This window comes from Lepisma saccharinum, chromosome 12 (genome assembly GCF_977018435.1).
Source record: "Lepisma saccharinum chromosome 12, izLepSacc3.1, whole genome shotgun sequence".
In the NCBI taxonomy this organism is placed as follows: domain Eukaryota; kingdom Metazoa; phylum Arthropoda; class Insecta; order Zygentoma; family Lepismatidae; genus Lepisma; species Lepisma saccharinum.
This window is the reverse complement of record NC_139240.1, coordinates 43601933-43674021: the sequence shown is the minus strand read 5'-3', so window position 1 is coordinate 43674021 and position 72089 is coordinate 43601933. Positions and strand designations below refer to the sequence as shown.

The window sequence follows — 72089 nt, the reverse complement described above, 5'->3', positions numbered from 1 at the left end:
CAGTGGAGAATCCGTATGGTGAGTAGGTTAGGCATTTAGGTTTAATGGCACCTTCTAAAAACTATCATTAGGGCTGAGCCGATCGGTATTGAAAAGTATCAGTCGGAATTTATTTACCAATACCGGCTGATACTTTTCCAGCATTTTGACAGACTCCGCAAAAATTAGGCGCTACACTATCCTGGAAATTAGGCCAAATTCTGTTTTCATATATTTTGCACCCATTTTGTGTGAAAAAATTAAATTTTGTAATAACATAACATGTAAATTAATACTCTGATGGTTCTTGAATATTTTAAAGCAAAAGTAAATTGATGCAAATAATTAGTGGAGCACTTACACACGAATATTAACTAATATTTTGACCAAATTTTAATTATTTCAATTTTCAATTATCAGTATCAATGGGAATCAGAGCGAGCATCCGCATCAGCTTAGCCCTAATTATCAACTTTACCATTCTGTGTAAGTGATTAAAGTCGTAACATGTGATGTTATAATTGTTTAACCTTAGTGGACAAGGACCTCTTTCCAATGTCCACTGTAACCTCTCAGGACAGGACCTTTTCAGGTGCATGCTATCGAACTTTCCGTGATGTACCAATTGCAGAATGACACAACTCTTATTTTCCTATGGCCACCACAATAGATCAAATTGAACGAGAAGATGTTCTACGTAGCATGGAAATCATGTCATAGGTACACACTTCTTGGGAGGCAAAAATAATGTGTAAGAAAAGCAGTTGGCATGTTTTGGAACAATTTTTTGGAAAATCGGTTCTAGCATCGACCTTACGGACACTGGATGCACCAAATTTGTAAGGAAGCACAACAAAACACCACTCTTTGATGACATGTAATCCCTGTTCCCCAATAAAAAAAATAAAATAAAATATGCAACTATTATTTTTCATTTTGTCATTATTACATGTAAACATAAGAGAAAGAAATGGTGGTTGGAAAGTAATACCCCATTCATTTGTTGTTTTAACCAACATTGCATAATTTTTTGGAAGAAAAAATTTAAATTTTTAGAATGTGTTTGTTAAAAATAGCCTCAATATATTTTATCATTCCAGTATGTCATACATTCATATGTATGTATATTAAAAAAAAAACAACCGACATATAATCTAGTTTTCAATAAATGGCATGTTAATTGTTGCTACATGATGCTGGTTTTGGTCCAAAAGACATAATTTGAGTGACTTCATTTGAAACCAGTGATCCACTAAAGGTTATATTTGTAGAGATCTGAGGCTGGTTGGTTTATTATTCGTGTTCCCTGCCCCCCCTTATCTCTTCGAGACCAAAGGTGGTACATGTAAAAGAACGTGCGTGGTACAGGTAAAAGCACGTGTGTGGTACAAGTAAATGCACGCGCGTGGTAAGGGTTTCAGGTAAAGACACGTGTGTAAGTGTGCAAATTGCAACGATCCTGCGAGATCGCCACAAGTTACGCATTTGTTATTTTTATTGTCATTGTTGACTAGCATTGTGCAATCTTATCTATCTTGTTATCGCTTCTGCATAGGGTTTCACTGCTATGCTTGGTAGAGAACGTAGTTCTACCATATCTCGCTAGGGAGCGTTATTGTTATAATAGTTCATTATTAATCTGTATAGATGGCACCTCATGTTAAGCAGCGCTCTCGTAGTTCACGAGAATCCACTAGAGGCGCTGGCGCTGCGCTCGGAATTGTATATAAGCAGCGACGCTGCCCCGACCAGCAGTTCTGTGTTGACTCTTCAACGACTCATGGTCGAGCTCTGCTCCCGCAAATAGCCCAGCATTGCAAGCACACGGGTGCTTAGGGATACAAGAGGGCTTCTTACAGTGTGGCCTACTCTGGTAGATTATACGAGAGGTAGCAATATTTCTCGGCCTACCGGGTAGAATATACACATTGTTTCAAGCTCAACCTCCTACAGTGTGGCCTGCCTGTAGAACAGAAACGTACTCCTTGTGCGGCCTACAGGTAGATTATACGCATTGTATTAGGTTACGGTTTAGCTCGTGGACATAATTACTGTTGGGAGACGGCCTACTAGTAGATTATACGAAGGGTATCCGTATTCTTTGGCCTACTAGTAGATTATACATTTCACAACAGTCGATGCAGAAATGACGTCATCTTTTGGCCTACTGTGGTAGATTATACGAGCGATAGCAATATTTCTTGGCCTACCAGGTAGAAAATACGAAGGGTGATGTTCATCGTTAGTTAATTTTTCATTAAGGGAAAAACTAGCAGTGTTTTGTTACTGCCTTCAGTTTAGCATTATTCAAGTAATTAATTAAAGTAAATAAAGTTTAACTAAGCATTATCCTTTGTAAGCTTACAGTAAATTTCCGTTGCTTTGTTGATATTACTCTTTACTAGGAAAGCAGATTTAAATGTTCCTTGAGTCGTTTAATTAATGCCCTATTGTCCCCAAGTCAGCACAAAGGCGACCCAATGCCATAAAAGAAAAATAAAGTCCTTTATTCCCCACTGGAGAAAAATTGAATGGTCCCTGTCCTTCCTCTCCAAGACTTCTGCAGAGGAGATTCGAACCTGGACTTCAAGAACGGCAAAAGTGCAGTGAAATCTTATCAGGAGATATTGTGACTTTGTTTTGTGCGGATATCTAATTTCACCCCAGTTCAATAAACTGTTTACAACGACGCTAACTTTCATTATATATATATACCCGAACCCTGAGTGTATAAGAACATCATATCTCCGGCTAGAAAAGAGCTAACATCATGGGTAAAACTGAATAATGTTCCCCGTCACAACGTCGAACCCGGTACGTTGCAGTCAAGCCCGTCTCTAATTTTTACCGCAACTGCTACGTTGTGCCGTGAGTGTTGTGTGTGCAGGTAGTATCACCGGGAGTGTTACAGTTATTTGGCGCCCAACGTGGGGCTCGAAGATTGTTGGCGCTCGTTGTGTACGAATGACTTAGAACATGTGGAACGTGATGGCCCGAGAAGCTTGTTGGAACAGACTGTGCCTGTGTCCGATGAACACCGAACAGTGAAACTTAGTGTCATGGCCCGAAGAGTGAGTCTGTGCCCGTTCAGTTATTGGTGAAACTTACTGTTTATGGCCCGACAGAACTGTGCAATTAAGTGAAGTCAACCGAACCGTGCATTAAAAGGACTGTCCAGTGAAAGTGAAAGTGTGGACTGTATTAAACATGGATCAAGAATTTACTAGTATGAACCTGAGAAGTAGAGGGAGGAAGACCATGGATTCAGAGTCTGGATTTGGTTGCTGTGAAGAACTGGGAGAAGAGGCAGCACATTTCCAGTGTTGCCAGTGCCAGCGCCAAATTCACTGGAGCTGTGATGGAAAGGATGTGGCTACCTTCCCCGCTGTAGGAGTTAAATGCCAGACGTGTGAATCTGCTCCGCTGACCCAGGTAGCGGTGACCGCAATACAAGAACCAAGTCCGCTGACCAATCCTCCATCAGACCATGGGTTATTGGAATGGTTGATGAAAGATAGGGAAGATAGAAAGAAATTGAGGCTTGAAGATGAAGAGCGCAGGAAGAAGAGAAAGGGCGCAAAAGAGAGGCAGTTCAGGCTGAAAAGCTGAGAAAAAAGGAACTGATGGAACTTAGATCCCTAATAGAGTTTCATGAAGAGAAAAGGGAGCTAGAGAAACGAGAGATTGAAGAGAAAAGAAAGGTAGAGAAACGAGAGATTGAAGAGAAAAGAGAGCTAGAGAAAGAGGAAGATGAAAAGAAAGCGGAAGAAGAAAGAAGAAAGGAAAGAAAATTGAAGGATGAAATATCCTGGTTGAAATCAAGAATTCGCTTCGGAGAAGACCGTAGTAAGTACAATTTAGAATCTGTTAAAAGACGAATGAAGAGTAGAGAAGATATAATAAAAATTAAACAAGAAGCCGTCCTCCGTGCAGAAACAGATTTTAGAGAAGCAATTGAAAAAGAGTACAGCGATAAAGTTATCCTTCGGAGAAGGGAAAGTGTAGAAAGTAAAACAAGGGAATATGAAGAAAGTCTACAGAAGCTGGAGAGCTACAACAAAGAATACAATGATCTATTGCTGCAATATGAAGAAGAGAGAAAACAGGAGAAGGAAGAATTGGCAAAGTTGACTAATGCTTTAATGGGGGAATCCAGAGTTGAAGAAGTAGAAGAGTTAAATGATAAGGAATGTTCTCTTCAGTCTCCTCCAGAACAGGAAACATTAATTTCCAGTTCCAGCATAGTTGTTGCTTCAGAACCACTCCATGATACTCTCGAGCCGTTGCCTCTCGATGAAGAAATGAAGATGCAACCAAAAATGCAGCATGTAACGAAGATGCAACCAGAAATGCAGCCTGTGACACAAATGCAGCCAGAAATGCAGCCTGTAACGAAGATGCAACCAGAAATTCAGCCTGTAATAGAGATGCAGTTAGAAATGCACCCTGTAATGCCCTTGCAGCCAAGTGTGACTTTCTGCCTACCCGAGATGTTTCCTTGTAAAGAAGAATATTGGAAGCGAAAGAAGAAAAGGAGGATAAAGAGGCTCTTCTACTCTAGCCATCTCTTGAAGAAGGAGAAAAAGAAGAAGAAGAAGAAGGCGCTACAGAGGAAAAGGATGAAGCATCTATTCCACCGAAGCAGATGGAAGATACAAGACTGGCATTCTTCGGTTATTAGGATATGTAGAGATGCTATGCTTTCTTGTGAAGTCTACAAGGGCCGAAAAAAAAAGAGAAGTAATTAAAAGACAAACAAACAAAGTAAATTTTCTCATTCCAGTCTAGTGATGGTAGTCCTGATTGTGTCTGGAGGACTCATACAATTGTGGAGCTAAATAATTAAATAAATGAAGCACTTCATACATACTAAAAAGTGGGAAGAACACCAGCTGTTCAGCATAATAAAAGGAGGTATGACTCCAGTAAAATGAAGAAATGTAGACATATACAGTTGAAGAAGAAGAAGATAAATGATATATGAAAGGTTGAATTGAAGCATGTATTAAGGGTGCCTACTTGAAGTTATTAATTAATGGAAGGAATGGAGCTAGAAAGAGGCCCAGATTAAAGGTAGTATCCAGAGTCATAGCTAAATAGTGGTCGAGAGGAAAGACTCCCACGGAAGAGAGAAGACTCGCAGGGAACTTTATTGTGCTTATTTTTAGTTATTGCGCCCATGCCCTCAACCCAAGTCCAACTGTAATGAGAAACATGTCTCAAGAGCTGGAATAATATTGTCTCAACAATAGCTGAACGCATTTATAGGAGTGCCTATTTTTAACTAAGCAGTGCATATATCTAGCCATTTTTTTTGCTGCTTCTTGAAAAGGCTTCTAGAGCTTTTCAGAAATAAGAATGGAAACTAATGCTACACTGGGATTCTCGGATGTTTGTTTAAAAGAAAGAATGAAACAGAATATTCGCAACTTTCCTAATAGTACTGATGTAACAATGGGGAAAAGAGATAAGCTATGAAGTAAATTATCAGAGTTGCTGATAACCGATATTCTTATTGTTGGGATTTAAGACTTTAGTATCATTCATCAGCATGGCAGCTAAGCACGCGGATGTCGAGTTGCTACGTTGCCAATTTAAGAACAAGGAAATGCGAGCAAGGGCGTATCCAGTGCCGCTGGGACCGGCCCCTGCAAGGAAAAAGCTCCAGCTGATTCCCCCACCTGCCTGCAATCCGGAAATAAAGCGTTCCAGTGCAGCCCGTACTCGAGAACAGCGTGTGCGTTCCAAACATTTTTGTTTTGTTTCACCAGTTGTAAGGGAAAGCAGTGCTAACATTCAAGACAACCCCCATGTTTCTGAAGAAGTCCGTTTCTGGCGTGAGAGAGTGCGGCTATTAGAAAGTGAGAAGAGAAAATTGACGGCAGAAGTCAAGGCCCTCGACGAATCGCTGATGGCCTGGGGACCAATAGCCGAGACTAATCAACTGTCCGCGTCCGCTACCCCCAACGTAAACGTTACAGCACAGCGCAGTTTTCCCCCTCCTTCAGGGAAATCGGCGGCCAGCTCCTCCTCAGAGACCAGACAAGAATCTTTTGAGAAGACCGTCCTGAACCTGGTTGGCAGGAAGCAAGTGACTCTCCTTGAACTTAGGAAACTTCTGAAGAAGGAAGGAGTGGGAATTCCCTCGAAGTTTCCCTTGATATCCAGGATGAGGAAACTAGGAGTGCTGAAGAGGAAGTGAAGAAGGAAGAGTGAGTGTTTGAAAGGACTGATACGAAGTATATAAGGACTGGTACACTCTTATCAACTAGTGGATTTGTATTATTTAGTGGACTTTCCTTATTTACAGTACTGTGAACTTATATAAAATATTGTTTTAAAGGAATATTGCTAACATATTCTAATATCTATACCTAAAGGACTCTTAAGTGTAGTGGTGAATATATAAAAGTGAAGTAAGTGTATTATTTAGTGGACTATGGTGAAATATTGTTTTGAAAAATTTTTCAAGATTCTTTTGTAAATTTAAAATTTAGTCGAACTCTCAAAATTTTTCCCCAAGAGAGGGGCAATTGCAACGATCCTGCGAGATCGCCACAAGTTACGCATTTGTTATTTTTATTGTCATTGTTGACTAGCATTGTGCAATCTTATCTATCTTGTTATCACTTCTGCATAGGGTTTCACTGCTATGCTTGGTAGAGAACGTAGTTCTACCATATCTCGCTAGGGAGCGTTATTGTTATAATAGTTCATTATTAATCTGTATAGATGGCACCTCATGTTAAGCAGCGCTCTCGTAGTTCACGAGAATCCACTAGAGGCGCTGGCGCTGCGCTCGGAATTGTATATAAGCAGCGACGCTGCCCCGACCAGCAGTTCTGTGTTGACTCTTCAACGACTCATGGTCGAGCTCTGCTCCCGCAAATAGCCCAGCATTGCAAGCACACGGGTGCTTAGGGATACAAGAGGGCTTCTTACAGTGTGGCCTACTCTGGTAGATTATACGAGAGGTAGCAATATTTCTCGGCCTACCGGGTAGAATATACACATTGTTTCAAGCTCAACCTCCTACAGTGTGGCCTGCCTGTAGAACAGAAACGTACTCCTTGTGCGGCCTACAGGTAGATTATACGCATTGTATTAGGTTACGGTTTAGCTCGTGGACATAATTACTGTTGGGAGACGGCCTACTAGTAGATTATACGAAGGGTATCCGTATTCTTTGGCCTACTAGTAGATTATACATTTCACAACAGTCGATGCAGAAATGACGTCATCTTTTGGCCTACTGTGGTAGATTATACGAGCGATAGCAATATTTCTTGGCCTACCAGGTAGAAAATACGAAGGGTGATGTTCATCGTTAGTTAATTTTTCATTAAGGGAAAAACTAGCAGTGTTTTGTTACTGCCTTCAGTTTAGCATTATTCAAGTAATTAATTAAAGTAAATAAAGTTTAACTAAGCATTATCCTTTGTAAGCTTACAGTAAATTTCCGTTGCTTTGTTGATATTACTCTTTACTAGGAAAGCAGATTTAAATGTTCCTTGAGTCGTTTAATTAATGCCCTATTGTCCCCAAGTCAGCACAAAGGCGACCCAATGCCATAAAAGAAAAATAAAGTCCTTTATTCCCCACTGGAGAAAAATTGAATGGTCCCTGTCCTTCCTCTCCAAGACTTCTGCAGAGGAGATTCGAACCTGGACTTCAAGAACGGCAAAAGTGCAGTGAAATCTTATCAGGAGATATTGTGACTTTGTTTTGTGCGGATATCTAATTTCACCCCAGTTCAATAAACTGTTTACAACGACGCTAACTTTCATTATATATATATACCCGAACCCTGAGTGTATAAGAACATCATATCTCCGGCTAGAAAAGAGCTAACATCATGGGTAAAACTGAATAATGTTCCCCGTCACAACGTCGAACCCGGTACGTTGCAGTCAAGCCCGTCTCTAATTTTTACCGCAACTGCTACGTTGTGCCGTGAGTGTTGTGTGTGCAGGTAGTATCACCGGGAGTGTTACAAGTTGCAAAGGGTACACTGTGCATTGCGGCAGAATGAGCCGGCATTGGTGAATCACAAGGGTGTGCTGTTCCTGCACGGCAATGCCAAGCCACATGTGGCAAAGAGGACCCGGGAGACCCTTCAGCAACTTGGCTGGGAGACACTGTGCCATCCACCATATTCACCGGACCTTGCACCAACAGATTACCACCTGTTTCATTCCCTCGACAACCACCTCCGTGGGAGATCCTTCGCAAATGAAGGAACCTGTGAACCTGCGGAACACACTCACGGACTTTGCATCCAAGCCCGCCGAGTTTTATCACCAGGGTATTGTGCAGCTGCAGGAACGTTGGCAAAAGGTGTTGGATGCTGATGGAGATTACTTTGAAACCTAAAGGTACATACCGTTCACTGTATTGCTCTTTGTTTATCACTGCTCTAGAACGGCAAGAACTTTTTTGGTTACCTTGTATAATAAATACACAAAAGCAAATTAGTACTTTTCCCATGAAAGATCCACTAATTTCTACAGCACTGCCACTATCCACATGCGAATTTGTAATTTGCTTCTGTGAATTTATTATACTATCATATATTTCATTCCCAAAAACATGAATAGGTTGAAAACGTTACAGTATACACAAGTTTACCTTACATTTTACCCACTTACAAACCTAGTGTTTTTTAAATGTTTATTTTACTAGGTCATTCAAATATGACCGGGACTGATTTTTCTTTACCAAATCCTTTGTCAAATACTTATTTGCACATGTCACCCTTCAAAGTACTTTCCTCAAGAGTCCACTCAGAGTGGGGATTGTGGCTCTTTTCTCCCAAGGACCCACAACTGCTTCGCATGACACGTTGTTTGAAAAAAAATATCAGTCCCGGTCATATCTGAATGACCTAGTAGGCTACATGAAGGTTACGTACCTTGCAACACACATTTTTCCACTACCTTTACCGGGACTCTCTAAAAAATTATCAGTGGAGAATCCGTATGGTGAGTAGGTTAGGCATTTAGGTTTAATGGCACCTTCTAAAAACTATCATTAGGGCTGAGCCGATCGGTATTGAAAAGTATCAGTCGGAATTTATTTACCAATACCGGCTGATACTTTTCCAGCATTTTGACAGACTCCGCAAAAATTAGGCGCTACACTATCCTGGAAATTAGGCCAAATTCTGTTTTCATATATTTTGCACCCATTTTGTGTGAAAAAATTAAATTTTGTAATAACATAACATGTAAATTAATACTCTGATGGTTCTTGAATATTTTAAAGCAAAAGTAAATTGATGCAAATAATTAGTGGAGCACTTACACACGAATATTAACTAATATTTTGACCAAATTTTAATTATTTCAATTTTCAATTATCAGTATCAATGGGAATCAGAGCGAGCATCCGCATCAGCTTAGCCCTAATTATCAACTTTACCATTCTGTGTAAGTGATTAAAGTCGTAACATGTGATGTTATAATTGTTTAACCTTAGTGGACAAGGACCTCTTTCCAATGTCCACTGTAACCTCTCAGGACAGGACCTTTTCAGGTGCATGCTATCGAACTTTCCGTGATGTACCAATTGCAGAATGACACAACTCTTATTTTCCTATGGCCACCACAATAGATCAAATTGAACGAGAAGATGTTCTACGTAGCATGGAAATCATGTCATAGGTACACACTTCTTGGGAGGCAAAAATAATGTGTAAGAAAAGCAGTTGGCATGTTTTGGAACAATTTTTTGGAAAATCGGTTCTAGCATCGACCTTACGGACACTGGATGCACCAAATTTGTAAGGAAGCACAACAAAACACCACTCTTTGATGACATGTAATCCCTGTTCCCCAATAAAAAAAATAAAATAAAATATGCAACTATTATTTTTCATTTTGTCATTATTACATGTAAACATAAGAGAAAGAAATGGTGGTTGGAAAGTAATACCCCATTCATTTGTTGTTTTAACCAACATTGCATAATTTTTTGGAAGAAAAAATTTAAATTTTTAGAATGTGTTTGTTAAAAATAGCCTCAATATATTTTATCATTCCAGTATGTCATACATTCATATGTATGTATATTAAAAAAAAAACAACCGACATATAATCTAGTTTTCAATAAATGGCATGTTAATTGTTGCTACATGATGCTGGTTTTGGTCCAAAAGACATAATTTGAGTGACTTCATTTGAAACCAGTGATCCACTAAAGGTTATATTTGTAGAGATCTGAGGCTGGTTGGTTTATTATTCGTGTTTAACCTACTCTACACATATCACTGCTTTTATGTTTGTGGAACAGGAGAGCTACATAAAAACAATGTCATGCAACATATGACAAGCTCAATGAATTTATCTCCAAAAAAATGTAATACAAAATACATCATTTTTATAGCAGCATTGTTTGGTGTGGTGTTTCATCGAGTTTCTTCATTAACAGGCTAACATTCTAAAAACAGAAAAAAAAAATCACAAAAGCATATTACGTTACTCGAAAGAAAATGCATATGGAAAGCTGAATGGTACTTAAAAAATGCAAATATTCTCTGAACTTTGCTTTCATTTATTTTACTTCACTTTTTGTTAATCGCAATGAAGAGGTCCACTGGTATGAAATTGATGGGACACTCAAAAAGAACAACCTTGCCCAGGCTGGGATTTGAACCCAGGACTTCTGGTGTTGTAGCATACAGTGCTAACCAACCACTCCACCATGATGGTAGTCTCTGTGCATTGCCAGGTAAACCTGCCGCAAAATTAGTTTGGTATTGACAATTGGGAAGCACGTGGAGCAAGCAGGTCTACGTTACTGCGGGAGGGTGGGTTGCTGGCATGCGAGCGAATCAAAATCGTCGCAGTGCTTCACTCAAGCCCTGGTTACCTAGCAACAGAAAACATTTATCTCGGTGTTGCCGCTTATCGGGCGATTCTTCCTGCGATCAGTTTTCATGTTGTTGGGAGAAGACGTGTTGTTTCTTTGTTGCGTTGCGTTGCTGTGATATTTTAACCGGTCCGTTTGTTTGGTGTTTATTGAATTTAGAGTATTCTTTGTTGTATATAGCATGTTATTTTTTTGTACATAATTTTCTGTGTTCTGCTTGAGTATGTCGTGTGCGTGTGTGAAGAATGTCAAGCACAGGAGGCAATACTCGAGGAATTCCTCTCAAAGGCCAAACGCGGGAGATCGTTTGTTCTGTGTGCAAATATTTTGAGCAAGAGAGAAACAATGGGGGTCCAATCATTTCTGTAAATAAGGTTCTGGACAGGACTGCTGCTGCTGTCGGCGTGTCTAAGAACACTATTGTTACCATAGGGAAAGAAGAATATTATAGATATATTGTGGTAGAAATAAATCAATGTGAGGCTTCAAAACTGGAAACCCCAGGAAAGAAGAGGAATATCCTTAAACGCGTGACAAATTTAGATACCTTTTAGCAAGATGCTATTCGTCGCCATATTTACTCTTATTATAGGAGGAAAGTTCATCCCACTGTAGAAACTGGCAAAACACTAGGTGGCGGTGTCCTCATCGCCATAAAGAGAAAATTTAATCCTGTAATGGTCGATGCTCTTTTACACGAACAAAGCATTGGCAGTTTAATTACAAAGTTTAAAACAGAATCTGGTCGCGATTGTTACATGTGTGTAGTGTATATTCAACCTGCATCTCCCGTGGACGTATACGAGACCTTCTTTAGTCATATAACTGCACATTATCCTCTGGGGAGCCCGTTGGTCATTGCAGGTGATTTCAACATCCCTGAAATTAAAAATTCCAACACTGAGTTGCTCACGTTAGGCGCACAATGTCGGGAACTGAAATATTTCCTCGATTTCAACGACCTCAAAAGCAAAAATTCCATCCAGAACGCCAATAGTAGAACTCTCGACCTAGTCTTAACAAATATTGAAAATACTAAAATATTTCGCCAAGAGCCTCTGGTAAGCGAAGATAAACACCATCCGGCTCTAGGAATAACTTTAACACAAACCATGCCTAAACAAAGAGCTTTAAATCCAAACATCCAACGATATAATTTCAAGAAAGCAGATTTCATTAATTTGTATCGGAAACTCGAATTAGCTGACTGGGACCAAATAAAAGAATGCGAAGACGTAGATATTGCCGTTGATAAATTTTATGAAATAATCGAAAGCATTTTTAATGAATGTGTTCCACGCTCTCGCTCCTCTGTAAAAAAATCTTACCCATGTTGGTTCACGCGGGAAATTATTAAAAATCTGAAAGCAAAATCACGTCACCACAAAAAATGGAAACAAAGAATGGGAAATGTAACACATCACGAAATTAAGTATAAAACCTTAAGAACGAAATTAAAATGGGAGATCAGTAAAGCTTACCAAAACTATGTTGAAACTTCAGAAATCAATCTTGCTCACGACACTAACCAGTTTTGGTCCTTCATTAAAAATCAAAGAAAAAATCCACCCGTGCAGCCAACTAAGTATAATGATAAAACCATTGACGATAATGAAAGTATCCAAGATCTCTTTGCAAAGTATTTTGAATCCGTATATTCCAAAGAACCATCTATCTACAAAGATCCGCATCCTAATGTAAACATGAACTCACTTCCTAGTATCTTAAATATCTCTGAAATATCGCTAAATGAAATTGAGGAAGCCATTAAAAAACTGAAACCTAAAAAATCCGCCGGCCCTGATTCAATCCCCCCTTATGTAATTAAAGGATGTTCGGAAATTCTTAAGTACCCTCTTCACACCCTTTTCAACTTGGCTGTCAGAACTTCGAGATTTCCAGCAATGTGGAAAACAACAGAAATCTGTCCGATTCCCAAAGCCGCTGATAAGGCTGACATATGTAACTATAGGCCTATTGCAAAATTGTCAGTACCAGCAAAACTCTTCGAGCAGATAATATACAAACATATATATTTTCATATTAAACCCATTCTTTCCCCCAAACAGCACGGATTTGTCCAAAAACGCTCAACCGTAACCAATCTTGTCGAACTGACAAACTACATTGCACCCAGTATAGCTAATAAAGGGCAAGTTGACGTTTTATATACAGACTTTTCAAAGGCATTTGATACAGTTCACCACGATATATTAATACAGAAATTTGCCAACAATAGCCTTTCTCCTCCACTTATTACCCTTCTTTCTTCCTATCTGCAGAACCGCCGACAATATGTCGTGTATCAAGGCTGCAGATCAACCGAATTCGTGGCCAGTTCGGGAGTCCCACAGGGGTCGAACCTTGGTCCCTTGTTATATTTAATTTTTATAAACGATTTGCCAGAACTACTCACAAAATGTGAGACATTAATCTTCGCTGATGATGTTAAAATATACAAAAATATCGAAAACGCTGATGACTGTACAATATTACATGAAGAGCTGAATAACTTGCTTCAGTGGTGTGAAATTAATAAAGTCAGCCTAAACCTAAAGAAATGTAAACTTGTATCATTCACCCACAACAGACACCCTATTCAACATTCGTACACTATTTCTAATGTGTTAGTACAAAGTGAGAATATCGTTACCGACCTAGGGGTCACTTTTGACCAAAAGTTAACATTCCAATCACATATTGCCCGCATTTTAAGCGAAGCTCACAGAAATTTGGGATTTATAATGAGAATGGGTCATCAATTTAGAAAAAAGGAAACATTTCTCTTGCTATATTATACGCTCGTCAGATCTAAACTCGAATATGCTTCTCTTGTTTGGAACCCGCAATTCAAGAAAGATATCGAAAAATTATAAAAGCTTCAAAATAAATTTCTCAGATATCTACTATTTAAACTTGATGGTACATATCCAAAACTCACTCCTAGCAACATATTACGCGAAATCTTTAATATTCCGTCACTCGACGAAAGGAGGCAAACAAGTCAAATAACTTTTCTCTCCAAGCTTATCAATGGTAAAATAGATTATTTTAATCTGTTGTCGAATTTAAATTTTTATGTGCCAAACTGTATGTTAAGGCCCAGAACTGATCTCTTTCAAATCCCCCTTGGAAGAACCAAAATGACCGAAGCTGAACCCATGAGGAGAATGTGCAAGTCATTTAATTTAGTTTCTAAGAATAATCCAAGCGTAGACCTATTTAAATGTAATTGTAACATAAGATCTAATCGCTGAATTTCTGTATGTTTTGTTTTGTTTTGTTCATTGAATTTTGGTTTTCATTCAGCTTGTAAGGTTATATCCAATAGTTTAGCGTCATTTATTGTTGTTTTGTCTCTGTATTCCCTTTGCTTCTATAATCTAATAGTTAATTTCTCACAATTATTCTTAAAAGTAAAATGTATATTGCATCATTCATATTTCTTGTTAATTTTCTTAGTTATGTTCTTGTTTATGTAATGGTGTCATCCGATATTGAACACTGTAATTGGGCATGCGCCTGTTGTGTTTCAATTAAATAAATAAATAAATAAATAAATAAACTGCACGTTTCGTTGAAAGATTCGGGACTTTTTCAGGGTGGGAAAACATCTTTAAGGACAGTCATAAAATCTCTGGGATACTCATACAAAAAAAATAATGGACGCAAAATAAAGTAAAGTATGGAGGCATATGGGGATGTGGAGGTAGGGCTCCACACATTCTTGACCTCGACCTAGGCCACATTATGGAGGTGATGTGGTTCACAAACTGCCTTCACCCCAGGTTTGCCCCAAATACTAATTTGGGCTGAGTCGACTCCAGAGCCGCTAGGGATATTTGATTGATTGATTTGTTGTTTTAAGTCCACTTTATGCACGGGACCTACAGTTTAAAGTGGGATCCGAACCACTGTGCCATGTGCCTCCACCGGGTATCGAACCAAGGACCCCTTGATTACAAGGCGACGACGTTACCACTACACCATCGGGGAGGCCTAAGGATAATTTGAAAGAGTTCCCCAAACCACAGCGGGTCTCCCACGTAAAAGTCAGACGCCTCACCAACTGGACTTTGTGCAATTCAGTTGCGGTATAATTGGAAGATGGGCAGACTTTAACGGCGACTTCGGAAAGAAATGATTATTGAAAATGTATATATTCAATATTTTCAGAATGGATTGAAAAGGTAACCTGTAAACAATGCTCGTTTCATTAATTCGTTTATGTTGTAAGGGAGATGGAAATGAAGAGAGAACACAATAACACATTCATCATTGTTGTCGTCATTGTTATTCCATTTTCCTCGAAAAACAATAACACATTTCATCATTGCTGTTCCTTTTTATAACACGTTTTCCTCAACACAGCGTCAGACGGCTTCACTGCGTACCGTACCACATGATATGGCAACACCGTGACGCGTGTTCCTTCAGCTCTCAATACCAAACTAATTTTGCGGCAGGTTTAGGCAATGCAGCTTTACTGCACTAAGTGGAAAGCTGGGATTCTGTGTAGGCTTATAGCTCTGAAACATGGCCAACATACCCAGCCACAATCAACTTTCAACCATCCCACCACATCCAACCCTATATCAAAATCCCTTCTCCCCTATGACATGCAAGAAGCGCACAAACTCAATGCCAAAATAGCTGATAAACTAAACAAACCGGGGTTGGCATTTTGTCCAGGTTTTTTCGAAAATACCCAACCTGGGTGGGTTTTTTTCTTCAGATAAATCCCAGGCAAAACTGGGTTGTATTGGGATTTTTCAGGTTATGTTTAAAAATATATATTTTAAAAATGAAGGACATTTTACCCCTAGTAGTAATGTATCGTAACATTCAATTTGTATTGCTTTATACCCTGTCCCAACTATCTCTGGAGCAGGTGAACGAAAACAAGTCTCTGCACAAGTAGTACCGGGAGATGGCTCCACGAATGAACACTGGAGAGAGAAATGGATTGTCTGGTGGGGATAAGTGACTGCAGTTATCAGCAGCGTGTACTGCTTCGCTCTGCCCACTCGATTTCCTCCCCTTCTCTGATGCTATGCGGACCCTGGCTCCAGAGATAACTGTGACAGGGAATAGTTGACTGAATCAAAAGCTATTTAACATTTCTGTTCTAAAATATTTGTTCAACAGTTGGATTCTACTATTCCAGGAGGGTGTAATAGTTAATGCTGTTGCTTTATGATCAGTTTTGCATTCCCCGAGGAGACACATACTTTGGTGTATCTAAGAATCAGAGTACCAGGCGGGGGGGTTACCAGACCAGACGTCCAGTTTTTCCCGGACATGTCCTACATTTTAGCCTTATGTCCGGGAGGAATTTGAAAAATATCATAAATGTCCTACATTTTGAGCGTCACATAATATTAATAAGGAAAATACGTGTTTCAGTTGAACAAAGAAGTTATGGAAGTTACAAGTCTATGGACTGAGCTCCCAAACTCAATAGTGAAATTTATTTTGATTCAGTCATTGCCAAAAAAAAAAAAAAAGAAAAGTTGTCCCGCTAGAGAACAAACGGGAAATTGGAAGCAATTAATAAACAAAGTTTTCGTGCCACTTTCTGATGAAGTCACTGTTGAATACCTGAGCGGAATGTCTTGCCTTCAGGTTTATACTTATGGGACAAGGTGTTTCCCATTTTCATTCAATATTTTGATTGTAAAGCAGGGGATATATAGAGAACAAAATTATTGAGGGTGTCTGCTAGTCAAGAGAAAGTACAGAAATCAGCAAGTAGGGCTTGAAGTCAATAAAAATTCAAGAAATTATTCTTGTGGTCAAAAATTTATGCTAATACATTTCCTATTTGATTTGGTTTATTTTACTTCACTTTTCTCACACTTTGGCTAATCGCGAAGATTAGGATGAATTATGGCAAGATAAGATGGATGAAGGGACAATCACAAACATATAGGGTCCACCCCCCACCCCCCAATCAAGCCTCACGTAAGAGTCTAAACCCCAGAGCCTCGCTAGTATGTCAAATACAGTTTACTTAATTACTAATTTCCAACTTTACCTAAGTAGGGGTTGAATAAATAAAAGTTAAGAAAAACGAAAAAAAAAGGTTAAGAAAAGTCCTGAAAAAGTCAAGAATGTTGAATGTGTTATCTTGGGTAGAAACCCTGTTGTTGAACTAAAAACTGCCCAAGATGAAACTTTTGGAACCATTGCAAATTACAGTAATTGCTGAATATTTGTTTGCCATTGCAGGTCATAATGCAAATGTTGAGAGAATACTTTCATTTCATCAGCACAACGGACTCATGAAAAAATATATTTTATTCACAAATTTCCGTGTTTGGGACTTGTCCCTATAATTTCAAAGACTTTGACCGTCCATTCTAACATAATTATATTTTGACTAAACCTGAAATTTTGAGAAAAATTGGCTTCTCAGAGAAGTACCAGTTAGAACATGTAGCGAGATGCATTGTTTAGTATGATTACAAGTTTTGAAATTTTGCATTTAAAATTTCATTAAGAATTAATTTTTTAAAACTGAAAAGGAAGTGTCATTTTTAAATCACTTTCTAACGAGTTCTACAGAAATAAGTATTATTTATTGCGAATGTTTTGTGTCCTACATTTCCCTTGTAGCGATCTGGTAACCCTAGGGAGGGGGGGGGGGAGTGAACAAAGTTAACGGTACTCGCACCTTATTATAGGTGAGGACTAAAAACATTTTATTCTAACAAGAGAAATGCCCGAAGTCCTGGGTTCGAATCCAAGCCTGGGTATGGGTATTCTTTGTGTCCCTTCATCAACTTCATCATATCATCACTCGTTCTCATCTTTGCAATTAGCCAAATATGGCAGAAAAGAGGAGTAAAATAAAGCAAATCAATCATCAACCAGTGAAACAAACAAGAGAAATGCATATGTGTGTGCTTGGATGCATCATTGTTTATGAACATAACACCATTTTGAGTAGTTGTTATGATGAACACATTAACAAACAACACGGTAACATAACATATCAACTTGAATAGTGCGGGAACCTTTCTTTCCAAAAAAAAAAAAGCAATAACTGTAACTTTGTACAGACTTAATTTTATCAATCAGGTTTGCTACTTTAAAGTATAGTTTTTTTCAAGCACATTTTTAGTTAATACTATTAGTGAATATTCCATTCTGGTCTTCGTCTGGTGGAGTGGTTAGCATATCGCACTACGATGCCAGGGGTCCTGGGTTCGAATCCCAGCCTGGGCATGGATGTTTGTGAGTGTCCATTCATCAATTTCATCATATCATCAATCAAACCCATCTTCGCAAATTAGTCAAAAGTGGCACAAAAAGCGAAGTAAATTAAAGCAAATCAATCAAAACCATTCTGAACTTCAGTTTATGAAACAAATTATTTTGCGAATGCAGTGTTGTGCATATGTTGGAATCAATTATGCTACAACTACAAACACATTTTTATCTAATTTATTTAATATGCCATAGATCATTAAATAATCCAAAAATACTATGTTTGTTCAGTTTATTACAGTTGTGTTTTCCCATTATTTTTCTGGATGTTTTAAGCAAAAATACCTCCTCCATGCATTAACCATGCCAAATTAAAAGTTTGCCATATTTAATTGTCTGGCTGATTTCATCCAAACGGAACATCTTCCAAAATATCTGGCTGCTATGAGAATTGCAATTCCCATGGTCAAAACATTAGTGACCTCCAATTTGGTCCACAACGATCCCCAAACACTATATTTCAAAACATTTATTGTCAAATTATAGTTTAGGCAGAGATTTGAGTGTCTTCAGAATTTGGAATCTATTTTTTATCTACAATCTTGAAATACTTTGAACAAATATACATATGCAAAAACAAATCGTTCCCGAGGTGTATCTAGTTGTGTCTAATTTAAGCTAAAAACCTCTAAATTTGCTGCAGTTATTGTGGTCTCAAAATTGGTGACTTAGCCCCAACCTTCCTACAACACACACTACATTACAGTTTTTTTTTATTAAAAACTTAAAACTCAAGTGATGACCCAACATTGCTGAGACATGTTTTTCTTAATCTATGAAAATGTAACCTAGTCAAATATGAGCATTATTTAAAGTTCTCCCAAGCCACGTTAAACCAGTTTGTTGTCTACTATCTTTAAACATAGTGACAATTTTTTTTAAAAAACAATGCGAGACCAATCGTTCAAGTTATCTTGAAACTCAAAAGCTTTGTATTTATGGTGGTTATCAAAAATAGAATGTGTGTGATTTCACCTTTTACCAACACTCCTCTCCTAAGCTATGAAATATTATTTTAATAGTTTTTCTGCAAAATTGCAGACCAATGAAAATTTCTCAGTTTAATTCCTTATACTATGAAACTGTATTCTAGACAATTTTGAAAAAAAAACAACATTGTAGAGCATAGCATAGAGCCTGCAACATGCGGAAAATAAGTTTTTCATTCACCATCTTCAAAAAATTGTACAATTTTGTTCACAACTTTAGCTGCACAAATAATTTTACCTAAATGATTCTAAATTTACAGCAGTTATCATGTTCATTAAATAGATGACTTATCCCTCTCTGCCCATCCACCCTAACTCATGCTCTTCCTAAATCATGCACCACCATATTTTGATAATTTTATTGTCAAATTATAGTGCAAGTACATAATGCTCCTGTAAGTTTCATGCACAATGCTGAAATTGTAGTAATTATAAAGATGCACGACTTACATGTGTATAGAGCTAGTATAGATAATATCTAGCAGGCATAATTGTCATACTGATAGCCGGTAACACACTTGAAAAAGTCACGCCATGCCACTGATGTCAAGCACACAGCCCACCCACTCGTATACACCAAAATCAAGGACACACACTCCATAATGCACTTCCGACATGAGCTAAACATCAATAGCAAATAGCGACAATACACTTGGATTCCCCTACTACAACAGTTAACACCAGGCAATAGCAGACGGATGGTTGACAACAAGGAACCTAGAGACAGCCAGAGAACTAAAACCAATAGAAGCAAGCCAAGAAACAGTGCAACAAGTTCCAACAAGGATGATGGCAGTGGCCACTGAAATTAATAGAACTACAAATAAAACAGTTTCGCGAAAAAGTGTATTTATAAGTATTTATGATGAAACGGATTTTATCTTAATATGTGGACATTTTGTCCTCCAGTTCTTCGTTCAGGAAAATATGAAAAATGTAGTTTATGTTTTAAAATTCTGGTCACCTTCTTTTAGGTAACTTACTTACACTTTTGATTTTCTAATGCTTTCATCTAAGTCATAATCAACGAAAATATTATCGATATAATTTTATCTTGGGCACGTGTAATGATTCTAAACAGTGATGAACCAACATGCATATCTAGTCTATCAGGCGTTTCAGAAATAATTGAGGGGTTTCAAAAATTTATTGCAAGTAAACTATTGATCTTATGTTAATGAAATCAGTCCAGAACGAACGAGGAAAGCAAACAGTTTGTGCATGTATGTTTTGTTAAGGGAAGGAGATACAATTATGCACCAATTGTGCACTTATTTCAATATTGCCCGAATGGGCTGCTACTAAAAAAGAACCTGTGTGTATCCAAGAGGATGAATTTCTCTCCATGTTGCAAGTGGAAGGGTTTTTTTTTTTTAAAAATATGATGAACAAAAATTTTCAGAATCCCATGGGGATTCCCTTATGGAGAATCAACTGCAACATCAAATTACGGCTAATCAAATGGAAGTTTCGACTTTTCCGCTGGTGAAATCCATCTTCCAACTGGCCTCTTCCCGTTGATATATTTTTCTATTCCATCGGAAGTTTCATATTCCCAGGAGAACAAATCAAATGATACTCCCATAAGATCAATGCTTTTCTCCTTGCCTCCTTTCAGTGTTGCCAAACCTGATGCACATAAAAGAACTACATTTAAATGGAGTTAAGACTGACTTCAAGGAGCTAGATTTACGAAGACTGGATAAAGTGCCTCCTAGGGTAATGTTAGTTGTCAAAGGGGTGAGGGCACTGCTATTATCGTTAACTCTAAATTGATGACAATTTATTCTTTGTTTTCAACATCTAGATCTGGCAGCATCGCACATCTCAATAATCCACCAATGGTCGTATGTATGAAATCGAAAATAAAAAATTCCCTGATAACAATATTATGTCAAATTTCACGTCAAACATTGTGCTATAAAGAAGTAGCTGGGGAGATAAGAGGGAATGGGGCGACCCAGCCAATATTACAATATCACGTCATGTGCAAAATGTATAATTATGACAAAAGTTGGTATATGTAGGCCGAAACCAGTAATGGCATCATAGTGGGGCACGGGGTTGGGCATCCCAGTTCACAGCCGAACGAGTGTACGAAAGAGCCAGATCTGGCTCCAAGAGAGCTAAGTTGGCACACTACCACGGACGGAAGAGCTTGGGAGTAGACCCGTGGAAACTGTATTGCATGCCCTTAAGCAAAAAGTTTAAAGCAGCGATAGACACTATCGACAGGCCCACGTTGATGCGAGTGTGGCAAGAACAAGACTATTGTGTCGAGTGTGCAGTGTCACCTGTGGTGAACACATTGAACATTCGTAGGTGTCAAAAAACACTGTTTGCATTCTTCGATCGTTCTGGACGGGTTGCATTAACCTTAAGTTCCATACTTGCAATAAATTATTGTAACCTCTCAATTATTTCTGAAACCCCCGTATAATGCTTGGTATTAAAAGAATAAACACAAAATAATATGTCTGTTTTCTAGTTGGAGAATCAGCACCAAGTAAATCGTAAACTTAACTGTAGCCCAACTGCAAACAAATAATAGTAACGTACCTTCCAGATCAAAGTGACACACTGTTTTACTTCTTTATTCCTACACATGTTACTTCTTGAACCTTTCAACATCTTGCCATCCTAGAGTCGCTTTTATTGGAATTTTCATTCTCCTGATGAAGAGTAATGTTTATTATGCTTCAATTCTACACTAACAGCACCACAATAAGGTATGTTGCAAATCTGTATCATAACTTAATATGGAATGTAGAAAGACTGACAATTGAGAGGAATTTTAACGAATAATGTGACATCCCAACAATAGCAAAGGGTAACAGGGAAATGAACACTTTCTTCAACTAATGGAGCTTTCAGACTGAAGCATGCAAAATGGGTCCCTTCAGTCTATATACTACATAAAAAAAAAGACCTCACAGCACACGTGCAACCAACAGACCGAGGGAAATAATGGTCAGTCCAAGCAACATGTTGACAGCTTGTCATGTCACTTTGGTAAAAAGGATTGCAATGAGGGCTCAGATCCTTAGTTTTCTTTTCTCCCCATTGTGAACCAAGCTGTCAATAGTCTTTAACAGCAAATACATATTATAGCATTCATATAAGCTCCCCTTCTACGTGGAGAACCATTGTTGCTGTTGGGAAGCTTAGAGTATGATTGCTGCCTTTTTGTCCTACAGTTCTAGTTTTTATATTTTTGTGTGTTAATTATTATTATTATTCATTATATGTGTATTATACAGCACATCATTCTACTAGTCGTTAATTTCTTAAAAGTAAAGCTTTCAGTTTCGTGAAATTTCAATTTCAAGCCCTGGTTGCAATTTTCTTTGTAAAAGTTGGTTCCCGAGTGACATGAGTCACTTCTGCCTGAGTTTTTGTTGAAGTCTACTTTGTGCACAGATAGGATAATCAGGACCAGACCTACAATTTAAAGTGGAATCTGAACCACTAGCCCCATCTAGTTCACTGGACTTTGACTCTTTCTGCACTTGTGCATCTAGTGTATTTGGTGTCAAGTAGTGCATTTCGTGTCTGCAGAGCTTGCACTACGTTCTGGAGTGGTGTAATGTGTGGTGTACAGTCACGTGGTGCGTGCTAACTAATCAAATGAACGTTTAAAGCAGCAGACAGACATTTGTTGATTCTTCTGAATTTGACTGCTATTCGTCTACTCGGTTGCATCAGCCTAACACTGGAATACACCCGCACTACACTTCAGTCAACAAGTGAAGCAAACTAGACAGGGTTACTATGTGCTTCCACGGGTTACAGGGCAATGATATTAGCGCTACACCCTCGGGGAAGACTGGTTGATTTGATCTGAAAGCTTCCTTAGTGGCACACTTCTGCTAAAGGAGTATAACAGACACACCCATTACTTTAAATATCCATTTATTTACGTTGAATTATGTACAGCTCTTTACTGTTCTTTCATTTCTCTCAATCGTCTGATGGCCGACCTAACCGAAGCTGCTGCAGTAGTGCTGTAGACATAAGCTCCGCCAGCAACAGTCCTCTTGCATCTTTTACAGGACCAGATCCCTACACAGGATCTTTTCATAGCATCCTGCAATGAAAAAATCAATCTTCTACACCCCTGCAATAATATATATACATATATATTTATGTACACTTATGACATGACCACAGTAGAAGCTACAATGGGGATGAGAGAGATGTATTGCACTACCAAGAGAAATTCCCCACATTTTCCGGTAGTTTTGAAATAAATTTTCAGACAAATTTATAGCTCTTTAACATGCTAATAATTACATTTAAGTGTGAACTGCTTCTGTTATTAAAGAAAATAAAGTCTATTCAACACTGTTCAAAATAAACAAAAATTAACTATTGAAAACTCCTTTTCTAAACAGAATAACACTCATCAACATGTCGGTTCAAAAATGATGGAATTTTTTACATTCCTAAATACTTGCAAATACAAAAAGCACGATTCACCCAGACTTATCCAGGTTTTTCAATATAGCTTCAAAATTCAGAGACTTTTTCGCAGGTTAACTTCCTTGACTTTTCTACTTGGAATCCCGACTACATATATTTGGATCCAATGTATTTTCTGGTATTTATGAAATTTTCGAAACAAACTGTAGACTTTTTCCAGATATTTTAAAATAATCTCCAGATCTTAAACTTACTATAAACCACTTTAAAGTAGATTCTTAAAAATTGAAACTACTGATTCTACACAAGATTCCAATAATAAGAATTATTTCGTACATACATGGAACAGTTGCTGTACGAATTAGCACATACAAGTTACACCTGTTGATTTTTACAACTTGTACCCCGGGGGAAATGAAGGCATTGGGAGTTAATATCACACACTGTTGCACTGTGAAAGTGACTACTCATGTTTGTGAAGGTAAACTGCTCAGCGTTCAAATAAAACCTATATCTTTTCTGCAATTATGAAAATGGAATATAAAGGACTGAAACTTGCACATTTCTCTGGCTGGCGAAAAACCATTATGCCATAGGTGAGTGAAATAAACAATGAAGGCTAGGTAGTGATCTGTTCCTATCAAGTAAGAACAGTTATTGTCAATGTACAGGGTGACACGTATAACACTGACATTATTTCCTTTATTTCAACAGGAATGCTCCATAGATTAATACATTCACATGAGAGTGAGTATCTGTGCAGGATACCATTACCATTGCTTAAACTTTGTAAGGCAGAGCCTCGTGCCCGGGTATTCTTGTTGAAGTCTGAGCCTTTTCAAACTTTGTGCGAAGTACAAAAAATTGTAGCTCTAGAACTAATTGTCATAGAGAGAAAAAATTGGTTTTGTCTTCTTTCTTAAAGACAGGGCTTTTAGCAGAGTAAAATTTATACACTGTGCCTCCCAATAATTAGTGTAGCGGTGTAACATTCCTACAACCATGCAAAGTTTTGTTGAAATTGGACTGATACTTCTTGGCTAAAAAAATCAACATTGTATAAAGTGAATGTGTTGCCAACTAATGAAATAATTTCCGGAATTTTGCATTTTGCTTCTAGTGTCAGCCCTTTGGAGATGCAAGGACCAAATTAGGATGGAAGCACGATAAAAGACCACTGTATGAGCACATGTAATGTCCATGATGCAACTTTAATAAAAAAAAAAAAAAAAAAAAAAAACTGAAATTATGATGTTCGGAAATTTTGTATAATTAAGAGAAAATTTTTAACTTTGTGCCTTTGGCCCACTTAACCGTGGACCTTTAATTCTTGGACTTTACTTAAAATGCTGCTTTTTACTCAATCTTACATGTAGAATTTATGCACGTTCTTCAAAAACATGCAGTAATTGAAGTTATAGCCCTTTATATTAAATTTATCCCACAGTAACAGGAGGTAAACAAAGGTAAAGGTAAAAGTAAAGTGTTCCCCTGTGCTTAGCACCACGCCATGAAGGCGTATAGGGGGTGTTGGGGTAACGCCCCACACTTTCTTGATCCGGTCGTGAGTGGGGGTGATGTGATCAGCATCACGCCCCTGACCGCCTTTACCCCCCAGGGTTTCCCCCAGGTACCCATGTTATTCGACGCTAGGTAGGCGCCGGGGCCGCTTCCACCGTTAGAAAAGTTCCCGGATTTGAACCGGCCGGGGATCGAACCCGGGACCTTGAGCATGGTAGTCAGACGCGTTACCGACTGAGCAAAGGACTTTTTCAAATGACGCTCATTAATAATAGTAACAATGGATACATCATTTTGTTATTCAAGTATGTAATGCCTTTAGAGGTATACTATTGAACAAAAAAAGACAAAACTGATGGACAGTGTATTTTTTTCAAGAATGGCATGTGGTCAATTTCGAACACCGGGCTTTGGGCCCTGGACCCTTAATTGCCGAACATTGCTTAATATGTTGCATTTTACTCATTCTTACATGTAGAATTTAAATTTTTCAAAAACAAGTAGTAGTTTGGAAGTTAGAGCCATTTCAGGGTTGCTACAGTTTTTTTATTATGAGATTCCCAGACATTTCCAGGTTCTCCAGTCAAAAAACGAGATTTTTTCCAGACATGTTTATCATCATGATTTTTGCTTTTGAACCTTCTGTTTTTTTAATTAAATATATAATCAGTTAATTATTATGGATATTCACTTTCAAAACTTTTTTTTAATCAAATTTCATTCTAAATACAAGAACATGTGAAGAGTAAAATGTAAAATTAGAATCGGCATCAAATGTATTGGGTGCTACAATCACACGGATCTAGCCATCAGTGGTAACACATGTGTGGTCAAAATTTCTACCATCTGGCCTATAAAGATTAATAGTATATAAATTCTATTTTGACTCAAGTGCTCCTTGAACAGTTTATGATCTAGAGGATGGCTACCGTGACTGCATGACTCATGGTTTCTTACTCGCTAGGTGAGAGGAGGCAATCTTGGCTCAGTAACCACACAAGCATAGTAAGTAAAACTGGCTAATGTGCAGGGTTCTCTGTCTATGGCAGTCAAACTAGAGACAATAATTGATATCTTTAACCTTCGATCAATGAACATTTACTGGTACTTGTAGTGTGTAAACACTGTCTTTTGTTTCAGGTAGTGCATTTCTAGAAATAAAATTCATGCTTGTTTCAATGTTAAGAGTAAATGTAATGAAATTTCATTGGAAATAGAAGTTTTAGAGTGATATATGTAGGACAGCGGTTGTATATATACAGAAAAGATTAAACTAACTTACTAGCAATGCTTGGAAACCTATATGAAAATATATATGGTATGGAAAATATGAACACGAATAGAAGATACATATGCATAATGAACATAATACAGGGTAGGAAATTGGCAGATGTTTTTCCATGCTGGAAATGGAAAACAATTAGGCAAAGGGGGAAATTCACATATTGAATTAGCATTGGGAAATGTTCGCATAATGAACATAATACAGGGTAGGAAATTGGCAGATGTTTTTCCATGCTGGAAATGGAAAACAATTAGGCAAAGGGGGAAATTCACATATTGAATTAGCATTGGGAAATGTTCAACACATCCCACCCTGATAAAAAAACAAAAGAACGGTGTATGCAAAGTGCATTATTAACTCTGAATTTATCATGGTGCAAGGCACTTTTTAAATGGTTTGATTTGTAACTGTAAGCACATACTTCAGTGTCTTAGTGATTACTTACTGTGCATTTTCTGGAGAATGATTCTTCCCTTCCACATACTCTTATAGGATTCTTTGTTTGCGAGCAGCTATTCGTTTACTGTCATCTTAGACACAGACTGCTGCTACTAAACGAGCATGGGGTGAGAGTAGGTATTTTGCTGCTAAATGCATTTGTAGTTAGGTTAGGTAAATGAGATTTAGGGCTCTTAGCATTAAAATAATATATCTAAATGCTTTAAAGACTTGATAACACAATATCTGAAACCTCTTACGAGCGCTGTCAGAGTTGACAGGAAATCCAAAAATGGATCCTTCTGAAAGCTACATTTAAAATCATAATTTCTCCAATAACTAATATTTAGTTAAGCTTTTAACAGGGACTTCCTAATACTTCCCTAAAACTTGCGAAAAACCATTACCCAACTAAAAAAACAGTCAACCATACCTTTCCACAGAATGTGCATGTGTACTTTGAGTGCTGTGTGATTTCCATCTTCTTCACAGACTTTCTCAAGGAGGCACCATATCGGGTCCCATACTTTCCGACAATTCCAACCTTCTTGGTGTGCTTTGCCTGAAATGAAGATGACATACATGAACAAACCAATTATTCTAATTTAAGCTAGATGCTAAAAGAAAGCCTCTTTGACAGGTCTCACTGCTCTTTTTAGGCTACCATGCAATAATACACGAGAATGAGTATTTTTCTCTCCTGCAACAATCCTTCACAATGAAACACATTTTGCATATATATGTATTCTTATTTTGGTGATGGTGACCCTTTGTACTCCCTTGAAAAACATGAAAATTTTTAGTGGGTTAGAAACATTATCATTCATATGAACGTTTGTTGTTGTTTTTAGCTTGAGGAGATGCATTACAAGTGAGTAATTGGCAATTTTATGTGAATGATTTATGATGCCACGCACAGCATGACTGACAGCAGAGACCGGTTCATACTAATCACAAAGGAGACAGACACCTCCGTGTTCAGATGGGGGTCTCCCTTATCGCACAACACTACTGCAACCTCTTGTTCAGACGTCAAGAGAGGATTGCCTATGGTTCTAGGTTTAGCTACTTAGGTTTGGTTCCATTAGCACAAATACCTTGAAAATTTATTTTTTGTGGTAATAGAACTAAACCTAGCTGACGTCAAAACACGAAGGTGTTTAACTTTTGTGCAATGAGTATCCCACTCACCCCCAGCCCACGTTATCTACAGGTCACGTGCTCTGTACATGGTGAGTAGTATGCGATTTGTCTGCCACTTGACACATTTCATCCCTGCAACCACCGAGTGGGAACAGTATGCTTTCAATGTACTTATATAATTTATTTTGAACAATTAGGTTATGATAATAGTAATTATGCGTTATCGCTTGTACATGTTTCAATGATTTATTGCGTGTATGACGAAAATTTCTTCCAATAAGTTGCAAAAGTGATGTGGGTTGCGTTGCAAAAGTGATGTGGGTTGCGAAGAATTCAATATGCCATTGTCACATTTCGAGGGTAAATATATTTGTGGTTTCCGCATGTTAAAATAACTTTCCTTAAAACATCAAAATCTGTATGTTGAAAAAAAGAAAGTTCTAATTTTTGAGGGGGTACGGTCGGTCACCAGCCCCGTTATTTTCTTAACAAAATCTGAAAAGAACAAAGAAAATTCTGCTTTACAAATTCTATTGAATGCTGATGTTCTTTTTCTTGTTACTTTTTACTATGGTGTTTGTAGTTAAATGGTGAATATAGTTAGTTATAGTTATATATATATATATATATATATATATATATATATATATATATATATATAGCTAGCATAAGCTAAGTCACATTTCTCAATATCTTTACTTAATATTGCATTAAATCGCATACACTACGGACAGTTGCACTTCCTCAGAGACAAATAAAGTTATAATACTGAATATAAATTTTCAAAAAACATAATTAAGCTCCACATTTGGAAAATGCACAAGACTGACTTTCCTGAAATAATTTCACAAAAGCCTGGCATGAAAATCTAGAATTCTTAAAAACCACCTTCCACTCATATAAGCTGATTTAAAAATTTAAGTACAGATTATATGTATGCTGATTTCAGTCCTCAATATTTACGAACATACACTGTGTCTATTATTATTTTACAAAACATTATATTACATCTTTCAACCACCTTCCAGGCTGGTGGTTGAAATAAAATGGACTTTCTTATTTGGATTTATCTTAAAATTGTTGGGTCACTCTCAAATAGATAGATATTTTTAAGAAGATCTAACAAAGCACTGACAGGCATACAAAATTAGAAAAAGACAGATGTAGAAATTTGATTGTGACAGATGATAAGCAATGCTACAGCTAATAGATGCGGAGCGAATTTACAATACCGGAAGAATCTTCAATTGCTTTCAAATTCGGCATACTCACTAATTTTGGCCTCATAATCACGAATCTGCAGTTAAAATTTGGAGGTCACGTCTAGAAATTGCAAAATAAGTTGAAAAAAGTGGGTCCGTGAGCGGAGTAAACACCCTTGATTTATGAAGAAAACAACTATTTTTTGGAATGATTAGCGTTTGAAAACTATGTTTATGATGACCATTAATTTTAACTGCTTGCCTAACCTCACCTTACCGTGAATGGTTCTTGGGGCAAATGTGTTTTCCACCTTTACGGAAAATGCCATTTTCTCACATGCAAATCAACGGTCCATGCAACAGGTCTCAATTATTGCACAACACTTGAGCAACGTTGTGTTATGACTACGTCGGAACACAAGGTAGCAAGACCGTTGTGCGGAAAGGAAAACTTCTTCATATCAGAAAACATGGGGAACGACTTGAGATGGCCGGACCCCTCTCAGATTTTCTTCATATTTGGCATACTCACTAATTGAGGCCTCCTAATCACGAATCTGAAGTTAAAATTTGTCGGAAACTTCTAGAAATTGCAAAATAAGCGAAAATAAGGAGTTAGTTTTCGGAATGGAAACCGTCGATTTTCGCGAAATATTTTGTTTCACAAGCAAATACAGTAGAGCGTCGATTATCCGAACGTCGCTCAACCGAACGACCGCTTAAGAGTGGCCTGGAGGTTGGCATGAAAGTAGTTTCCTGGCCCGATGCGATACAGAGACACCTAACGACATATCAGAGGACTAGGAAGAGAACCTTCCACCCTTCACCACCCCCTCCACTCTGCGTGACTGCCGCAGTGAGGTTTCCAGGAAAAGGACACCCACCTGTTTCTTTTCATTCTGGTTTCGGAGGCTAAAATTTCTCCACTGGCAAAGCAATTCGCATTTCACTGCTTGCTGGCTGGCTCCAGAGAGAGAATCTTCATCACCGAAGTTTTGATTGAATAAATTTGGTTGATTACAGTGGCTACTATAATTATGTTGATTTTTCTTGTTGAGGTTAGAATTATCAATTGAGAGTAAAGAACTTGTTGAATTGCTCTTAATTTGTCCAAGTCCTTATTAGCTGCAATAACTCGCTAACTGTTATTTTTAAATTTCTTGGAAGCATCGGAAAATAATCCTGGGAACAGGAAATTGTATGCACAGAGTTCAGTCAATTCCCAATTTTAAAGAAATTGCCTAAAATAGGCAACATCTGGCATTTATGAAATAATATAGGCAATATCGTACGAAATAGGCAAAATAGGCAAAATTAAATTGCCTTTAAATGAAGCTAGTCCCTCTCCCCTGGCCTTCGCAACATTCGTTTTCATCATATCGTTAACAGGAAAGAATAGGCATTTTGCCTAACATCCGGTCTCTAGTAATAACATATGGAAAAACTGAAAATGAGAAAGACGGACAAAACAATGTAACAAAATATACAGTAGTAACAAAGATGTCAGGAAACAATAGTATAATATTGAACTTAAACTTTGATGAAGTAGTTTTCTTTGTTATGATCTGAATTAAGTCCCTTTGCACAATTCTCATCGTTGGAGTTCACAGCAGCTTTAATCGGCCAAGATTGATTGATTTTGTTTATTTTACTTCGCCTTTCTGCCACTCTTGGCTAATGATGATATGATGTAATCGATGAAGAGACGGTCACGAAGGACACGTATGCCCAGACCGGATTCGAACCCGGGACCACTGGCATCGTAGCGAAATGAGATAAATACTCCGCCACGGGCCGGCTAATCGGCCAAGGGTGGGGACAAACTCTCAGTGGTGATGGGAATCCCCTGTGGAAACATATGACCAGTTCCTGCATCACATTAGTTGCTCTCTCCTATTGTGATATTTCCCAATGTTAATTGATTGCTTCCCAAGTGAAATTTCAGTCCAACTAATTATAGTATGATCTTCAAGATCAGCACTATACGTGTTACAAAGTACTTTTAAAAAAATCCCAGTGAATTGGCCAAAATAAAGTGACAGAATTTCGAGGAGAGGCCGAGCCTGTGTGGACCCACACATGGCTACGCCAATATACGTAAGTAAACCCATGGTGCTACAGCCCCTGAGGGCCAGAGCCCACCTACCGACTGCCGGCCTCACTTCCAGTTCAACCAGTTACGTGCGGTCAGCACGACGAACCCCTAATCTTTGTTGTAGGTTTCCGTGACTCATTCATAGCTTCCCAATCTCCTCACGATGGTGGGTGGCAACCGGTCCTATACACAGGCCGAAATCTCAGGAGAAAAGTTGATACGTTTCCCCTAAGAGACTCGAACCTGCGCGCCGTCCCGTAGACGGAGCTCAAAGCATGATGCATCGGACCATACAGTCACGATGCAGAACAGCAGGCCAGTAGCCAGAATTTTATTTCATAGGGAAGGCTCATCCCTTATCAGCAGCTGCCATCTGAGGGCGAAAAAGTGGGGAATAGAACCCCTGAAGATGAATTTCTCAGTATATTACAAGTTATTGTACAAGATGTTTAATGTAAGTAAAATTAATCACCGCTATACCCTATTTTAATTACATATTTGTAGGATTTCGGAACGGTCTTCAGCCTCACCCCCCGCCCCCGGTCACGTGCCTGCGGTAGAAAATATACGTAAGTGCTGATCCCTTATTCTGATTGGCGTTTTAAGAATAGAATATCCTTCAGAGCATCTCTAAGACATGGTATTTTAAAAATGAGTTCTAGAGAAGAAACCTTGTCCAATTCACGTTTCCAACTTGTTTCCTTGTGTAGTTTTTAAAGCGGAGAAAAGTTATCACAATTGGTAATCTGGTGAACAAGATCGACGTCGAATATGTAATTGAAACAAAAATTTTAATGTTCGTACCACGATGGTTTTACTGACTGAAAAGTTTATGTTTCACAATTTTGATTGAGCAGAGGGGGCTCTCTCACAGCACTAACAGCCGCCAACCCAATGATAATTGTTTGAGTATCTTGAGTTTCTGTTTTAAGTCTACTTTATATACAGATAGACTAATCGGGACTGGATCTATATTTATAGTGGGATTGAACTAACTATTAGGCATCCACCGGATACCAAACTCTGGACATTTTAAATTACAAGGATCACCTTTACCATTATGCTATAGGATAGCCAACCTATACGAGTTGCACTGCAATTAAATAAGTTCCATTCGAAGTCAGAACTTGCACACGCATCATCAAAAGAAAAGGGAGCAGAGCAGAACAAGATTATTACCCTTCGCACCCTCTGAAGTCTTGAAACCTGTTTTCAACTTCATCACGTAGTATTTTTACTGTGGACAAATATTCCAGTCATTCCTGGTATTCCTGAGAAGTTGGGAAGGACAAATTATAACTTTATTAAAAAGTTTTAATATAACAGAAGACTGTAACTTTGTAAAATGGCCTCCACTTCCTTCAATATATCAACTCTCGTGTCACGGGGAGGAATCATTCAAGTAGTTTTACTGTCATATCGAGATAAGAATCGCATCCACGAATGAAGGGAGCTAACCGAGCTAACTCACAGACGTCCGTAATTTCGCATATTGTGAGCGAAAAGGCAACAACACGAACAATTTTCGCTTTCAATTGTTCGTTGACTAAGTCATAAATCCTCTCCTCAACTGTATTTCTGATTTTTTTATTAGCATTGCTTTTCTGCCACGTTTGCCTAATGGCGACGATGAGGATGAGTAATGATATGATGAAATTGATGAAGGGACACATGCAAAGAAAACTCATGCTCATGCCAGGATTCGAACCCGCAACCTCTGGTGTCGCAACGGGTTGTGCTAACCACTCCGCCACAGATTATGGCAAATTTATTTCGTGATAAAGAAATACTTCTGAATGAATTTACTTTATCAGGGTACACAATTTCTACGCTTTTCAGTATTCACTTCACAACAAAAGTAAGCATTTCACTTGAAAAATCTACATTCCTCTTCTATAGTCCTTTTCTTACTCCAACGAAGTTTGGGCAGCGATATGGTTCTCTGAAACATTTACAGAAACTGGCTTTTCTTCCTGGTAAATCCTTGAAAATCAAGAAACAGACTCATAGGCGACAGAAAGTATGCACGCTGCCCTTCCCCAGCTGGAAAGATATTTTCGTACTTCAGAAGTAACCTGTCAATCAGCTTGCTTAGTTGACACAACACCTAATCTATAATGGAATGTAAACCTGTGTACCGAAAATTGGTCAATGTGTTGAAGTTTGGATGAGTCTGTCTTGTATCACCAGAAAAGAGAAAACGGGATAACTACAAATGTATAGATAATTTCAAGCATGAAGTGTTAAGTGGGGCCAAGACATTAACGGATGCTGGGGCCCACATGCGGCCCGCGAGTTTGACTGACCGAAATATCAGGAGAAAAGTTGTTACGCTTCATCCGTAGCTGGAGCCCAAAGCATGAAGCCTTAGACCGTACGGTCCCGATGCAGAACAGCATCTAATGGCGAAAAAGTGGGGAACACCTGAAGATGAGTTCCTAATTTTGATTTGGCAAAGGGGGCTCTCTCACAGCACCAAGCGCCGTCAACCCTATGCCGGTCGTTTGAGTATCTTGAGTTTGAGTTTCTGTAAGTCTACTTTATGTATAGATACGCTAATCGGGACTGGACCTATATTTATAGTGGGATTGAACTATTGGGCGTCCACCAGGTACCAAACTCGGGACCTTTTGACATTACGAGGGTCATCTTTACCATTACGCTATAGAGGCAAAATATATCCGAAACTAAGAAGACATTTTGAATGGACATGTAGAATGTAGGAGGCAGGGTTCGCGCTGAAGAGGAAGAAGACAGGGAATTCTCCCTCCCCTTTCCTAACCTGTACATCTCTAATGTAATTCTCAACCAAGCCAAGAATCTTGTCCTTCTACATTTTATGTCGCTTTTGTTATTGTTAATGAAGAATTCAAATTAATAATTTCTTTAAATCTCAAGTTAGCAAGTCAGCCAAAATTATGTTTTTATACTAAATTTTACATTAATTGAAGATTTGCAAAGAAACAGTACACCTTTTCATGATCTTTCCACTCCAAAAACAAATGTTTTGTAAGAGTCACATCAAGTTTATGATTGGAAGTAGTGAAGTTCTAGGAACCACACACACACACACACATATGTAAGCAACAACAATAGTAGGCTATTGTAATTTGGAGAAGATGTGATTTGTGAGCGGAACAAGCATGGGAATTTAACGAAGTTCCTTTGCGAATCATCAATTATGTGTGTGTGTGTACATGTATTTCCTATCTGCACCGTTGACTCACAAAGTACTACATGTGAGGTAAAACTATCGAAATGGAAAAAGAGGAAGTGCTACCACCCTCCCCTCATTTTCTACATTTTATTCAAATCGAACACGAGGCATGTATCTAGATATATATTTCGGAGGGGCGTCCTAACGTAAAGTCTCAAAATAATAATATTAATACTAATGTTAAATTAAAATAAGTATAATTATATTAAATTAATTAATGTATTTTTATTACATGAATAGGTAAGAAGGCGGTATAACAACAGTGATACAGTATAACATCACGCATTCATTATCTAGCTTACGTGTAGTTAAGGTCGGCAAAATTTGTAAAAAATAGAAACTGCCCTGGCAAGGAAATTAATGTCAAATAGATAAAGAATATAATATTTATTGAGTATGAAAAAATGATGTTAGATCCAGTTGACGAAAGTAAAATTCCTGGTAATATTTTGCATGTTATTATAAGTAGTAATAATTCTTGCATAAATCTTCTTTGGTACTGTCATTCAAAGTCGTATTGCTTTCCAATATTTTTGCGGAAATAAACAATTTGCGATTAAACAACAACCTTATTTTCATTACTTAATTGAAGTTATTTTATGATCTCATTATTTTCATTATTTAATTTTTGTACTTGGTCAGTCTTTCGGGGGGAGGTTGGGACACCTGGACCCCCTAAATACGTCCTTCGCGGTAGGGGTCGAGATAAAGTTACTGTGTCACTGGTTCCAATTCACGGTAAATATGCTCTGCTTCTGTACACTCAAACATACACAAACTCATGGCCTTCCTGCTATCTTGCCTGGGAAAAAGGCAATAAATCAAGCTGTGACAGCTTGACCTTCTGACGAGGGGACGGAACCCAGCTGTGCAGAGTATTCAAACACCCGCGCGAACTAGCCCTCACCGTCAGCCTGAGACAATTCGAACAGAGACATCTAATGGCCAAGTGGCGAACTATGATGAATGAAATTCGGCTGAAGCGGCCGTATCTTTCGCCGTCGATAATACATGACATTTTTAAACAATCATTTTGGGCTGTGCAAGTGACTTTTGAAAGAAAAGCCCTCCCTAGCTTAGTCATAAATGGATTGAGCATTACGTTAGTATGCATCATAATGGCCATTTTCGTTGGTGCTACCCACAAATCGTATAACCATTCTGTGCTTATTTACGTATTTCCTTATGGGAAATTGAAAAAAAATAATGGAATTTGTGTACATTTATCGAAGTGAAATTGCATAAATGTGTCATGTACTGAAAGTTTCATAAATTAAGTTCACGTCTACTGCGTGTTTTCCGGCAAATTTTTGTCCTAAAACGTTATATTCAACAAAATGCAAAAAAAAAGTCCATGTTAAATTTAAGCACTTTTCACGGCGACCTTCGCCAAACTCCACCTCCCTCTTAACCGAACTGTGTACTCGCTCGCACCTGTTACTCTCCCACCCTACCGTTCATCATCCCCCTCACTCCCAAACCAAGTTTCCCACAGTAGTCGCCGCACTGAGCCACCGCTGGCGGAACATTGCTTCTAATGGGGCCTTCATAAGGCGCTGCTGACCGGCCAAGCCGGCAGTCGCTGTGTTTCAACAATCAGCACACTTCTGTCGGTGTATGTATTGTTCATGCAAAATGCGTATGTAATATGTACATATTTTTGTTTAATAAACTGTACCACATACGTACTATATATTCCTACTAAAGTTGCCTTTGTACGTTACTTTGTAATACTTAAAGAGATGCCTGTTTTTATGAATAAATTTACTGTACAGTACTTCTTTTTGGCAAATAAACATGTACAGTTCGATTATCTGAACAAACCAGTTTTCCGAACACCCATGTCCCCCAATTACTTCGGATAATCGACGCTCTACTGTGTATATATATTCCTGATACTACCACGACACCAAATTTTAACTATGTTTGCCTAACCTAATCGAAACTAACCTAACCACGTGCCAATGGTTCGCAATTTCTAGATCCTGATACTACCACAACACAAAATTTTAACTATGTTTGCCTAACCTGGTAACAATTTACTATCTTTCGGACACCCCTATTTTTTTCGTTTCGTCAATTTTTGACATTCGTACTTACGTATCTGCTTCGCGGAACATTCCTGAAGGTGTATTAACGTTGTTTTGATTAAATTAATTGCAATTTTTCACATTACCAGTACGTCTTTCTGGTAGGTCTTTTTGCTTGCCTCAGACACAATATCGCGAGTACACCTTCCTACATAAACGTGCATCGGTGCTTGTCTTTTGTGAAATTTTTGACATTCGTACTTATGTATGTGCCTCGCGGAACATTCCTCAAGGTGTATTGACGCTGTTTTGATCAAATTAAGAGCAATTTTTCACATTACGAGTACTTCTTTCTCCTAGCCTTTCCGCTTGCCTCGCACACAATATGGCGCAGACACCTTCGTAAATAATGACGCGTCGAGATGACGCATCAGCCTTGTCTTTTATCGATTTTCAATTGATATGCAGTGTTTCAACCTTCGGAACCCAAGAAATGCCCGACACCAAATTTTAACTATCGATCTCAACCTAACTGGGAGCGATTTTACAATACAGGGAATTTCTCCATTTTGTTTGAAATTCGGCATACTCACTAATTTTGGCCCCCTAATCACGAATCTGCAGTCAAAATTTGGCGCTCACACGTGGAAATAGCAAAATAATCGAAATTAAGTTCTTATTTCCACACCCTCGATTTCCGAATTTCCCGCCGGTTCCGGGCTCCGCCCCTGGGGTAATCGACTTACCGCCCCCAACCGCTATCGCGGCCCCGGCTCCGCTCCGCTCCGGCTACCCGCCTATATCTATAGACTCCCTGTTAAGGGCATGTTAGAAATTGGCCGGATTCACCTGCCCCCAAATAAGCGCGAAATTTATACGTGGTCGCCAAATTTTGACTGCAGATTCGTGATAGGGGGCCAAAATTAGTGAGTATGCCGAATTTCAAACAAAATGGAGAAATTCCCTGTATTGTTAAATGATACCTCAAAGGAGAACTGCACAGTCTTGATTACCACACCAAAATTACTAAGTACACCGAATTTCGAACAAATTGCATACATTTCAGTTATTCTAACTAACGTAACCTATCCTTACAGTCAATAAATCCTGGAAGAAACATGTAATCCACACTTTTCAAGATGCCATTTTCTCACATCCAAATGAACGCTCCATGCAATTCACAGATTACATGCAATTGGTATAACTATTCGTACAACACTAGGAAGAGCACCGTTGCCAAACTTACCTCTATTCGAAGCCGCAATCCACAACATCTTCTCCCTCCACACTGCCATCGTCACTATCGCCATTCTCCTCCGAGCTTATTGGATTATACAAAATCCCAGCAAGTTTAAAAAATTCCAAAGTCCGATCCGTCCGTAATTCAAGGCACCTTTTCATAAACATGTATTTGGCAAGATATCCAGCGAAAAAAATTTTCTTCGTTCCAAATGCATTCAAGGTGACTTTGGCTTTCCTCCACGTGGACTCTATAGTATTAGTGTGCGCTCCAGTGGCTTCATCAACGAAGTTGATGCTGTGGTTGACCTGTAGGTGTTCGTAACCCTCATTCTTTAGCTGGTCATACGCTTTCCAACAGTCCGAAATGATGGTAGTTCCGGGCAAAATCCACTCCTTAATAACTGATATTAAGGTCTCAGCGTCTCTCTTCTCCACAGGCACCAAAAAACATCGCCCACTTCCTCTTTCCACGCCTCCAAATACCCATTGTCCTTCCACTCGATGTCCACGATGGTATTTTCTTTTTCCGAACTTAGATTCATCTATCTCTACAATCTTCCCCACACCTCCAATCTTTTCACGTTCCTTATCAAAGTAATGTTCTACAACTTCCCTGCAGAACGATGCCCAATCAACACCTGTTTTCTCGGATATTTCTGCCTCCTCGCATATGATATTTAAGGCACAATTAGCAACCCATAGCCTTACAAAAATGCATATTTGCAACAAGGTCAACTTCGACCTTGCGAAAAATGTTCCTTTTCGTATTGAAACAGAGTAATTGCACGGCGTGGATTTCTTCTTCCTGCACTTAACCTTCGTGCTGCACTTCCATTTGTACTTGTCAATTGTCGTACTGTCTTTATATAATTGCAGAATGTGTCCCCTTGGACACTTGTAACTCCCTTCTTTCGGAAGAACACCAAAACCCATTAATTTCTTTATCAACCCACATCCATCATCTTCCGTACTCCATTTCAATAATTGAACCACATTCACGATCTTTTCGCTGCTTTCCGCCTCCATTCTGCTACGATCAATGATACCCAAATGAGAAAGTAATAATACGGCAACGCTGTAGACACAGCAACAAGTATGCAACGAATACCGAACCTCACTTGTCAACATCAAACATGGCTACAACAGTAGTGTATTGACAACCATACCGGTGTTAATTCCACATAATTCAGGAATTTCTATACGTGAGCGCCAAATTTTAAGTGCAGATTCGTGATTAGGAGACCCAAATTAGTAAGTAACCGAAAATTCAAACGAATTGGAGAAATTCCCTGTATTGTTAAATTATACCCCTAACTGAACTAACCTATCCACGCGCCAATGGTTCGCAATTATTTCCATTTTCTAGATCGTGATACCAACACGACACCAAATTTTAACTATCGATCTCAACCTAACTGAACTAACCTATCCACACGCCAATGGTTCGTGGGGCTAGCACCAATGGTTCGCAATTATTTCAAATTTCTAGATCCTGATACTAACACGACACCAAATTTTAACTATGTTTCCTACCCTAACCACGCTCCAATGGTTCGTGTGGCTTGCGACACGCCATCCTTCTAACTCTTGTTGCAAACGCAGACAGTTCGAAACACTGGATACCCAATGAACATGAACAAAATACAATCACGACGAGTGATGCATGAAGAAGAAGAAGACGCGCGATGGTGTACGAAGGTGTACGCGCCAAACGCTATTCTCCGTCGGAGAATTAATTTTCAACGAACAACATGAATTTCAGCTATGAAACATTCCCACATCACACAAAACACCTTCCCGATGTTCGACAATGCTACAGGAACTTATTACAGTACGTAGTTTCTTCTGTAAAAATAAATAAATGTGTCCGAAGGATAGTAAACTAGTACCAATCAAAATAAAATGCTTAAGGAGCAGAATACTGTATCCTTAAAAAATAAAACGTAGTGTACAGGAGCGAATGACAATTTTCCTAAATATTACTTTCCTTACGTTGGTATGACATTTTGGTAGTTGGTAAAGTGAAATACTTTGTGCGACTGTCATATTTGTACATTAAGACTACAGACAATAATTGACAGTAAAGTGCGAGTTACAATGTAATACTGAAATAATGTACTAATATAATAATATACAACATATGTACTAAAATTTGCAACTCGTCAAAGCGAGCTAAGTACACATGTTCATATTTATCATTTCTTTTCTCTTTCCGATGACTCGCTATGAAAACTTGTCAGTACCATTTATAAATATAAACGTTATGTACAATTACAACGGAAAAGGGAAATATTCTTAGAGGATTACAAGAGATACATATAATTTTCTTATAAAATCAATCCTTACCATTTTTCTTGCTTCCTATGCTTCCGTGTAACAAAACACAACTGAGACCAAGCTGACAAATCCTCGCTCAATATTTCCTCCAAATTCTTCACTGATAATCCTGACGTCTGCAAATAATATGGTGTATAAGTGATGTATTGAAGAAATCACATGTCAAATATCTCTTGTAAATGGTATTACATAATGTCAATTACTGAAAAATACATTGATTTTATTTTGGAACTGTTATTTATAAAAATCAAAACAGAGGAAAAGCCACACTGCAGTTACTACCTAAGTATTTTAGGATTATTACTTGGCAGCATTAGATTTCGAGATGTAAACCAAATGACAAGCGAAACTATTGCAGCGCGTTGTTATTTTTTTTCCCCATTTTATTTTCGTGTACGCGGATAGTGCAAAATAGCAAAGAAGATTCGTGGCTTTATTTCTATTTTTTTCTGCAAAAGGAAGTTTTTGATGATGTTCACTGAGGTTGATTTCTGATTTCTTAGGTAAGGTTATGTTGCTTCATGCAGTGAATTCCTCAATCAGAACTGGAATCTTTCCTAGAATAGAATATTGAAAACTGACAAAGTTGTACCTATTCATAAAAAGGGAAATAAAAATAATATTGAGAACTACAGACCTATTTCACTTACTTCTACATTCTCAAAGATTCTTGGGAGCGATTTTACAATACAGGGAATTTCTCCATTTTGTTTGAAATTCGGCATACTCACTAATTTTGGCCCCCTAATCACGAATCTGCAGTCAAAATTTGGCGCTCACACGTGGAAATAGCAAAATAATCGAAATTAAGGGGGTTCTAAAGCCATGCTAAAGCATAGACCGAAATTTCTAAGGGTAACCGTACAACTAATATAGATTCGGCAAGGAAGAAATTTTCCGATATAAAAGATTGTTTCATTCACTAGAACATGTGAACCTTATAATTTTGTTACGATTGAAGGGATTTAAGTAAATAACAGAAAATATAAGGTCTCCGTCATGTTCAAACTGCTGCGGACAGATGGCGCTGAAGTGGTACTTTTGTTAATACCGGTGCATTTTCTTTCTTTTATGATTAGAATGGAAGATTTCGTGGTAAAGCAAAGATCACATGTTCTTCCCGCAAGCATCTGAAATACTATGTGAAAAAATGAAAACATTTCGTTCCTTCAGAGAATAGTGCTTATCATTAAAACTTTTGAAGTGGCGTTCCGTCGCAATATACTCCGTGGTGCTATTTTAGCATACACTGTTGCCAAGATTTCACTCCGTGCTTTCTAACGATATGATCAATGCAAGTTCTTGAAAGAGTGAAAATCAAACCAAGCTACCAGAGGATATCGAATCCCGTACATATACGAGAACAAGGGAACAAATATTCCACGGAGGATGTTAAAAATCTGAACAAGGTCGAAGGCAAGTCTTAATATTTAATTGCGTGTTGCTTAATATTATCCATCAAAGCAAAATGTTTGAAATATAGGCAAAATGTATAATTTATTTACATGTTGAAGAAATATCTTCTGATGTAATATCGGTGAGAATATCGCTTGACACTGCATGACTTTTTTAACTTCCAAACGAAGTTGATAATTCTTTGTAAAAGTAAAATCAGAATAGAATGTTATATTTTACGTTAGGCATAATCCTAATAACTACCATTTTGAGATCATTACTATAGCATAAAATATACGTAGCTTAATATAGATTATATCTGATATCATTAAATCAATATTGCATAAAATGCTCTATTTTCATTCCTGTAAGTTAATTTCCAAACCTACGAAACTCGTGCTATTCACATGTACAACATCGGAATGTTTATTACAAATCAGTAGTTTGTTTAAATGTTTTTTACTTTGCTCTTGTACATGGTTGAAACGAGTACTTGCTGACTTATTTTCTACAAGAGTTTGTCTCTTTTTATTTTTGAAGCAGCTCGCAAATATTCATATGTATTAAGTAGGTCAGGCTAAGTTAGGTTTGATTCGAATAGATGTAATGTGAGATCCCTGAATGTTGCAAGTTTCGGACACAGTTCTGTTATCTTCCTTTACAGAAACACGTCAGAAAACACGTTTTGTAAACTGTATGAAGCTCTTCTGTTTTCTTGTCCTTTTATAATTTAGAACGGCTCATAATGAGAGTGCATTTCATCCAATAACTTGATGCTGTATATATTTAAAGTGTAAAAGTACACCCTAACAGTTATGAGACTAAAATCTTACCGTCTATCGAACACAAGTCTGTATATTTACTGAGAATTTCAAAATGAGTACCGGTATAGATAAATGTTCCCATACTTGCAAGTACAAGGGCAATAATTTAATTGTGGATGACATAGAGCTTCATAGAAATCATAATTTGTCCTGATTATGCTACGTATATTTGGTTCATTATCAGATTGGATTTCAGTAGCCGTTTGTACTAAATAGTTTACTTCAAATACCAGTGAGTTTGAATCTTAACTAGTTTTTCTCTCAGACTAATTGATTTTGCATGGATGCCTATTATTAACATTCCATGCAGATAAAAGTTTTTTTAAGCTTTTTTGCTTCTTGGCTGGTCTACTATAATAATTCAAATAAAAATATAGTAGGAACTGAATTTCCATTTCATAATGTATTTCTGTTATTTTACCTCCAACTTCTGCTCCTTGGAACAATGATGATGAATAATGATTTGATAAAATGGATGATTAGAACAAAGACAATGATTAAATACATACATGAAACCAGGATTCGAACCTGGAGGAACCTCACTCCATACAGCGTTGCAATCATCACTCTACTATGAAAATATTTCTAACAATTATTTTGCCAATTTCTGTTTTAGGATCATCATATTTAACATTCATTACAAAGTTAGATCATTGAAGTGAGTTCATATCGTGAACCAAGCTGCCCTTTAATAACAGGACGATATCATTAAGCATTATAGTGCCAATTGGATCCATTATTTTCAAATCCATTTACTCAACATCTGTAAGTTCCATTATTAACTCAACTTGTCTAAGGTTGTAACAATGTAATATCAATATTTTTGAAACATGTTTTGTAAGTTCATAGTCTCATATACGATGATAAAACTATTTTTATTTGTTTCTTTTGCAGATGAGCATTTGAGAAACTAATCGAAGTGTCTTCTACCAATAGTAAATATCACTATTGAAATTTGTATAAAAGGACAATAGGTTTGACCGACAATGGCAGTTGGTGTATAAGCTTCTACGGAAAAACTATTATTCTACGGAATATACTGTAAATCAACAAACTGGACTGTTTGAACTTTACATGGAAGAGTACATAAATTTTTGCTTGCTAGCGTAGACACTTGATTGAATGGTGATGATTTACTAGAAATCAAGAGTCCAAAATATGCTCACGAAATTATGTTTCAAGCCTTCATAATATCTGATAGCAAGTGGTCATCAATTGTAAATTGTATATTAGGGGAAACAGGAGAAAAAATCAGTGCCAGGGGTGTGACTTACTTGTCTTTTCTAAGCATTGGTACGCATTCATTGATATTCTTGCAAGTTTAAATTTTTAGAGGTATTTTCAAAAATCCTAAGAAAATAAATGATTTGCAAAAAGCATATCTCTCAGACAGTGGCGGCAATTAGGGGGAGGGGCAGATGGCCCCCACTTTTACCCCAATAATATAAAAAACCTCATCTACCAATGGAAATTAAAGTGTCCCTGCCCTCTCCCATTTTTGGAACCCAATCGCCAACACTGCTCTCAGAGAACGCAATAATGTTTTGCAGGGTACTATAAAGAAAAATAATAAATATGCATTGAAACAACAACGTAAATATGATTTTATATATCCCGAAAATCTAGTTTTAGTAGTCCCTGTGAACAATTATTTTGTAAGCTATTGAACTTCTATTCTAATGGTATTTATTACTGTATTGTATTTCACTCGAAATACGTTTTTTAAATCTTCTTTATACACAGAAAGGCTAATTGGGACTGGACCTACAGTTTAAAGTGGGATCCAAACCACTATATCCAGTCACCGGCAATAAAAATAGGACACCTATATTCTGAAATACCTGCATCCCTGCAATGCGTTATGTGTGTTGCCTAACTCAACGGCAGTGACAGAACTTGCCATTACAATTCACTCATCGCCGTAGATTTAGACAACACACAAGACGCATTGCAGAGAAGGGAGACTTTCAGGATCTAGTTGTCCCATTTTTATTTGACGATCACTGTACACTCACCGTCTATCGAACCTGGGACTCCTGTATTACAAGGCGATTACGTTACCACTTTGCCAAGGGGGAGGCTCAACTTCCCTCGCAATTCATACTAATATGTTGCTGAACTCTATGACATATCAGCAGTGTTTGAATAGTAACTATGAGTTAATCACTTGAGAAAGTAATTCGCATATAATTGCTGTTATTACTGTTCTTTAGAAAGTACTTGACATAGTTATTATTACAGTTACTTTACTCTAGATTTGTTTCATCTCGTAAGACGTTCGGATCATGAGTTGCAAGCGAGATGTCCTTTTCACCACCGATGACCACTAAATGCTAAGCATTAAGTTTCATGAAATTATAACTTATTTCTTACATTTCATGTACAAACATTGAGGCAATAAAATTCACAGTAAACTTCTGTTACAACAATGACGATTAACATTTCATTTCATTTTGTTGAGCAAACCAAATATTTTTTAGAATTTTTGTTGAACTATAAAATTACTGTCCATGAGGATTGTTGGAGATTATGTATGTAGTCTTATATGGTAAGTGTTCTAATACAAATAAACTTGGGATACATCCTGGCTCTTGACGAAAAAAATACAAAATTGTCCTCATGGTCTCGAGATTTTAATAATCATCAATTGATTGATTTGCTTTATTTTACTTCACTTTTTGTGTCACTTTTGGCTAGTTTACGATGATAGAGATGAGTGGATATGATGAAATTGATGAATGGACACTCACGAACATCTATGCCCAGTCCAGGATTATAACCCTGGACCCCTGGCATCGTAGCGCGATGTGCTAACCACTCCGCCAGGGGGGCCGGCTTTAATAATCGTCAATTTACCCATTCTTTGAGGAGAACATTTGGTTCAAGTTAATATTTCTTTCCATGCAGTAAAGTAATTGTACAACTTACTAGTCAGGTGGAAAAATAACTGAGTTACAATTACTAATTTCATAACGTAAGTAGTTTACAGTTACTGTTACTTGAAAATGTTACTCATACTTCCAAAGATTCTACATCAGCTGCAGAACTGAAAACCAGAATAGACCAAATCCGTAAAGAACTATGAAACAGGACATTGTGTGGTGACATGACATGCAAATAAATTAGATGCGCTACAAAACTGTATTTAATATTGATCTATTACAAAAATAACAATTATGTCTTCTATTGTGTATCCAGGATTCTTCTGACATTTTTCTTTCAAAATCGCGATATTAAAACTCAGTAAAAATAAGGGTGCAGAATTACATGTTTATTCACTTGAAGGATAAAAGATTGAGGATCGTTAGAGAGCGCTAATATTTATAAATATTTACAACATGTTCACTGAAATTCTGCAAATTTATGAAGAAGATCTGCTAACGTCACCGATAAAAGATATAAATACGTTCAAGTACTGTCATATAAAGTGAATTCTACAGTCAATGCAGCATTTGCTTTAAACGTAATTGCAAAATGTTTTCAATTATTTCAATTCTCTTCTTACTTTATGCATTTCGTGTTTGAATTAACTACAGCTATCTTTGTATGTTCTCTTCTGCTTTCTAAATATTAAAAGAAATACATAATACAATACAAGGGATTTTATATTACTATTACGACTATTACTATCTTGCATTGCTGATAAATTGTTGTATTTTTTTTAATAAGGACATACAACTAAAATCTCATGATAAACAATTACGTTGCTCCACATCTACTTAGATTTTTCAATAAAATCTGCTAACCAACGTGCGTCATATCCCATCAAGGAGTACCCTAATCGACCAACCTGTATGTATCTACCTTGATTACGCGGAGATCTGGCAACATGGCCCTCGGTTGCCATGGCAAACGGTGCTGCCATCTGTTATCGAAAAATTACCACAAAATTGCCTTTAGTACGGCCTTAAGTTCTTATTTCCACACCCTCGATTTCCGAATTTCCCGCCGGTTCCGGGCTCCGCCCCTGGGGTAATCGACTTACCGCCCCCAACCGCTATCGCGGCCCCGCCTCCGCTCCGCTCCGGCTACCCGCCTATATCTATAGACTCCCTGTTAAGGGCATGTTAGAAATTGGCCGGATTCACCTGCCCCCAAATAAGCGCGAAATTTATACGTGAGCGCCAAATTTTAAGTGCAGATTCGTGATTAGGAGACCCAAATTAGTAAGTAACCGAAAATTCAAACGAATTGGAGAAATTCCCTGTATTGTTAAATTATACCGATTCTTGAAACAATTATACCTAAAAATATACTCAATTTTTGCAACAAATTCAATGTATTAAATAAATGTCAGCATGGATTTCTCTCGGGTAAATCTATAAATACAGCTCTTGCTCAAATGATTAATTACATATCTGATTCCTTGGAAAATCATGAAATTGTTAATGCAGTATTCCTTGACCTCTCTAAGGCATTTGGGTACCAGTTAGATAAAGTGAAAACACATTTAACTCCTTTATTTCCGAATTATTTACTTTTGTGCTTACCTTATATGCATAGCGGAACATTTTTCAACTTGGGATTATGTTTTTTTCACAGAAAAAAGCGTAATTTTTCACATTACAAGTATTTATTGGTCGTTGCTAATTCGTTTTCGTTACACACAATATGGCGGGCAAATCTTGACTCATGTTGTCTATCGTCAGCTGATATGCAGTGTTTCCAAACTTATTAACCTAAAAATGCCGCACAAACTATTCACAAAAAGTTTTTAAGCGAAAATTGATCCACAAACCATTCACGGAAGGTTAGGTTAGGCATACATAGAAAATTAAATGGGGGGGGGGGGGAAACCCGGTAAATTTCTCGTATCGGACAAACGGATTTCTTCAAATTTACAGGAGAAATTACTTACCGAATGCAGTTTCTTTAGACTTGTGGAAGTTCGGGGAAGTGTTTTCTCGCATCGTTCATTGAATTTTGCCGGTAAATCATCTATTTTTCGATATAAATGTGTGACCGATGCACGAAAGCTCTTGCATCCATTTACTTCCAGGTGGATGTAGCCTGTGTGTGATGACGTAATCCCGGTCAGTGTTTCCAAACGTGTTTTTGTAACTGAAGAAGATACGTTTCCGCAAATGGTTTGTGGGGCTATGTGTCAATGGTTCGTGGAGCTATGCGTCAATGGTTCGTCGAGCTATGCGAGAATGGTGTGTGGGGCTATGCATATTTTTTTTCAAAACCAATTTTTAACTATTGGAACCTATTGTGACCCTACCTAACCTAACCTTACCAGAAATATTTCGTGGGGCTATGTATGAATGGTTCGTGGGGCTATGCATCAATGGTTTGTGGGGCTATGTAGGTATTTTTGGGTGCAGTGGGGTGGAAACACTGCATGCCGAGTACGGTAGTGAAACTGTGACCGCCATTTTGCATATTACCGAAGGCAAAAAGAAACGAAGAAAACTTACTCCATATGTCGCAAATAGAGCTTATTTCCGTGAAATAAGCGAAATGCCACCTTCAGCAATGTTTCTCAATGCAGAATACGTAAGTACGAATATTCAAATTAAATGAACTAGCAAATTTCAGCCGTTTGTCCGATACGAGAAATTTACCAAAACCCTGCTCACACGTCATCTTGTAAAACTACCGCGTGATTGCTACACTGACACTTATTAACCGAAAAATGATGGTTCTTAGGCTAATATTGATCCACAAACCGTTCACGGAAGGTTAGGTTAGGCAAACAGAAAATTAAATAGGAAAAAAAAACCGCTCACACGTCATCTTGTAAAACTACCGCGTGGTTGCTACACTGACCGGGGGTTACATAATCGAACGCACAGAACATTTGATTCATGTAGTCGACGGTAATGGTGGCACGAGCTATCGTGCAACGGAGATATATTAATGTCGAAAATGACATTATTTACCAGCCGAATAATTTGCACAAATGGAAAGAACACAATTCCCAACTTCCAAAAGTCCACAGGAACTCAATTCCGTATGTACTTTCCAGTCTTTTCTCCTGTAAATTTGAAGAAATGTGTTTTCACTATATCTAACTGTTACTGGCATTTGATAGAGTAAACCATAAAATTCTGATGGACAAACTCTATAGCTATGGAATAAGAGGGATTCCACATTTATTAATACAAACATATATACAGGAAAGAATGCAATATACACAAATACGTTTTAATATACGTGGAACTCTCACTGATTACACCTCTAACACGAGAAGTATTATTAGTGGTGTTCCTCAGGGATCAATTTTAGGACCATTGCTATTTATCTTATACATTAATGACATCCCTGAATATCAAGATATGAGAGTAATTACTTATGCAGCTGATACAACAGTTTTGATTAATAACAAAGATATTGCCAATCTTGAAATTAATAATTTTGTAAAAATTAACCAAATAATTCAATATCTAAACCTAAATAAACTAACTATTAACAATAATACAACTAAATGTATGACCTTTAATTCAAGTAAAAACAACAAAATGTCCCACAAACTACCTTCATTGATAATATAGAAATAGAAGGAGAATATTCTACCAAATTATTGGGTGTTATCATAGACAATGATTTAACATGGGACGAGCAGATTGATAATATATGTAGTAAACTAGCCACAAATCTTTATCGTTTGAAACAGCTAGCACATTATAACGTAACTGAAATCAATAAAACTATCCATTATGGACTTATTTACCCTCATATTGAATATGGTATTGTAGCATGGGGTAGAGCTTCTCATATTAAAATCTCCAGAATACTAAGACTTCAAAAAAGGTCATTGAGAATTATGTTTAAATTAGGTTATAGAACTTCCTGTAAAGAAACTTTTAAAGAGCAACAAATAATGACTGTTTTCTCTCTATACATATACAAAGTCATCTTATTTGTTTTAAATACTGGTCTAGTGACCAAAACTTACCAAATGCATGACCATAACACTAGAAGCAAAAATGACTACCACCTAAAACAAAACAGACTGCAGTTATCAAAAAACACACCACTGAATTCTGGAATATGGTATTATAATAATCTACCAAACAATATTAAAATACTCACACCCCAAATTAAACAGGCAAAAGCTATAAAAGACTATTTGCTAAAAAAGCACTGTATAGTCTAACTGAATTTTTAGAAAATCCAGGTCTAGAAATTAACTAATGATACCTCTAATTTTATCATATGTAATTGCGCCATATTTACTCATTTTATATATATATATACTTTATTTTGTACTAGTTGTAACATATATGCCCTCATGTATGAAATTCTGTTCAGTAATACCGTATTCTCGCGTCTATTAGCCGCATGCGTGTATAAGCCGCATCCCCTTTCTTGGCCTTAGATTTCAGGAAAAGAAAATTTCTTGTGTATAAGCCGCACAATTGACCTTTTTTTTTTTGGGCGTAGGTAGCCAATTTCCAGTAAGTATTTTAAAAGTATTTTAACCTTTATTTTAGCGCAATGATCTACATATTAATATGGTATCATTCAGTTTGAGTCCTCAAAGCCCTTATTCACGGTTGTTGCTGCTACTCGTTGAAATATTTTCTACACAAGAGGTATTGTCATCTTCATCACTAGCATCATCATCCCACAACATTTCATCCTGGGTACCATCTAGGGCATTGGATATGCCGCAGTTCAGAAAAACCCTTCACAATTGTCTCCGACTTTACACTTTCCCATGCTGCCAGAATCCATTCACACTTGCTTGACAGTCGGATGTTTGATCTTTCCTGTTGCTGTAAGCTCGTGGTTTCCTGCACTAATTGAGTCATTATACAGACGCCGGAACGCAGCTTTAAACGAGCGAATTGCACAAACGTCTAGGGGCTGCAGTACAGACGTTAGACCCCCAGGAATCACAGCTACATCCGTTTTCAACATGTTGTAATGTTGTCTGTATTTTGTCTGTTAGGTGACCACGAAAGCTGTCCCACACCAGCAAACTCTTTTGTTCAGCAATGCACCAGACCTTCTATTTCACACTTTGTCTATCCAGTCTAATACCAGTTCTTCTTCCATCCATCCTTTCTGCTGGGCACGTATGATAATACCCGGTGGAAATGCCTCCTTTGGCACATTCTTAAGCTTAAGCACAACACATGGTGGCAGTTTCCTTCCATTTGTGAGAACACACAACATTACAGTGAATCGTTGTTTCTCTCCACCCGTGGTCTTGAGCGATACAGTGTGCGAGCCTCTCGGTGCAACTGTGCTGAACATAGGCATGTCCCAGTAAATTGGTGTTTCATCCGCGTTGCCGATCTGAGACAAGCTATAATCATTGGACTTTCGTATTCGAATCACGTATTTGTGAAATTTAACAATTTTCTGATCAAAGTCTGCAGGGAAACGTTACGCAGTTGTTGTCCTATGGCGAAGCGATAAACTTTTCCTACGCATAAAACTTGAACACCATCCCGCACTAGCTCGGAAAGCTTGACGACTGATGTCTAACTTTGAAGCTTCTTCACGAGCTTGAAAACGTATGTCTACGGTTACAGCATAGCCAGCACTTCTTCTCTCATTTACAAAGGCCAAAACTACTTCTACCTGTGGAAATTTGGCTCCTTTTCCACGAAATGTATTTCTCTGGCCACTTTTTGCAGCAAGCTGTTCCTTCTGATTTCTCCATCGACGAATGTTAGACTCGTCCACATCGTAATATCTCGCTGCAGATCTGTTGCCGTTTCCTTCAGGATATCGTATCGCTTGAAGTTTAAAATGAGCATCGTAGCTGATTCTTCTGCCAGACATCCTCCCTTTGATAGTACCAACCTTGACCTCAGGCCGACAACCTTCAAAGATAAGATATTATCATATTGTTGCAAAAAAAAGTTTAAAGATAATTTATCATATTGTTGCAAAGCCTGCTACAGATGCATTGTTGTTGGATTTGCTGTTAATGAATCCGTTATGTGATAAAGATAACAAATCAACGTACGTATTTTAGTATCCTAGCAGTAGCTGCACTTTCTTTCATTTGCGTGTATAAGCCGCAAATGTTTTCTCATTCGTGTGTATAAGCCGCACATGCTTTTCTTATCATTCGCGTGCATAAGTCGCAAATATTTTCTCATTCTTGTGTATAAGCCGCACATGCTTTTCTTATCATTCGCGTGTATAAGCCGCACCCCATTTTTTGGTCCACTTTTCGGGGGGAAAAAGTGAGGCTTATAGACGCGAGTATACGGTATCTCCTTTTGTGTATGTTAATTTTATGTAACTTTTTAAGGATATATCATATTCTTAACAATCATGTATCTTAAACTATTTGTAGAAAAACTCTGAATAATACACATGTAATCCTTGACTTTTTCCATACCTATGTATTGCAGGTTTACGGAAATAAATTATTATTATTACTAGTTCTCCATAGAAATTCTGAAATTTCTTTACGTATATAAAATGTTTAAGTGAACCCTGGACTGCATTTTGGCAGACTAATGAGGCTCTGGTGCCTGTAGTCACATCCAGCATACTCCTCTGTGGAGCATGTGTTGTGTTGTGTCGATGTGTGTGATTGTCCCTTCATCCATTTCATCTTATCATCATATCTTCATCTTCGCGATTCGTCAAAAGTTACAGAAAAGCAAAGTAAAATAAAGCAAATCAGGTTAATGGGTAGTGGTTCCGATTGGGTAAGATTCTACTTTACGTCCTTTTCCTAAGGAATATTTGTCATATGTCGTTGGAAAGCTTATTGTATAAGGAATTCAACAATGTAAATCCCAAAGTGAGGAAAAATTAACTGGAGGAGGAAATCGATAAAAACCGATGTTGTCCTGATATGCGTAATTGAACGTACTGAGGAAATTTTTCGATGATGAAGCACATATTTAGGGGTGAAATGAGTGCTAATCGCAGGGCATGAAATTTCAAGTTTGAAATCAGTTGCCGGACTAAAATCTTTGGTCGCCACTATTTTATATTGATAAATAATAAAAATATGAGCAATTATTAAAAAGTTAGGAATTAATGTTTGTGTAGCGCTGTCGTTCTGCACTGAAGTACCACTTATCAATCGCAGTTGCTGGGTCAAACTCTGACAGGGAGGATGGGGGGGAGGGTGTCAGTTTATGGAAACTCTGAGCAAATCATCCAGTGCCTCAGTCTTCAGAGAGTTCCTGTAAGTAGTCTTGAGTCTGTTGTGACAGCTGAAACCTCCCTCACATGAGGCTGTGCTCACTGGTAGAACAGCACAAAATGTCAAAATCTGGAGCAAATTGGGGAATCTTACTGAACAGTCCGCACTGTGGATCTTCTCCAGCGTCTGATTCAAAGCTGGAGAAGGAAACAAAAGTTTGTATTGTGTCCACTCTGCTGACAGAACATCCATTTTCTCATTAAAAAGGCTCAGGTTCAAGTATATGTAGAGCTTCTTTATTTCTTCTATCCCAAAAAGAAGAATATTTTCTTTGGGAGGCCAACCCAAGGTGTCGAAAACATGCAGAGATGCAATCGCATCTGTTGACGTAGACGGCAATGTTTCTGTGATGTACACCTTCACATTGTTAATTAAGTTTCCTCTAACAGTCTGAAACTCTTGCACATCCCTGATCTTCCCTGAAATGGATACATGGTCCAAGAAATCTTGTTCGCTTGGTCCAACATTAGATTCCAGGTCAGCCAAAACTGAAATACAGTGTTCAATTCTTATTTTGTAGTGCCACGCTTAAAAGGTTCTATTTCCCGTAGAAATCCAAAAGGAAGTACAGAAGCTTAACAAATTTAAATTGCTTCAAACTTTTCAGCAAACCCTTAGCTTTAGCACCATCATTGTCTTTTCTATGGGCCATCTGTTCAAGATGGGTCACAACAGCTTTCCATGATTGCAAGAGAGCTCTTATTGCACGTTCTTTGCTGGCTAACCACCTAATAGTGTGAATATCACTCAGTTTTAGAATTTCTTCTATAACTTCTGCCGTTTCTCTCAAGAGGTGAAGTCTTGAGCCGTGTTTGACACACATTTGAAACAACGAAATTTTAGTCGCCAGCCTAAAACTTTTGGTCGCCAATGGCGACCTGGTGACCGGAAATTTCACGCCCTGTGCTAATGGAACCTAACCTAACCTCGTAGGCATACTTCGTCCTCGTGAATGGTTCGTGGGGCTACCCGTGCATGGTTTTTGGAGCTAACGTGAATAGTTTTTGGGCCTATCGTGAATGGTTAGTGGGGCTGCACACACGGACACAAATACGAGCCTGTGGTGTTGTTAACTCCCATCGGTTACCTCCAAATGGCAATAAGGACGTAAAGTAGAATCTAGCCTCCGATTGTTTTATGATTTCTCCTGCCACAAATACTAATTATCGTAGAATTTTGGAAATCATTGTCACACAAAATTTGAACCTTCCTTAAAGTAATGAGCACTGTTTGGACTCGAAGAAAAGTTATTTATGTTGAAAAAAACAACTTGAAAATTACCTTACACACTTCTCATGAACAAGATATGGTAACGGTGTGATCTCGCACAAACGAATTTCTTCATTTTTACAGGAGAAAGTACTTACGGAATTGAGTTTCTATAGATTGTTAAGCTGTATCACATTGTGTTATGAACAAAATTTTAACTATGCTTGCCTAACCTAACCTTGCTGGAAATGATTTGTGGGACTATCCGAAAATGTTTTTTGGGGCTATCCGTCAATGGTTTCTGGGGTTATTTTCTTCACAAGAGCAAAATCTCACCTTCAAGAACCTTTCGCAATGCATAATCGGTAAGTACGAATGTTAAAAATGACGAAACAAGCGAGTGAAATGTGTTTGTGCGAGATCGCACCAGTACCCAACAAGGGTTATTGTTAAAATGCTAAGGGAACTAAACCTGTCCTGCCTAACCTAACTATGAAAGCATTTATTAAACAAAATCTTCAAACATTTCGACAACAAGAAGAAAGTATACATCTGAACACTGCACAGTAAACGAACAGATTATGTGAACCAACACCGGAAACCACTTCGTACCTCACAAGTGACGTAGGTAGGAAGGTCAGTTCGTAACAAAGATGATAGTAAATGAATTGCTGTTGGCAAGTACAGAATTACATATGGAAGTAAAGAACCAGTGTCAAACGAACACGCAGTAAGTAATCACTAAAACTCCACAGTATGTGTTAACAGACGTAAATCAAAATCGAAACATGATGAAATCGCAATAAAGCAAAAGGAACTTTGCCCCAAATCAATCAAATAATGTTTTCTTAAGTTGAAAACATTTTCTTTCAAAAGGGTGCAAGTAGATTAGGTAGGTTAGAATGTCCCAATGAAAAGAAAAAAGACAACTCGATTGGAATAATTTCAAGTTTTGAATGAATAATGGATTTAATGCCATACACTTGACCATACAAGCATACCCTATAGTTCCCAAGGTAATGTAGAAAAACCCGCGAGAGAAAACACAAACTTCAACGAAACCTATTCGGAAGAACTTAAATGAAAGCACAATTTATATACCATTCATATATAAAAAGGGATACATTAAAATTCTTGCATTCTTAATTTACTTCATATGAAATTTTTGGTAGGACTTGAGATGAGCGGACCCCTCTCTGATTTTCTTCATATTTAACATAGTTACTAATTGAGGCCTGGTAATCAGGAATCTGAAGTTAAAATTTGTCGGAAATGTCTAGAAATTGCAAAATAATTATGAACCATTGATGTGTGGTTAGGTTAGTTTCGGTTAGGTTAGGCAAACAGTTAAAATTTCATGTCGTGGAACTATCAGGAATATATATATTTGCTTGTGAAACAAAAAAATTCGCGAAAATAGACAGTTTCCATTCCGAAAACTAACGCTTTATTTTAGCTTATTTAGCAATTTCTAGACGTTTCCGACAACGTTTAACTTCAGATTCGTGATTAGGAGGCCTCAATTAGTGAGTATGCCAAATATGAAGATAATCGGAGAGGGGTCCGGTCATCTCAAGTCGTTCCAAATTTTTCATTTCCTTTTTTTGAAGGTAAAGTTCAGCGAATAATCTTACTATCTGTTCAGATTAAATCTTCCTTGAAGCAACTTACTGCATTCCATAGCTTGTTGCCACTTTTACCTGGCTTCGCCATTTCACTGACACTCAATTAGGCAAGTCATGTTTAGGGCTCTTAGCATTACAGTAATTTCCCTAAATGCTTTCAACATCTCATCATGCTGGTGCTGGTCTCAAGCACAACACCCTTGGTTTCGGCAGTAATCGGTAGAATTCCGTGTCAATGGGAGGTGGGGATCTTCTTTTCGCTGATAATTAGGACTTTTCAGAACTGCAAACAATGCTAGCCACTTTGAGAAAGCTTCAAATTTACTTTTGCAACCATTTGCACTATGCTGCAGGATTTTCTGTTTCTTCTATGAATGAAAAATGCTTTGCATATGGGTAGTTCAGATGCTTGGGTAAGGTACTTTTTCATCCTGTTTTTGCCATTAACTTGCACTTTTCGGAACTCCAAACAGTGGTTATTACTTTCATCAAGGTTCAAATTTACTGTAACAATCATTTCTACAATTCTGCAATACTTTGTCTTACACCTATGAAACTTTGAAAAATTCATTAAACATTTGAAACTGTTGCCCCCTATTTCACTGAAAAAAATGTAATAATATTACAATTTTAGGGAATGACATGTTAAATAAGTGAATGTGTTTAAAAATATTCTACACTGTACAACAAATGTTTCATTACAATGCTTTTTCTGCAATTCTAAATGTAGTTTCTGAAATCCTCTAGCAACTTACATAAATTTATCCGTTATTTTTTTGCATCCTTTGTGTTTATGACGTACAGACAATTGTGAGATAGAATGAGTTACATGTATGAGTAATGTACAGTCATGGACTGTTCTGGGTTGTAATGACTTGCACTTTCAATGGAATCGTTACAACCCAGCAGTGTCCATGACTGTACCTGTGTATACCCATGTTTCTTTTTAGAACATTTCAGAATTGAGTGAAGCATACTGCTTCTAACATATTTGCTTACATACACACACACGCATACAGAGGCATGGGGGAGGCAATATTTGAAGGTCTTTGAAAATTGGTTTTGTAAGGCTAGACAGCGATAAATTTTTCTAATTATTTTAAATTGCCTTTTTTTAAAATCAAATAGTAACGTTTGGTATTTTGAGTGAGCTGCTCTAGAAGAAAATGCCAGAAGCAAGCTCAGAATGTATTTGTTCAATATATGTTGAGTAATATTGATATATTAATTCTTACCATTATGATTTTCATAAGTTGTACTGAATGATATGGAAACTGCCTAGAATAGGGGAAATGTTTTTTTTAAAGTCAATACTGTACGATGTTAATTAGGACAGCCCTTGTTGAATGACCATCTTAATTTGCACCGCTTACGAACACTACGCCGAAATCCTTTTCATTAATTTATTGGAATATATTATGTAACCCCTGGAAACACATACCTAGCTGGTGTAATGGCCTGTGGTGTTGTCCTGCCTAGGGCTGTTGGCAGTCACTCACACACACACACACACGCACGCACGCACACACACACACACACACACACACACACACACACACGTGTACGTACGTACATACGTACGTATTTACTAAACTTCAATGTCTGCCTTGTTCATCCACTAAGCTGTCGATTGTAATCACAAAGCCGTTCATCGCAACTATCACAAAACCTCTCGCAACTCTATCAACTGTCTATCATAACTGTTCCTCAAAAGTTGCCCCTTCCTATCCCCCAACCGCACTATATATTTCTCACCAATATCCTGTTCGCGGAAGTTGAGGTACAGGCACCTTTAATAAAATGCTGAGTTTTCCCTAGGCAGGAAACGACTCGACGGAACCTTGGCACGCCATATACACCACACAATACCACATTTGACAATTTCTGACAAATTAGCTTCTGAAAAGTATGTTAGCAGTCAGATATTGTTCTAAGTGGACAGTTTACATTATATATATATTTTTTTTTTTTTATTGCAAGTTACTGCACACATGATGATCCATAAGTTATGCATGAATATTTTTTTTACAGAATTTATAATAGAATGATATTTTGTGAGATAGTGTAAAATTAGTTAGAGAACTTCAAATTCAGCATTCCATTCTTCAAAATTTCATAAAAGAAACTTATTGATGTTCATGCTGCATGAAAAATAATGTGTGGGAGTGGGCAGAGTTTAATAGATGTCTACAAATCCACATAATGTATCTCTGCAATACTTATTTTCAGTTGTGTATTTATTGTGTAATCCCATGCATGGCACCTGAATTTTCAAATTGAGTTCTAATTTTTTTTAAATTTTGAGTTCACTGATGGAAATTTCCATTGCTTTTTTTAAAAGAAATATATAATAAAGAGTACACTGCTTTTTAAAATTTTTATGCATTTTCTTTATCATGTGTATCATTCAATCAGAATAATAAACATGCCATTGTAAATGTTTTCACTGTTGCTATCCAAATTTTAAAATCTGCCATGATATAGTATTAGGATGTATTGCATAGTTATTCACGCTGTTACTGGTAGATCCATCTTTAAGAGGTGACTTGGGTGCAAGAATTATTTACTTTTAATTCAGTCTTTATTCATAAATTAAATGTTTTAAGATCAAATTTCAAAATGTGTAGCTTTTTGTTAGTTGGATTCATGGCTTTCATAGCCCGTATTTGCATTTATATATAATGCTGGCTTCTGAGCAAAAGGGGTGATCACTGAATTTTTTTTTCTACTCCTGGGTATGTATGTTTTGTTAGCAAGAGAGAACTTATACTTTCCTTATTAATGTATCATGTGGTATTTTCATTTACAGATCATATTCTGAATAATGACAACATTTATCTGCAATTAGTAAAAGATGGTATCCAAAGGAAAACGAAAGCAAGTATCATTTTTATTGGATGGCCACAACAAGGAACCTCAATCAAGAAGGTCAGAGAGAAGCCATCGAGAAATTCTGGGTGTTGCTGATATTAAAGGAAATGCACCAAATGAGAATGTGAAGCTAGCTAAAAGAGGAATCCTTTGTAAACAACAGCAAACCTTAACAGACAGTACCAGAAGTAAAAACAATATTCAAAATTCTAATATGAAAGTCAAGAATATGACTGGAACTAGCAACAAAGTAAAAATTTCTTCCAAATGTCAATGTGCGACAACACACACAAATAAGAGCAATGTTCCTAAAAGACAAGAGAACACTAGCGGTAGTGTTAATAAACGTTTTGTTAGTACTGTTGCACAGAGCAAGAAGGTAGATGCAGTTGGCAAGGTAGTATGTTGTTCATGTAAGGATCTACCTTTGAAGAAAACAAGAGTTAAGAAGGAACTTGTGCGTTATTCTGAAGTTCCTCAGATACCAACTGTACAGAGTGAGCCACAAGTGCCCCTGATGATTCCACCAGAAATTGAGGAGGATGAGGAAAGTGAGGATGAATATGTGTCGCCATTTGAAACCCCAGAGTTTCTTTCCTCTCTGAGACTTGCAAGGGAAATAAAAGACCTGAAAGCATCGATATCTGACAGGGGGCCGGACAAGTACTTCCAGCATGCACTGCAGAAGATAGCAAGCACTAAGGTAATATTTTCTCCCCTATGTGGTATTGGTACACTTGACCCCCTGTATCCCCTCGAGAATTTTGAATTGTTTATGAAGATTACATTGTTTATAAAAATTTGTCATTGTTTTTAGCTTGCGGAAATGTGCTGTTGTAAAGTAAAGTACGTGTGTTACCTTAGCATGTTACCTTGCCATGAAGCAGAACAGCCCAAAGGCTTCGTGCGATTGAATATAGCACCAAACACGACATTCCACAACAGCAGCTATACGCTGTTAGATGAGGATTGCTAGATTTGGGACTAATAGTTATTTTCGACGCATTCTTTTGCTATTTTAATGAGCTTACAAATGGTTTTCACAAAAAAAGGAAAAAAAAACGTGAAAGTACTCTTCGCAGACCATACTTTGGGATCAAATATCTCCATTATTTGTGTTTTCCACATGCTGGAACCAATTTTATATTATATAAAACATTGAAATCTGTCTATTAAAACGAAATCAACATAACTCTTGAGGGTTTACAGTGGGTCAATGCCCTGTAGTATTTTTTTAAAAATTGTACTTTTGAGTTCGATTTTTGTTTCAGTACATTTTATGCACAGATAGGCTAATCGGGACTGGACCTATAGTTTAAAGTGGGATCAAAGCCACTATGTGTGTCCACCGGATATGGAACCCCTTTATAAGAAGGCAATGACATTACCACTATGCCATAAGGGAGGCCCAAAAGTTGTAATTTCGGTCAACTTTTGGTAATTCACTTACTTGCAGTGCCATTTCTTGGTAAGATCTTATCAGTTGTGTCAAACTGTTTAGAGTAATAATACTTGAGTTGTTTGTCTTAAGTACAATTTATGCACATATAGGCTTAACGAACTATACAAAGGTAAATTGTTCCATGTGATGATATTTTTTAAAAAAGTTGTACACTTCGTGAGATGTTAAATCACTTACTTGCAGCACCATATCTTGGGTTTTTGTTTTAAATCCACTTTATGCACATATAGACTAATTGAGACTGGACTTACAGTTTGTAAGGTGTGTGTGAACCAACAGGTATTGAACGTGGAACTCCTTGATTACAAGGCGATGGCGTTAGCACAACATGATCGGCTAAGTCCAGTTTATGCACATATATAGTGTAATCAGAACTGGTCCTATGTGCCTCCACTCTGCATCAAAACCAAGATCCCTTGATTACAAGGCAACATTACCACTATTTAATCATGGAAGCCATAGGGTAATAATGTTTTAAACATTTAGAAATATGAAATTTGGTCTCCTCTAGCATAATGGCTAAACCCCACACACTGAGAGAACTGAGTCATTTTTCACATCTCCAAGTGTGGGAGTTTCAAAGTGCAAAAAGCAGTGTTGCCACATGCCTAGTTTTTTGCCCAGTTGTAAATACCACCTTCTGCTGTCAACATGGACCTTTTGCATGCAGTTCAGGGAGAGGCAGAGAGTGGGAGACCCATTCATTGCTGTCCAGCAGCAATCATTTGGTGTAGGTGCCTACAGATTACGAACTGTTTCTCTGAGGCATAAGTTCGGCAATGCAGTATTCCACCATGGCAAGTGGATTGGTTCAACAGTTCATATGTCCCTCCCTACTCTCCTATGCAAGACCAATAAATAGAATTTGAACTCGATCCTCTCAGTGTTCAGGGAATAATTCTATTGACTTGCTATCAAGGGTTCTCAGTGGAAACATATTGCACATGGCTTCAAATTCCACATAAAACTGTAGGCCCAGTTCTGATTTACCTCTCGGAGCATAAAATGGGTTTCAAATAGAAACTTTTGACAAGTATAACATTTTTAGTAATAATGGTAATTTAAAGAATTTTGGCTGGTTAGTTGCGGAACCCTGTATAGAATTTTATCCAATCAATGATCTGAAATACGGATTATCCAGATATTATTTTTACCTTTAATTAGATCTTTAAATATTAATATGATTGAAATTAACTTCTTTCAAAATAGGTACCAGATATCATTTGAAGTCTGGATACAGTATTTGTTATTGCATTTTCTTGTTATAAAAAGCACCACAAATAATACAACCTTCAGACAATGGAGGTTTTACAAGATACAGGTAATTCAGATGGAATTTTTATTTAATCCTACTCATGAAACTTCATTAGTTAATGCTAGTTTTGTGGTTTCTTATGTTGATGTTTACTCCTTATGGCTCAATAACAAGGATCGAACCTCAGATACAAAGGCACAGCACTTACCATTCGGCAGTGCAGGAGCATATATATATAAATACTAAAGGTGATATTTTAACAAAACACTTGTTCTACTTGTATTAACTATATAATCATTATTATTACTGTTCTTTACTTGAAGAATATGTAATTATTGGTCATAGCTCATCTTGGTGATGTTCTACTGTGCATAACTCACAAACAAGTAATTAAAACCTTGAATTAATCTTTCGGACTTAGCATTTGTGCTCATATATGTGTGTGTGTGTGTGTATTAAGGCTGAGCAGATACCCATACCGACAGTGATACTCTTATTCCCACTGCGATTTTCTTTAGTGATTGATGAATATTCAACACCATAGAAATTGTTGATAAATCTATTACCAATACTAATAAATGCAGCCTGAGTACAAGTGGTGCATAGATGCTACTCTTCTTCTGCAAGTGCAACCATCAAAGTAGATGTTCACTTGTGTAGATTTAGTGGGAAGATGCACCTTACCTTTCCAGCAAGCTTATTAAAGAAAACTGTACTTTAGTATTATACGGACTACCTCATTTGTCTACGTTAAATGATATTCCCCTCGCAAACATGAGTCATTTACTGTACCGTGCAAACCCCCTGCTTTTAGGTTAGATTAGGTTAGGACTACCTCATTTCTTTAGTATTATACGGACTATCTCATTTTAGACAGTCTGTTTTCTGGGAAAGCAAGAGAAACAGTTATGGACATAATAGGAAGACACCAGTGGCATGGCATGACTTTTTCAAAAGTGTTACCGCTATCAGTACGACAATTATGCCTACTAGACGTTATCTCCCCCCCCCCCCCAGTGATTTAGCCACAAACACTCCTAGAACACTCTAAGAAAGAACTACAACTCATAAGACAGTTACCATGAAAATCCAATGAATAGTGGTAGATCCTTGTCAATTCTTCATCTGTCTTTGTTTCTTTGCAATAAGGTGCAAAGGGGAAGAAGAAGAACCACACTTTTCTACGGTCAGTTTGACGTTTGTGTGGTGAGCACAGCAGGCAACACACCTCCACTCCTTTGTGGAAGGGAAGTACTACTGTTGTTGCCAACTTAGTATTTTGGAGCAAGGTTTGTCCAAATCACAAATCACACCAAGGAACTATATTTTCGTCTATTACCTAACTGGTCTCAGTTGTAGTTCAATCCCCTTGGCTTTGCAGTCTACCTCTGTTGCTTCACAGAAATGGTATTCCTATTTTAGGTGGAATTTAGCTCTTTCCTGCCAATCCGATGTGACAAACACTGCCTGATCCGGTAAGTATGAACGGCAACAGGGCCCCTTAACAGGCATATGAATAACACCATAGCACACTATGCTCCAAAGTCCTTCCCGCTCTTTCCTTGCATTGGCACCCTCTTCTCCCTTGTTGCCTCTTCAGGGTAGCGGAACGGCCTCCCTCTTCACTTGTCGGCTGCAGAAAAATGTCCTAGGCAATATCTACTCGACGGCAACGGTGTTCATTAATATATTTAACAGTGTTGTCATTTTATTGAAACAACTTTTTTAATTCTTTACATTTTGCTGTTACCTGCTGTAACACCGGTTGCATGGAACACACTAACCTAACCTAAAAGTGGGAGGTTTGCACGGTACGCTAAAAGACTCATGTTTGCGAGGGGAATATCATTTAACGTAGACAAATGAGGTAGTCCGTATAATACTAAGTACCAAGAAAACTAAGGGAAGACTGTATGTTGAAACTTTTTACTCTACATGGCTTACTTATTAAAATCTCATACAAGAGTTGCAAAATATTTTTTGTCCTTGTTTAGCCTCTTCTTCCTTTCCTGGTTTTATGTTTAGCACCTCTTACAATTATGGACACGTTATTTTTTCATTTTATCTGTGATAAACTAACTGTAGTTCTAAATACATTGAAACTTATCCACAAACCACTGTTTTGTACCCAGCAAATTCTCCCATTCATCTTTTAAATTGTTTGCTTATTTTTGATGGGCTAATCAGGACTGGACCTATGGTTTAAAGTGGGATCCGAACTACTGTGCATTGTGTCCCCACCAGATGTCGATCCCGGAGCCCTTGATTACAAGGTGGACCACATGTTGCTTATTGTTCTCATACCTAATAGTTATTTCATTCTACCACCACAAATAGGATATATTTACATACAAAATGAATGTAAACTGTTTGTGAAATGAATTTGAACGCACATTTTTTTTAATAGCTCAACACTCATTGCAAGAAACCCAATAGGTAGAAATGTGCTGTAAAATATTTACAATAAAATGCAGAATAGCTCAACACATAAGTTAAAAAAATGTAAAGTTACCTGTGTATATTGCACAGTGCCATGAAGGGACATTTAGGGGATATGGCCCCACACATTCTTGATCTCAGCCACTTTGGAGGCGATGTGATCAACACCGCATTGTGGCAACCTCTACCCTTCCTCCAGGGTTACTCCTAGGTACCCATTTATTTGAGGCTGGGTGAACCCCAGGGTGCTTTATTCAGGCTGCTTTATTAGATCACTCACCCTAGAACCCAGGTCTTCTGCATGGGAGTCAAACACCTACCGACTAGACTAGGCATCATGAAATTCACTACCTTTATCCACACCTGCAAACTTTCTGATGATGTGTGGACCAGGAAATTGTATTCTTTTACAGTACTATTACTGTACAAAAGTATGAGGAGTATTTCCCAATATTTTTCACATTAATAAGAATCAATTTTGAGTTTTAATAACTTTTGAATCACTCTATGTAACTGAAATTCACTATTCTTTTTTTGAATATTTTACAGGCTGCCAAAAAATTAAACATTCCAATTGAAGCAAGTCTTTACAAAAATCTCATATCGTTGCAAATAAATGATGAAGATTTACACAAAACCAGAAGATTCAAGCGAACACGAAAAAGAGACCATCATTCACCTTCCCCGAGAGACATTGAACCGAAACTATCTGATTACTTTACAGTATCACAAGGCACAGAGTATGCTAATGTAAATGCCTTAGATGTGTTTCCAGTAGGTAGTGTTAGAAGGTACGATGGGCATTCTACATATAGGAGAATGCAAGCTTGGTAGTATTGTGAATAATGTATCTATATGATTGGACAATTACCTACTTGACCAGTAATTTCAGGTTTGACTCATGTATTTTTTAAACTGAGACCAAAATTACAATATAATTTACTTACATTAAGAAAATAGTTGATATTAGTATGAATTTGTAACGAAGGGAATATTCACATAAGCTGTTGCCAGAAATATATAGGTATAAAAAGCAGTAGAAATTATAATAATACATGTCATTTTTCTGTCAGAAAATGAGATTTGAATGTTCATAATTTGTATGTGCATTAATTAATTTCAATTCAAACAGTGTTGCTTCAGATTTATGTTTAAGAACTTCAAATAATGTGTGATATATTAATTTATTCATAAATTTAATGAAATTGCTTTTGTAAGGAATACAACTTGCATGGTTTTACATTTAAAATGTTTGTGATTAAATTTTATTTACTTTTGTGTTTGAAACAATGTGTAAGTTTCTCAGTTATTAGACACAGATAGATTCATTTCATATTTTCATATGATAGTTTCCTATGTAACATCTGTAAAGATCTGTACGTGAGAATAGGTCCACTTCACTTGTTGATTACTTGTCATGAGTGTATGTCTGTTGTAACTTTTTTTTATATTCATGTGACTATAGGTAACGCTACTGGCAAAGAAAATTCTATACATTCAACCTTGATGTTAGCAATGGTTGTTTTATTATTTCTCCATTCAATAACTTGTTGATCAAGTAGAAATATCATGCTGAAACAAGAAATGTTTTATATTATTTACTAATTAATATTTTGACAAGTTAGCATTAAGAAAAATAATTTTTAGAGTACTATAAAGCAGTTAATTGACCTAAACAGGATAATAGTGTTCATGGTCAGTGAGTTTGGCTGTAATTACAGCAAATTTGCCCACAAGTATGCTTGTAACAGCAAAAATGTTGCGACTATTACAAGAAATAATACATACATATGTGCAAATGTACATATGGATTATTCCAATTCTGTATGAAATAATGATATACTGTTAATTTAAATTTTGTATTTTACTAGCATTAATTCCATTGTGTTCAAGCCAGATTATATCAATCATGTTTTATCTGTTTTCTTTCCAATTTAATGCTTGCTACAAATCATGTAGTGCATTTTTTTAAAGAAAAAAGAATGTTTATTTTTATGGTTGGCACATTTTAATACACATGTTTCTAGTGCAAAACTTTCAGTATTGTCTGATAATTTTCATTGCATAGTTACAGCGTGAGAAGTGTTAGTAATCTTGAATTTGCATATTTTGTTCGTAGTAAATGTATTTTTTTGTGCTAGCCTCCATACTCTGCAAAAGTTATGTATACATGTTACTCTTTTTGCGTAATGCACTGACAGTTACTGTTACTGATCTACAGTTTGCACTGCTAACTTGGCTCATGCCTGTTGGAGAGTTCTTTTAAAAGTTGTTTAACCGTATTTTGTTTATCAGATTCATTTTTCTCCTTTTAAAGAATCAAAAGAGTAAATGTCTTACATTGATACCTTAAGTTTGGCTGTTTTTTTTGTTTCTTCTCATTAAATTTTATTACTTTCATTTTCTAGATTAACTTAATAATAATACTAACATGGATATACTTGCAGAGAAAAGTTTACTAACAACATTGTATAAATTCATGTCTAAAGACACGTCTTGCTCTCAGTATATACGGTGGAAGATCGATTTTATGATTTTTAGGGAACCAAACCAAAGAAACTTAAAATGCAGGAAAATGCAACACCTGGGAATGTAAAATCGGAGTTTCACTGTAAATATTATCGTCTTGATTATTATTTATTATCTTCAGTAATACCTAGGTATACGCCTTGAAGAGAACTTACATCATTTCCTGTACTCGTTTTAATTTTGATAATTAAGTGAAGAAGGAATCATACTGAATAGTTACACTTGTAACTGAAAAGAAAGTTATGGCCTATAGTCCAATTAATATATCCCATAAACTTGATTTTGGTTACTGTTCAAACCTAAGACTGAATAATTGCATATCCTTATCCAGTCTGATCAATGTCAGTATTTCCTTTGTATCAGACTGTTAATACTTACATGAAGTGCTATCTACTATAATGCCTAAGAGAATTGGACTCGTGTAGTATTTGACTAAAATGTGAATGTTGTGTTAATTTATATGTATTTGTACAATTCATACATTTATATAAAATTAACTAAGAATTTGTTGCACTTTGTGTACATTAAAATAAAATTTAAAACATTAATGAATATTTTTTTGTCCCTTTCTTCCTGCCTATAAATTAATGAGAGAGAATCCCCTGGATTGTTGCTACTTATTCTTTGTTGAGTAGAATTTGTGTCAAGTTGAGATTAATAATGTTTCTGCAAGTTGTTGTCCTGTCGGTATTTCACTCCACAAAAAAAGAGCACGTTTGTGTCTGCATTGAATCCACCAATTGCATAAAACTAGTCGTATTTGTATTTTTGATATTAAGTGTGGCTTTTTAACCACTTTTAGCTAATCGTCACAAGTAGGTAGAATGGTGATTACATGAAATTAATGAATAGACAATTGCAAAGGATGTCCAGTCTGAGATTTCAACACAGAACCTTCAGTGGCGACATTGTAAGTCCACAACTAAACTTGTTCAGCCACCTAAACAGCCCTGACAATGGATTTTCTTATACTATCATCTTGCTATCAAGGGGTGGTGGATTTCATTTTTTGTGGGGGTCATACATATTATACAATATTGATTGATTGAGTTGGTGTTATAAGTCCACTTTATACACAGTAAGGCTAATCAGGACTGGACCTACAATCTAAAATGGGATCCGAACCACTATGTGCCTCCACCAGGTATCAAACCTGGGACCCCTTGATTACAAGGCGATGACGCTACCAATGTGCTATCAGGGAGGCCAGATATTATACAATAGTTCTATCTTAGAACTGTCAGTTAAGTTGCATTTAGTCTTTCTGAGAATAATGTCTACGTTGTAGACTTAAGAATCTCACTACATACATGTTGAGAGAGATTGACTGATTTGACATTTTAATTCCACTTTATGCACAGTAAGGCTAATCGGGACTGGACCTACAGTCTAAAGTGGGATCCGAACCACTATGTGTTTCCACCAGATATCGACCCCTTGATTACAAGACGATGGTGCAATCACTGTGCCATCGGGGAGGCCCTGTGTTGAGAGAGAGAGAGAGAGTTTGACTTATGTTAATCGAAAAAGAGTAAATTACAGGTTTGACTAATATCAGACAAATGACTACTTCTGCCAATGTTAGTGAAAGACTACAATGTCTAGTATTAGTTGATGGAGTTCATCTCTGGGTCGGTTTCACAATGTATAATTGAGCTTCAAGTTTGGATGTAACTTGAATTTTGTGAAAATGTCAGTTTTTCGATGCACAGTTAGGTTGTTAACTGGATGTGTGGTGGCAGTTAACTTAACTCCTACTCTTCCTTGCAGGTAGTAGTTTAAATGTAAGTTGAGAAGCAACTTGGCTGCTTCATGAGTGAAGAGTTTCTTTTAAAAAAAGAAATTTAAAAAATGCTCCTGTGTGCTTTGCACCATGCCTAGATGGGCCAAATAGTGTATGTGTATGCACAAAGAACACTAAAATTGGTGTCATTTGGGCCAGTTCCAGTTGCAATGGCTTCACAATACTAAAATTTAAGTGATACACTATGCTTTGTTTTTTTTTTGTTTGTGAGTATGTGTAATTCAACGGCGAGTGTTGGAATCTGAGAACTCTCCAAATAATCCAGAAGAATATATTGAGTGTCAGGTTCACATAATATTTATTATTTTAGACAATGCCATCTCCAATAATATAATTTTCACAAATATGATTTTTGTATTAAGCAAACATTTCCCCTTGTACTTTTTTTTTTTGGTCACACACTCAGAATTATAATTCCTGCAAATAAGAACACCTGAAGTTTGCAAGACGTAAAACAGAAGAAATTAGAAAAAAAAATCACTAATATTTTCGATAAACGGGATCATTTTTATTAATTCAATTCAATCTTTCATTTTGAACGTAGCACTCATTTTTACTAGCCATGTTGAAAAATGCGATACCACGTAAAGAAAGTCAATTGTTAACAACTACTGTGAAAATAAAAATATAATTGTACGGAATTATTTATTCTTTAACGGAGAACTTCACAACAACAAAGCACTAAAATTGTGAAAATTGCAAGTGACCATATTTTATGGTTTTGGAGTTCCCATATCTTTCATGTGGTCGACCATCATCGTTTTTAAAATTCTACTCCCTCCCATTTTTGTTTGTTCTGTCAATAATTGTCCAATATTCAAACTGTGACATTGGTGTATACAGAAGAACAACATGAAACACGGGAATGAGTCATACAACTTTATTACTCAAGGATCAGTACAAATTGTTCTTTCCATCTGCCTCTTCGTCTTAAAACACTGACATAATTTCTCAGGTTAGAGTCAAATTAAACTTGGAAATTAATATAATATCAGCACATCCAGAATCAAATTCCCCTGTACGTAAATGGGAGAACAGTTGCCTGTCTGACCCATTATTTTTACAATGCCTGAAGTGCAAAAATTTTAACTTACAATTATTCACTAAGAAATATTGTCCTTCATTATGACACAAGGCTTGCAACTGAAGTTGGTACATTAACCTAGCAGAAATATAAAGATATGGCAGTGGAAGGCTTAAGCCATAAAAGTGTAGGTTTAGAGGAATTATACATAAAAGCTTGATAGTAAAGAGGTTTATTTAACAACATAATGCCTGAAGGGCTTGAGACTACATAAATAATGATTATAAGAATATAAACCCCAATATAAATACAATAAATAATAAAGAAACAATCAAATTATCCAATTAAATCTTTACATAATTTTGATTTCCTTACATGTTATTTAACCAAAAAGAGATTATAGTAATTTCATTATAATATTAATTTACCCCCAAAAGACCTATCTCTGAATAGAACAAAGTGTGCAGTGCTTTAACTAAAAATCCCAACTAAATACTCTACATAAAAACTTAAAATACTAAACCACTACAAAACAACTACTCCCTGTACTTTGTTCCATTCCGAGATGAACTCTTTCAACACACAAAGAGAACTCAACTTGTTTTAACCTCTGCTAATCAGTGGGAAGTGACGTTCCCACACGACGCTTGCTTTCCTCCGACCTCCGGAATTTCAGCCACGCCCCTTTTTCAAATTTAAAGCCATCTGGTGGCAAACTAACTAAACATTTTTCTTTTCACTCGTACACCTTGCATATGGTTATAGGGGGACAATGTTTAGTTGAGCTTTGGGGTTGACTGGAGGCACTGGCATCCCTGCTGAAAATTCTGTCTACTTTTTTCAGTAGATCAAAAGGTGTTTCATAACATCTACTGTGTTCAGATTTTCAACAGATATAAATAAAAATTGTTAATAGGAGTGAAATGTAATATTTACATCCATCATCTTAAGCTAAACACACTGCATGTATATTAATATTAAATATACTGAAGAAATTGTAGATTAATAGGTGGTTTGAATTATAAATAGATATAATAACAAATTGCCAATCAGGAGGAATGAAAAGTTATATTTACAGCCAACATGTTGGGCTAGACCCAGCCTCCCTAGGGAGTGGTGAGTCTCAACAACCAGCCGGGTCGCTGATGGCGAACGGCCACCAGATATTGTGGTTAGCTGTGAATATGGCATAGCCAAATAAGCAGTCCCGGAATCAACAGGGTCTGGAGAGAGAGGCCCTATGATGACACTGCAACATGGTGAGAAAGTGCCGTCGCTGCCATTAAAAAAGCACTGCTACTGTTGCCTTGCAGGAAGGGGAGGGACCCCCAAAGGCTAAGGGAAGGAAACCCTGACAGAAGACTGAGAGGCAGGAGGGATGCATGGTAGTGCCAACGTACCCAGGGGAAGAAAACCCTATGTAAATCCTGGTCCTCCAGGTTGGGGGGTTGTGTGTGAGGCCGACAACTCCACCCTGTAAAAAAATGAAACCGTTGTTAAACCAAAGAAACAGCTTTGGACGATGGATGGATATAATGGAATGCAAACTTGGCGATCTTCACGGACTAATGGTTTATCACTTGCAACATTGAATGTCCAGACTTTGTTAAGGCCCGGGGGCAAAATGGATGAAGTGTCAAATGAGATACTAAAACTTAGATATGATCTGGTTGCACTATAGGAAATTAGATGGCAAGGAAGAACTGATAAGCCTGGGTACACATTACTTTATAGAGGACGACCAGAGAGATGGACCGGACAATTCGGTGTAGACTTATAATAGGATGAGGAAAGCCTTTTGGAATGTGAAGCAATTAATGAAAGGATGTGTAGAATACAGTTGGGAGAGAGGATTTAGAAACAACAATTATAAATGCACATACGCCTACAGAAGAGAAAGATGATGTGATTGATTGATTTGGTGGTTTAAGTCAACTTTATGCACAGTAAGATTAATCGGGACTGGACCTACAGTTTAAAGTGGGATCCGAACCATTATGTGCCTCCACAGGGTATCAAACCCGAGACCCCTTGATTACAAGGCGACTGCAAAGAGAAAGATTAGAATGAGAAAGAAGAGTTTTATGACAAGCTGGAACAAGCATGTGGAAAGATCCAAAAGTATGGTATGTTAACAGTATTGGCAACTTTAATGTTCAGGTGGGAAAGGACAAATTTAACAGTGAGGTGCTGCAGGCCGGCATACTCTCCATGTGGAGAGCAATGACAATGGGAACCTCCTTTGCCAGTTTGCTGTCAGGAACAACATGATCATAACAAGTACTTGTTTTGAACATAAAATAATTCACTTGAGGAGAACATGGAAGGCACCTAATGGAACAATGAACCAGAATTATCATATCCTGGTTGATGCATGTCATGCCTCATAGGTTATTGATGTAAGAAGCTGCAGATAACTAAATTGTGATAGTGACCACTACCAGGTAAAAGTAGTAATGAGGGAAAAATTGATCACGGTGCAAAGAAACAATATGGCCAAGAGAAAGAAGTGGAACATGAATAAAATGATAGATGAAGAAGTGATTAGTGAATATGTAAGTAAAGTACAGAGTAAGGAGAAGGCGAATGACAGACTGCGAGTGATTGAGAAAGAATGGTGAATGATAGAAGGAGTGATAAAGGATGTAGCACAAGAATCTTTTGAGAAGAGAAAACTAAAAGGAATGAGTGGTTTGATGAAGAGTGCAGACATGTTATAGATGAGAAGAACAAAGCTAGAGAGAGAATGTTACAGAGGGAAACTCGAAGTAATGCTGAGAGGTATGAGGAATTAATAAGAAAAGCACATAGACGATACAAACAAAAAGAAAATGATGTGCAAAAAGAAGATGCAAGAAATAGTAGAATTTAATGAACAAAGTGAAATAAGAAAATTCTATAGAGTAAGCAGGCCCTTACCCAGGGGAGGGGCCATGACCCCCCCATCAAGCCACGAAATTTTTAAATGTGAACCTATAAAGAGCTGCGAAAATAACATCAACGATTTTTCAAACTTGTAAAAATTTCAATTTTGTCCTTGCATAAATGAATGTGTTTGTTCTGTAGAGAGGCAGTCTGCGATATTGGGTACTTTTTAGTTTTATAACCGTTGAAGTAAGGTTACCAGCAGTGGCAGCAAATGAAGGGCATGTGGTGCAGTGGCCCCACCACCCCACTATTTCCACTTTTGCACCTGCTCTATGGTTTCTTAATGCTAAGCCTTGTCTACCCAGACCCAGTGGAGGCACATAGTGGTTCGGATCCCACTTTAAACTGTAGGTCTAGTCCCATTTAGTTTATCTGTGCATAAAAGTGGACCTAAAACAAAAACGCATACTCAACTTGTCTACTAAGAGAAAGTAAATTGTCCTTGCCCCCCAGTTTTGGCACTCAATCCTCGTAGCTGCCTACGGGTTAACTCACATTTAGAATTCTTTATTGTCATAATGATAATGCATATATATTTTAATTTATAAATA

At 37.3% G+C, this 72089-nt stretch overlaps 2 protein-coding genes across 2 annotated transcripts; one reads left to right on the top strand and one right to left on the bottom strand.

The window, feature by feature from the left end:
- Positions 1-23004: 23004 nt before the first annotated feature.
- RpL37A (ribosomal protein L37A) lies at positions 23005-40147 on the bottom strand. Its single transcript, XM_083132941.1, has 3 exons — positions 40051-40147; positions 27209-27337; positions 23005-23196 (listed from the first exon to the last, which is right to left on the bottom strand). Exons 1-3 carry the CDS (start codon positions 40051-40053, stop codon positions 23050-23052), a joined length of 279 nt encoding a protein of 92 aa, XP_082989067.1. The 5' UTR covers positions 40054-40147; the 3' UTR covers positions 23005-23049.
- Positions 40148-40391: 244 nt separating this feature from the next.
- Positions 40392-66278, top strand: LOC145996036 (uncharacterized). The gene is made up of 3 exons (XM_083132229.1): positions 40392-40544; positions 58036-58800; positions 63803-66278. Exons 2-3 carry the CDS (start codon positions 58081-58083, stop codon positions 64085-64087), a joined length of 1005 nt encoding a protein of 334 aa, XP_082988355.1. The 5' UTR covers positions 40392-40544; positions 58036-58080; the 3' UTR covers positions 64088-66278.
- The last annotated feature ends 5811 nt before the right edge of the window (positions 66279-72089 follow it).

Excerpts from the sequence above, each read along its gene's own strand:
- RpL37A (XM_083132941.1), bottom strand. Across the intron at positions 23,197-27,208 it reads CATGCACATTCTGTGGAAAG|GATGCTATGAAAAGATCCTG; the intron begins GTATGGTTGACT and ends TTTTCATTGCAG.
- LOC145996036 (XM_083132229.1), top strand. The coding sequence starts at position 58,081 with ATGGTATCCAAAGGAAAACGAAAGCAAGTATCATTTTTATTGGATGGC. Across the intron at positions 58,801-63,802 it reads AGAAGATAGCAAGCACTAAG|GCTGCCAAAAAATTAAACAT; the intron begins GTAATATTTTCT and ends AATATTTTACAG.